We start from the raw sequence: 72,089 nt of genomic DNA on the forward strand, positions 1-72,089 counted from the left end.
TACAGCTCTGGGGTATGCACGTAGTACTGGAATTTTACTAGATTTTGTAAGATTGCTCTTCAAGATGATTTTAATAAGTTACGTAGTTGCCGGCAATGCATAATTAGGAACATACCTTACATCCTTGACAACACTTGATGCTTATTTAAAAAAATTTACATTTTACTGAAATCCAGATAAATTGAACATCTATTAAAATGTATAGTTTTTTCCCTGCAATTACGTGTCCCTATTTTCTGCCTTGTTTCTGAGTCTATTTGATTTTTTATCTTTTGTTTGTAGTGGTGTGTAAATACCTCTACGTACTGTATAATATGTATACTAGTCCTTTATGGGATTTATGTATTATGAATGTATTTTTGTAGGCTGAGTCTTTATACTTTGTTTACAATGTCTTTTGTCATTCAAAAGTTTTAACTCTAACATGGGCAGATTGATCATTTTATATTTGGTCTTTTAAAAAATTTTTTTAATTTTATTTTTTTAGAGTGACATAACAAGCGGGGGAGAGGGGCAGAGTGAGAGAAAGAAAATATTTGTTTAAATGCTTTATTTCTTTTAGAGAGAGAGCACAAGCAGGGGAGGGGTCAGAGAGAGAGAGAGAGGGAGGCTGAAGCAGGGTCTAGGTTCTGAGCTTGATGTGGGGCTTGGACCCATGAAATGCAAGATCAAGATCTGAGCTGATGAGGCAGGCTTAATGGACTGAGCCACCCAGGTGCAGAGAGGAGGGGGAGAGGGAGGGAGAGGGAGAAGGGGAGAGGGGGAGAGGGAGACTCTTAAGTAGGCTCCGTGCTCGGTGTGGAGCCTGATGCCAGGCTCGATCCCACGACCCTGGGATCCTGACCTGAGCTGAAATCAAGAGTGGGATGCTCAACCGGACAAGCTACCTGAGTCCCCCTGTGTTTTATCTTTTTAATGTTTTACTTAATAAATCCTTCAGTACCTACATGTCATGAACATATTTTACATGTTTTCTAGTAAAAATTTTCAAGTTTTATATTTCTCATAGAGCTTTTAAATCTACTTGTGACTTATTTTACATGTCATATAAGGAAAAGGCTGTGTTTTTTCCCCTTTCTGTTGATAAACTGTTGTCTGGTCACTAATTGATACGAATAGCCCATCGTTTCCTTGCTGTTTTGTAATGTTAGCTCTGTAATATACCCCACTTCCATACACATATGTCTGTCTCTTTGTTGGTTCCAGTGGTCTAGTTATCTTTACAGGCAAAAAATACAAAACCATAAAAATCATTATAGCTTTAAGGTAATTTATAGAAACAGAGAAAGTCCTGTATTTCTCTGCCTCTTCAAATTTACCTCGACCCTATACTTCTGAAAATAAATTTAGGATCAACCTGTAAGTGCTTTTCTTGGAGATGAGATAAATTTTAGGGAGAATTATCTTCTCCACAATACCATCTTTTCATCCATGAACGTGATACGCCTTTCAATTTATTTATATTGTCTTAATGTTTCATATGTTTGTCCCAAAGGATGTTAGTTTCTATTACAGTTACTTGTAGTTACTACATTGCTTTTGTTTCTATTGTGAATGAAAATAAACCAATAATTGTTATTAAAGACATGCTCTTGGTTTTGGTTTCCTTAATATGTTACTCATAAATTCTCTCTTTTGTTCTATTGATTTGTCTATTCTTTCACCAGTATTACACTGTCTTGTTTATTGCAACTTTATAGTAAACCTTGAAGTCAAGTATTGTTAATCTTCACTTTGTTCTTTAGTCTCTATGTTGAGTGGGCTGTTCTGGGTCTTTTGCCTCTCCATAGAAACTTTAGATCCATTTGTAAATATCTACAAAATAACTTGCTGGGATTTTGACTGAAATTGTTTCAGATCTGTAGATCAAGTTGGCAAGAGCTGACATCTTGACAATATTGAGTATTCCTCTTTATGAACATGAAATATCTCTCCATTTGTTTAATTCTTCTTTTTGACTACTCTCATCACAGTTTTGTGGTTCTCCCTATATCTATCATCTACATTTTTGTAGATTTATACCTAAGTATTTCATTTTGGGGCTATTAATGTAAATGTAAATGTAATTTTAATTTCAAGTTCCATTTGTTTAGTACTGGTTTATAACAAACCAATTATCTTTTCTGTATTAACCTTGAGTCTTGTGACCTTGCTACAGTTGATTATTCCAGAATTTTGTTGTTCTTGTTTTGTGGCAATCATGTCACCTGAGAACTAACACAATTTTTTCTTTCCCTATCTCTATATTTTTTATTTCCTTTTCTTGTCTTACTGCGTTAGTTAAGACTTCTAGTACATACTGAAAAAGAAGTGATGAGAGTGGATATCCTTTTTTTCCCCCTGAAATTAGTGGAAAAACCTCTAGTTTCTCATTATTAAGTATGATGTTAGCTGTAGGTTTTTATAGATGTGCATTATTCAGTTGAGGAAGTTTGTTCTATTCCTAGTTTGCTGAGAATTATATCATTAATGGGTGTTGGATTTTGTTAAACACTTGTTCTGTATCTATTGGTATGACCATGTGATTTTTTTCTTCTTTCACCTGTTTATGTGATGGATTACATGAATTGATTTTTGGACATTGAATCTTGCATATCTAGGATAAATCCCACTTGGTTGTGGTATGTAGTTCTTTTTATACATTTTTGGAGTTGATTTTCTGATATATTGTTGAGGATTTTCACATCTTTGTTCAAGAGAGATGTTTGTCTCTCATGCTTCTCTTTTTTTTAAATTTTTCTTTTAATGTTTATTTATTTTTGAGACAGAGAGAGACAGAGCATGAACAGGGGAGGGTCAAAGAGAGGGAGACACAGAATCTGAAGCGGGCTCCAGGCTCCGAGCTGTCAGCACAGAGCCCGATGTGGGGCTCGAACCCATGAGCTGTGAGATCATGACCTGAGCTGAAGTCGGACGCTTAACTGACTGAGCCACCCAGGCGCCCCTCATACTTCTCTTATAATGTCTTTGTCTAGTTTTACTATTAGGTTTATGTTGGACTCATACAATGAATTAGGAAGTATTCTTCCTGCTTCTGTCTTCTGGAAGAGATGGTAGAAAATTAGTGTAATATCTTCCTTAAATGTTTCATAGAGTTCACCATTGAACCTCTCTGGCCCCTCCTTCCTTTTCCCTTTTAAAAATCTGTTTTCTGTGCCTGAAATGGACTTTATCATTTATTATACCTAGAAAACTATGACTTAAAGTTTTTTTTCTCATAAAAAATTTACTCTCTTTCTCTCTCTTCCGAAACTCCTGAGTGTGTGTTCCATTTCTACCACTTTTCGTTTTGCCTCCTGAGGTATTTCATTTTATAAGCTTGTCCACTGTGTGAGGTACAGTCCCCAACTCCTTCCTTCCTTTTACCTTTGGAGACGTGTCCACCTGTCCTTTTGCATGCAAGAGGCTTCATTGCTTATCGCCGGAGAACGAATCAGGTAGGAAAAGTAATTACGTGTGTGTTGAATCTTTTATGGTTCTTAGATTAATAGTCTCTGGGCTATGTTTCTTTTCTTTTGAGTTCTTAAAATTACAAAACAAAATAGACTAGGTTATGGTGTGGTAACAACCCCAAATAGGAGTGCCTTATCGCAAAGTTTATATCTCCCTCACACATTTCTGTCATGGTCACTCTGGGACCCAGACTCCTGAGCAGCAACCATTGTGAACACTGCTACCTAGAGGCGAAGAGAACCCAGAGTGGAGGTGGGGTCTTAAGTGACACATGTCTTCCTCAAAACTCATTTTCCAAGCCTAGTCACATGGCTTCATCCAGTAACAAAGAATCAGGAAATATTTGGGGGAATGGCTATAATGATAACCACAATTAACAAAATCCTGTTGGTATTTATTAGGGAGAGGCACACATCTGTCAGGGCACGAACCCTTCTCTAGTCTCGGGGGCAAAGTGTACCAGCCTCCTCTTTGCTTCACAAGATGAAACTAGTTTGCTGAAAGTGTTTGGGTAGAACTCGACACATCTTCACGTTTTATAAAAACAATTTTCGCCTCTGCCGGTATCAGAGCAACTGATACTTCAGGCTCTCTGATTCACACAGGAATCATTCCCTGTAATTGGCTCTGTAACCCAGAATTAATGATAATAATCATATTAATAAATAGTAATAATGATGAAAGCTGATAATAATTTGGTGATTACTGCATTCCCAACATTTTCTAAGAAGTCTGTGTGCATTACTCCATGTAATTCTCACAGCAACCCTTTGAAGTCAATTACATGGATATGAGTAGCCCCATTATACAGATGAGGAAAATAAAGCACCAGAGAGTTGGTAACCTTGCCCAAACACTCACAGCTCCTAAGCCAACGGGTAGGGGTTCTATTTTGAGCAACCTGGCTCAACTGCTACGTTAGTCTAGTTTACTGTCCTCCGGTTTCTTACCCATGATACTTGGTGTGCTCTTTTATATTCTTTTCATGTTGTGACAACCTCATTTTTCTAGACGAGTACTTGGGCTATGTATCAGAACGCAAACAATGGCCATCCTGAGTCAGTGACACGCTTTACTGATTTTTCCCTCTTTGCTTTCAAATGCATTATCTTTGAGTCTATTTTTAGGTGTTTTTGAACCATTTGATAGTCCTGGCTACATTGAACTAAGGGCACTGATAAAATGTCATGGGCTGTGACTTTGACTCTCCACTGATATCCTAAAATACATCACTGGCTATATTATCTCAGTCGTAGTCTAGTCAGTTTTATACAGAGGGAATTTGGGGAAAGGAATTGGTTACCTGTGTAGGAAAGAAGAAGAATCAAATAGGAAAATGTGAGGTAATCAGAACAGAAAGCCAGTACTGCCCCTGGGGCTAGAAAGACAATGGAAGGAAGTTTGTTTTCAGTGTTCAGAAGGCTGGGCCATTTAGTCAGAGTTTGACCATAACGAGGGGGCTGTCCAAGGATCTGGGAAAGCAGAAGGAGGGGCTGACTTTCTACGGTGGAAAATCGCTTTCTGCTAAAGATGCTACCCAAGGTAGACGAGAGAGGGAGACACAAGTCTTGGCTTCTCCCCATCTCCTGTCTTCACGGTTCTACCAGTTCTTTCCCCTTGGCCCAAAATTTCCAGGTTCCGGTGGGCAAAGAAGCGTAAGACACGTATTTCCGTATGATCCGGAGGAAACCAGGGAAAGGGCAGATAATGCATTTGAGAACAAATGGGCACATGAGTGGTACATCAACCAAGTCAGTAGTTCTCTGAAAGAAAGGGGTGAATTTAGCTCAGTCAGCACCATTAAAAATCCATCGCTCTCTTAAATGTATGTTATGTAATACAATTGGCTTGAATGAATTTTTCACTTTTTAAGTGAATGATTTTACATCATATGTATGCAGTCATACTCATAATAAGTTTTACTAATTATGTATGGATTATGATTCCTATAACATAGCAGACAAAAGCTAATTATTTATGGTGTGTGGTATATAATGATAGGTTCTTTTCCACCTCTTTTCCCATTCAGTTGCCTGAAATAACAAAATTTTATCTCAGGATTACTCACTGTGTTCTCCACTGAAGGCCCAGGGCTAATAGTTGTCAATTGACGTGTGGGATTATGGTTCTTGAGGGCGAAATGGAGATCTAGGACTACATATCTGTGACATAAATTTACCTTGTTAAAAAAGGGAGAACAGGGGCGCCTGGGTGGCACAGTCGGTTAAGCGTCCGACTTCAGCTAGGTCATGATCTCGCGGTCCGTGAGTTCGAGCCCCGCGTCAGGCTCTGGGCCGATGGCTCGGAGCCTGGAGCCTGTTTCCGATTCTGTGTCTCCCTCTCTCTCTGCCCCTCCCCCATTCATGCTCTGTCTCTCTCTGTCCCAAAAATAAATAAAAAACGTTGAAAAAAAAATTAAAAAAAAAAAAAAGGGAGAACAAAATCTATGAAACTAATAATGGTGAGTCATAGACAACAACACTTGCCATACTATGCTTCATTCACAAATCACACAGGATGCTCTCTGAAAAAACAAACTGTAGTAAAGCACCTTTGAGAAAAACTCATTATTTGCCCCCTTGAAGGAAAGTCACAATGTCTAATGAAGGGTCGGGGACAAAAGCAAGAATTTTGTTCAATCCAGCATTCCAAATGTAATTTACAAGAAGAGCCAGGCTCCCACCATCATCCAAGTGAGGGGTAGTAGATGCGTGAATGAGGTCTGTGATCACAGGTGTGGTGTGAGGAATGGAAGTGACATAGAATTGATGGTGATTGCCTTCAGGTTGGACTAGAGTGGTGGTAAAGAGAGAATTCAAGAGCAACTGACGTTTTCAATGAACAAAAGAATGGTTGTGTCAGCAATACCCATGAGGATGGATGTGAGAGGATACTTGCGAAGCAGCTTTTGTGGTAGTAAAAATCTGAAAGCAAAAAATGCTCATCTATGGTAATTATTGAATAATGTATATTGCATTTAATATTGTATGTAATAGCTTATAATATATTGAATATGTTAATATATACACAAATATATACAAGTAGGATTTTACAACCCTCTTAATAAGAATGAGTAACCTCTATGCTAATAGACTTAGAAGAATTTATATCATGTTCATTGACCAAAGCAAGTACAGTAAAACCTTGATTAGTGAGCATAATTCATTCCAGAAACATGCTTGTAATCCAAAGCACTTGTATATCAAAGCAAATTTCCCCATTAGAAATAATGGAAAGTTAGAGGTGCCTGGGTGGCTCAGTTGAGCATCTGACTTCAGCTCAGGTCATGATTTCACAGTCCTTGAGTTTGAGCCTTGCGTCCAACCCTGTGCTGACAGCTCAGAGCCTGCAGCCTGCTTCGAATTCTGTGTCTCCCTCTCTCTGCCCCTCCCCCACTCACAGTCTGTCTCTCTCTCTCAAAAATGAATAAACATTAAAAATTTTTTTGAAAATAAAGAATGGAATCTCGGATGATTTGTTCCACAATCCAAAAATATTTACGTGAAAATGATTACAGTACTTTTTATAATACAAAATAATAAAATACAACATATAAAGAAAAATAAGCAAATTCACCTGCACTTACCTTTGAAAACCTTCGTGGCTGGTGTGAGGAAGACAAGAGAGAGGAGGGTTGTTGTGTCGGACAACTTTCACGATCACTAACGGAATCCCTGCTGTCTATTGGCTCAGCGGAATCTTTTTCTTTTCGTGCCACTTTATCACGGAACCTATCCATGACATTTGCTTTTGCCTCCTTTTGAGGATTTTGCTGTAATGTGACATTGCATTGTTGTTAAGCAGATTCGCTGCTCGCGCTGCGGCAGCCTTATTTGGGTGGTGCTTTTCTACACAGTTTTGCACTGCTTCGCACATTGTACACATCTTCCTAATCTCATTTGAAGTGAGAGATCCCTCCACCTTTTTCTCCTCCTCCTCTGCAGATGAGATGCAGACATAGACTTTTTATAAAATACTGCGGTTTTGGCTACTCATATACGTTGTACGTACTTCTTGATGATTTCCTACTTCCCCCATAATCATCTCCTCCTTCTTATTGCCTTTGGTTTCAACATTTTGCCGCATGGGGGCTATTGTATACGCTTGCACGGTTGTTGACTACAGTATTCATAAACTCTTGTCATATACATTTATTTATTTTTTTAATACTGTATTTAACTGGCAATAAGGCAGCAGAGGAAAGGGTCTGTATGTGCAGGAAGCCTGAGCTAGAGTGAAGCAAAGCATTCCTAAGCTGACTCCAGTCTGCAAACGCAAAGGACTGTCCATAGGAGCTTTGAAGTGACAAAAATACACTAGTGGCAGTTGGGGGACCTTTCCACCGTTCTGAAAAATCACTGATTTCTGCCAAACACCACTGTCTGAGACCGAGCATCTGAGCATGGGAGACGGTCACCCACAATCCCACAGCGAGAGAGAGAGGGGGAGAGAGGGGGGGAGGGAGGGAGAGAGAGAGAGAGAGAGAGAGAGAGAGAGAGAGAGAACCATTGGCTTAGTTGTGATCAGGTGACGTTTGGCATCATGTGCTAGTATTTCAAGACATCGCTTGTTTATCAAGTTAAAATTTATTAGAAATGTTTGCTCATCTTGCAGTACACCCACAGAACAAGTTATTCACAATCCAAGGTTTTGCTGTATATAGAATATTATCAAATTTTGCCGGAGTTCAGCCCCAGCAGGTACAGGGGTTCCCGAAGGGTGAACGGCGTTGGTGAAAATAACAAATGGACACAGAAAACAGCAGCGTGTTCGACTGGCCGCTTTGTTGTGGCAAACGTGGCATTATGTTTGTTAGCAATTTCCTTGTCGCGTGTGTCATCTCTGTTTCTTGGCTTTACCTAATTCTAAAAATGTTCCTTTGTGTAATCACCCGTTAAGGAACCTCACGGTTATTTCTTTGTAACGTTCCCTCCTGCCTTTTGCTTATTGTTAATTTCTTCATACTACTTTCATTATGTATCTACGTTTATTTATAGTTTATAAAGCGTTTGCTTCGCTATTTTCATGAAAGGTCATCTAGCTCTCAAAACCTCAAATGGAACGTTTACAGGGACATGACTTCTTAGTTGTTCCTTTGAACCATTTGCGGCACAAGGAACAAAAGCGTTCGCTTTGGTCTGGGTGCCGGGAGGGAGCCAAGAGGGCCCTGGGAACCCACGCCTTATGCGCTCCCAGAGAGACAATGTATACCTAGGAACTAATGAACCATTCTGTACCTTAATCCCCCAGGTCCAGTTATCATCTGGAATGCCTCCTGGGGGCCAAGTGGGCCTAGGGGTTGAAGTAACTTGTATCCATAGATACATTCCTTTGTTGCCAGAGTGGGGATTTGAAACCCATTTGTCCCCCTCCTTGGCTGGGAAATATATGGGGCTGTCCTTCCTTTAGGTAGAGGAGTCTTTATAGGGGGTGGCAAGGGCTGGATGCAGGGCCGCATAATTTCCCTGTAGAATGTTATTTCTTTCCCCGATGGTTCTTTTCCCGGGGGGCCTGTCGTGGGCAATTCCCCAACCGACCGATCCCCAGGTACTTTCATTGGTAGGGGGGCTGCCCTGACCAGCGCTGAGGCCAAATTACATGACAGCAGGAGTACAAGAAGCTTCACTTTCGATGGGCCGCCATGCAGTCCTGATCCGTCCACCACCCGGGCTCTGCCATCAGGCTGGTTGGATAGCTTGGCTTCTGGCAAAATTTTAGTTTTAAAAAACACGGAATGTGAGAATATAAAAATTATATCCATTACGATAGACTCCATTGCTTTACCAAACAACTCCAAAGTAACAGTGGTCTTAACATAATAAAAGTTTATTTCTTGATCTTGTCATAGTCCAGTGTGGGTCATCAGGTCTCCTTTGCTCCTCTCCTTTCAGCTGACAGATGGGGAAAGAGGACAGAGGTCACTTGTGGAGGTATGGTTTGCCTCTTTTTGTGAGTCAGGGCTGGCAGTGGTGCACGTTGCTTTCACTCACATTGCTTTGCTCACACCCAACTGCAAGAGAGGCTGGAAAAGGAAATTGAGGAACAAGCCCAGGAGGGAGAGGGGAACACAGATGTTGGTAAGCATTAGCAGTCTCTTCTTCAGAGTTACCAATAATACCTTGGCCCTGGTAGGGGTTGAGAGACGGTAATTCAATGATTATAGTAGACACTGAAGTCAGCCTGAGATACTGAGAAAGGAGATGGGAGTTTTTCATGGGTTTAACTTTGGGAACAGTCTAGGGTGCTGGTGAGATCCTTAGTGGAGAGACTCAGGAGACGGTGGGAAATGCACATGGGTAATGGAAGAGACGTAGGAACTAGGGTAAGGTATTGAGTCATTTCTCTGGGATAAACACATGCATATTGCAAAGGCTGCCAGAGACTGATGGTAGAATATTTACTGACCTCTGTTAAAAAAAAAAAAAAGTGTGGGAAGAAAACCAAGGAAGCAAGGACAAACCAGCCCGAGAAGCAGGAAGAAAACCAGGCTATTCCAGAGCCATGGGTGCTGAGCTTGGTAAACTCTTTGGGTTCTGAGCAACAGTGGTTGCAACAGATGATGTGGTTTTATTTTTATTTATTTTTAAAAAATTTTTATTTTTTTAATTTTTATTTTCAATCCAGTAGAGTTAAATACAGTGTTATATTAGCTTCAGGGATACAATATAGTGATTAAATAATTCTGTATATTACTCAGTGCTCATCAAGATAAGTGTGCTCTTAATCCCCTTCATCTCTTTCCTTCCACCCACCTCCCCTCTGGTGACCATCTGTTGTCTGTAGTTAAGAGTCTGTTTTTTTGGCTTGTCTTTTTTTTTCCGTCATTTTTTTTAAGTTTATTTACTTATTTTGAGATAGAGAATGCACACAGGGGAGGGGCAGAGAAAGAGGGAGAGAGAGAGAATCCCAAGCAGGCTCTGTGCTGTTAGTGCGGAGCTCCAGGTGGGCTCTAACTCAGCAACCATGCGATCATGACCTGAGCTGAAATCAAGAGTCAGACACTTGACCAACTGAGCCACCCAGGCGCCCCAATTTGTTTTGTTTCTTAAATTCCGCATAAGAGTAAAATCGTGTGTTATTTGTCTTCCTCTGATTGACTTATGGCACTTAACATTGTACTCTATAGATCCATCTGTGTCATTGCAAGTGGCAAGATTTCATCCTCTTATATGGCTGAATAATATTCCATCTCACACACACACACACACACACACACACACACACACACACACCATGTCTTCTTTATCCATTCATTAGTTGATGGACGCTTAAGCTGCCTACATGTTTTAACTATTGTAAATAATGCTGCAGTAAACACAGGGATGCATGTGTGCCTTCAAATCAGTGTTACTATATTCTTAGGGTTATACACCCAGCAGTAAAATTACTGGATCATAGCGTAGTTCTCTTTTTCACTTTTTGAGAACCTCCATACTGTCTTCCACGGTGGCTGCACCAGTTTGCATTCCCACCAGTGGCACATGAGGGCTCCTTTTAGATGATGTGTTTTCATAAAAGAATTTGGGAATGAGAGAGAGAGAGCTGAAGATCCCATCTCAGCAGGTAAAAGGAGGAACCTGATAGAGTTAGAATGGTTTTCAAGATAGATTGTGCCTCTAGCAGCATATGATCTCTTGATTTAGCAGCCCTCTCTCTCCCGTTTCTCTTGCCTGTTTTAACTTACTGTGCCGCTGAATGACTGGCTCTCTCTATGTGTAACTCACACTCGTATCTTCCAAGAGAGGAGTCCATCGATTTGGGTAGACGCTAGATAATATAGGGAGCTCTTGTGGGCAGAGGTCTGGAACTGGGCCTCCACTTGTGCTGTGAACATGGTCAGTTGGCCCAGAATCTGCTCCTTTCTTTTCCAGGGACTAAATCAGAACAAAAAGAATTAAATAACACATACACAGACTTCATTTTTAGGGAAACCGGGAGACCCCCGTTGTGCAATGGCAGCCTGAAGCACGTGTCAGGCAGAGCTGTGTGAAACGCTGTCGGGAGTGGGGGGGAGCGGAGTTGGAAGTGCCCAGGCACTTCAAACAAACTGATCGGTTTGTTTGTTTGGCTCAGCTGATTGTCCAGTCAGTATTGTATGCGTGAGAATGGAAGAACCAGGGACAGGAAGAAGGGGAAGACTTGGCTCATTGCTCAGAGTGGCTGGAGTTTCTGTTCAGTCATGAGTGACGGCAACGGGCTTATCTGTGGAATTTACAAAATGGAAGAAATGTCCCTCGCCCACTAATGGCCCCTCTGTGTTTCATGAAATCCTAACAGTTTTGTCCCTACCATCTTGGGCCCTTAAGAGTGATATACAAATATAAATGATAGACAAATGCAAAATACAAAATGCCCCGTGGAATAGTACATTAAATCACTATGATGTAGTCATACGACAGCTCAAATTCATGTATAAGGGGCCTTCTGGGAACCTACCGGGGTCCTCATAAACGGGGGCAAAAAGAGAACGATTCCAACGGGCAAAGGGGAGGCAGGGGAAACGCAAAGGGTACAGGGGATATTTGACTAAGGTGCTAATATAGTGAGAATTGGAGCCTTGAGACTGGGGCTGGAAAGAAGTCTCGAAAAGGGAGCTTGGAGCCAGGGATTAAGTCGATTTATTTTCTAATTCTGCATAGGGCCAGAGCTGCTGCTGCCAGAAATGGAAATTTCACATACACCGCACTGACCTCCTTTCCTAACATTATCCTGAAGCCCTCTTCTATTTGGGCTAAGAGGTGAGAATAAGGAGGACAAAAGAGCAAAAAAGGGCCAGTTATTTTGGGTAGTCAGAGAGGGAACATAAGAAATACTGCAGTTAAAATTGGACAGAGAGAAGCAGCAGTTAAAAGCCAACCTGTAGGAAATGAGACCAAAGGGTAAACTTCAAAGTCCCAGCTCTGCCTCCATGGAGTGTCCCCCTTCTCATCCTTTTTCAGCAAAAAGGACAACAGTGAGTTTGTCCCAGTGATGGCCAGGGACCAGGAGCAGATGCTGTAGTGTGTGGTGTTTCAGTCTCAGGACAAAGCCCTGTGTCCCGGGCCAAGCCAAATGATGTGTGGAGGTAGGTCCACAGAATTGCAATCTAATTGTTTTTCCTTTGGGAAATTCCCTGGGAGTTAATCCTTTGCTTGGAGGGGTCATTGTGTGCTGAGTACTTTGTTTAGGGACTGATCTGCTGAGCCAACAGTTTGAAACATCCTGTGTTGAGAGTACTGATGAGGGACAGGGCTTAGAATAGAAGCCAGCCCCTGGGGGAAAAAAATACCACCGTGCCTGTGAATATGAGCACGTCGGAAGAGGAACTGTGCCTTATAAGTTGTTGTAGGTTGGGTCCCTTGGGAAGCAGACTGTGAGAGATGGGTATCGGCAGTAGGGAGTGCCTTTGAGATCCTGGCATCAAGGGAAGGGAGGGGAGCAGGATTGGATAGAAGGAGAAGTTGAATGTGCCCATGGGGAACTCTGGGCCTGGTGTGGCCATTCAGTTGACATGAGTACAAGGGAATGAATGGGCCTTTATATGCCCGCAATGATTGGATTCAGGCAAGAGGTGGGACCTTGGGTAAGGCAGGTTTCTCCTGATGAGGGAGCATAAGGCAAGCTGAGGGCAAAGCACAAGCTAGCACACCTGTACCCCCCACCCCCTCCTTGGGACATGTGTGACATTCCTCAGGCACTCCTGGCTGCCCAAGAACAAAGGAAAGAAAACAAAGGGTTAACTGATAGAGATCACAGTCATGCAGGACAGGAGTCTCCATCACTTTACACATATCTTAAGAAATTACAAGAAAAAGGCAATCTTACCAATAGCCTGATCTCCAGAAACCTGGAGGAAACTCAGTTTCCTGGAGGCCCAACATCACCCATCCCTCTATGGTGATGTGGGGAAGAAAGGCAAGAAGGGAATGGCAGGTAAAATTAAATGTCCTTCTGACCTGCCGCCCGTTGACAGATACTTGAGGCAAATACAGAGTATTAATGTTTCTCGAGGAACGCCCTGCCCTACCGTCCTATTGTTAGTGTCTTAATAGAGGGAAAACAACCTTAGGTTGTTGGTGGTGTCCTAAGATACCAAGCCTCAGGTATCTTAGGAGTCCTCTTTAGCATATCAAAGTCCCTCTGGAGGCCTCCCCTTTGACTTTACCTCCCTCACCTCCATAGTATATGGAGCCACTCTTCACAACCCCAGTGCAGCTCTTCCTGCCCCCAGGGTCCTGACCCTGTGCTTTAATAAAATCACATTTCTGCACCAAAGGCACCTCAAGAGTTCTTTCTTGTCCTTTGGCTCCAGACCACTGCTCCCTCCCGCCCCATTCCAAAATCCCTTAACTCCAGCCAAGGCAGGCACCGAAGAGGGACAACAGCTTAAAACTGTCTTCCGGGAAAGCTCCCGGCAGCTGGGAAATAAATCCGTACAATCTGACATCCTTAGCACCTAACTTGATACAAGGTGTACGGTCAGTGCTGACATGTATTTTCTGCTCAGGTGTTGGACTGGTTTAAGAAATAAGGAAAAAATAACCAACCCATCCTTCTCTGGATCCCATCTCCGTTAATCCTGTGACTTCCATCTGTGCTTATCCTTGGCAGGTTGGGATGAGTTAAGGACGGTTTATAGAAAACCACCGCCTGGACATTATCCACGTTAGTGGAATCGTCCCTGAATGCAGAGTGTCACTTACATTCTTTCCAAGTGATAGTCCCAAGTGGGGCCACTTCAGCCCGCTAAAGGACATTGGGCACGTCTGGAGACATTTTTGATTCTCATGACCGAGGACGCTGGTGCTCCTGGCATCTGGTAGGGGGAGGTCAAGGATGCTGCCGAATGTCCTCCAACGCGCAGGATAGCGCTCAGCGCAGAGAAGCATTCGGCCAAAATGTCGGTAGCTCGCGAATTGCCGTCTCGGCCCATGGAGTACCGAGCGTGTCTGACGTACTCTCTGCCCTTGCCGGGAGCCCCGTCCACATTACCACAGGTATCTTTTGGCTTCCTGTCCCACCGCGCCTAACTTCTGTGTTGATTCAGTGTTGCTGGATTCCGCCTCATTCCCGCAGTAGACTGAGGGTGCCTGGAAAGCCAGAACGGTTCCTGTTGACTCTGTGTCTCGCACACACCCCGCACGGGGTAGGAGCTGGTGGAGCTGTAGTGAGACGCTTTGGGCGAGCACTGATTTCAGGAGGCCGATGCTCCTGGGACCGACAACACCGGTGTTCCTCTCAGGGTACCGAGCACTTGCTAGAAGGCACCACGAGGTGGGTCTTAGCGTGGACCGTCAGTTGAACTGGATGGAGGATAGCGGAGCGTTTGCAGCGTGCGCCGGAGACTGTGGCTGACCGTGGCCTTGGTTCCTATTTGTATAGCAGGGTGACTGGGGACTCGGGAATCCTGGCCCGAAGGTGGTGGGTGGTGTTTCCTTATTTCCTCAGGGTCTCAAGTAGAGGCTAACCAGCGTCTGAAGCTGAAGACAGGAGGAAGCATCCTGGGAAAAGAGGACTTTGGCACATTGCTCTTTTGTGCCTTTCTTCCCCTCTGGTGATCTGGACCCCTTGCCCTGTGCACAGAATCCAGGGGACATGCGGTCCTCCTCCTGATTTCTTTGTGTCTCTTGGAATCGAGACTGCCCGTGAGCTTGGGTAGGGGCCACGCGCCGGCTGCAGTCCTCTGCTGGGGGAAAAAAGGGGTATAAAAACCTCTTCCGCTTGTCTGTGCCTGAAAGGAAAAGCAGAATTAATTAATTATTATTATTATTTTTTAGAGAGAGAGAGAGAGTGAGCAGTAGAGGGACAGAAAGAGAATCTTAAGCAGGCTCCATGCCCAGTCTGACGTGGGGCTCGATCTCCTGACCCTGAGGTCACGATCGGAGCCTAAATCGAGAGTGGGATGCTTAACCGACCAAGCCACCCAGGCACCCCTAATTTTTTTAAATTCATTTTAATTTCCAGTATAGTTAATATACAGTGTTATATTAGTTTCAGGTGTACAGGATGTGATTCAGCAATTCTGTATGTTACTCAAAGCTCATTACAATAAGTGTACTCTTAATCCCTTTCACTTACTTCGCCCATCCCCCCTCCTCCCCAGTGGTTACCGCCTCTTCTCCAGCGTATGCCTTTTGGTTTGTCTCTCTTTCACTCTTTTTTTTTTTTCTTTTTTTTTGCCCCTTTGCTTGTTTTTGGTTTGTTTCTTAAATTGCACCTGAGTGAAATATGATATCTTTCTCTAATGAACTCATTTTGCTTAGCATAGTATTGTTTAGCTCCATCCATGTTGTTGCAAATGGCAAGATTTAATACTTTTTATGACTGAATAATAACCCATTGTATATATATACAGAGCATATCTTCTTTATGCATTCATCTATCGATGGACACTTGGACAGCTCCCATAATTTAGCTATTGTAAATAACGCTGCAATAAACATAGAGGTGCGTGTATCCCTTTGAATTAGTGTTTTTTGCATTTTTTGGATAAATACCCAGGAGTGCAATTCCTGGATCGTAGGGTAATTCTATTTTTAATGTTTTGAGGAACCTTCGTACTGTTTTCCACAGTGGCTGTACTAATTTACATTCCTACCAACCGTGCACAAGGGTTCATTTTTCTCCACATCCTCATCAGCACTGGTTGTTTCTTGTGTTTTTGATTTTAGCCATTCTGACAGATCTGAGGTGGTATCTCATTGTAGTGTTTTATTTTTTTACTTTTAAAAAAATTTATTTATTTTGGGAAAGAAAACATGGGAGGGGCTAAGAGGGAGGGAGAGAGAGAATCCCAAGCAGGCTCTGCACTGCCAGTCCAGAGCCCATTGTGGGGCTTGAACTCACAAACCATGAGATCATGTCCTGAGCCAAAATGAAGAGTCGGATGTTCAACTGACTGAGCCACCCAGGCACCTCATCTCATTGCAGTTTTGATTTGCGTTTCCCTGATGGTAAGTGATGATGAACATGTTTTCATGTGTCTGTTGGCCATCTGGATGTCTTCTTTGGAGAAATGTCTATTCATTTATTGTCCCTATTTTTAATTGGATTATTTGTTTTCTGGGTGTTGAGTTGTATAAGTTCTTTATATATTGTGGGTAGTAACCCTTCATTGGATATGTCATTTGCAAATACGGAGAAGCAGAATTACTAATCAGTTTTCAAATTGGCCTCAGAGGCTGGATCCTTGTCCCTACTGACAATAACCCTGGGTCAACAGATTGTGTCATTGTCCCCAACAGCTTGTCATTTTAATGTGCAAGTTTATTAGACCACCCAGTATAATCAGTTCAGAGTATTAAAAGTCCCCAAGATTAAAACTGCTTCAGTATAGGGTATATATTATTGTTCATGGAGTGATTTATTTTTCTGCAAGAAAACTGTAGGTATTTCTCGTAGAGCCGTTCAGCCTCGATTCCTAGTTCTGGAGTCTCATGTGATCTATCCTAAGTGGGATTGTAATGCTCCTCCCTCTCTAGTCCTTGAAGACCTACTTTGTGGTGCACAGCCCTTAAGGAGACATCGGAGGCACTGTTTCGCTCACACCTATAAAGCTCATATCCCCCTGTCCTGTGGAAGAATATGTCACTTACATAACACATTCAGTCCAATTGTCACAGTCATGATCTATCATTCAGTTAGGTGTTTAGGATGTGTTCTCGTCTACTCAGAATAAAATCATTATGAAAATCCAGGGAGATAGGCATTTTTCTTGGGCAGACATTAGTTTTTAAATTGGAACATCTCCCTCTGTTATTGATTATTTTTGTATGAACATACCGTAAGTGATTGGATCAACTTATAAATCAGTCATCTGCCAAATTAAGTTCTTAAAATCACCATCACTACTGGGTTATGCTAATGTGAAACCCAGTAAGCATGAGAATGTTCTTATGTATCTAACAAGTTGAGAGATAGGTTGATGTTTTCCCAAATGCTTCATCCCCCAAGCTGCCCACCTTCTTTCCATCCCCCTAGTGAGTGTTCATGCGTGCACGCACACACATACAAGCACACTCCTAACAACCATGTAGCAATAGATCAAAGTAATTAAAGCCCTAAATCCATAAATGTAGTCATATTTGGAATAATGACTTGTGAGCCTCATCATTTGTGATCACTGGTTCCACCTGGTTCATATTGCTCTGGATGTCTGATCCCAACTCAGACATCTGGTCTTTTACTTGGGGAGACACACAGAATTTTAAAGTAATTTTTTAAGGCAAGATGGGTAGGGGGCAGTGTTTTAGTGAGAAGAGAAACTTCTGTAGATGTAAGTGCAATATATTTATTTATTGCACAAAACATTTAACCTAATATAAAATTTAAGCAAATTTGTATGGGTGCAATCCCTAATCCTTCTGACTTATTAGAAGCATCTGTTTCACCAGACAACCTCTGATTTCCTTTCCTGAGGTGCTTTTTACAACTGAAGTAAAAGGGACTCTCGTGGAATAATTTGGCCGGGGCAGGACGTTTTAAGACTTTTCTAATCGTCACCCATTTCCCTGAAGGAGGGCCCTGTCTCTCAGGGTTTGAAGCACAGGGGAGGTTCATTTGATGAGAAAACTGAGGCTGTGGCACCATGAAGCTGCCTGGGTCGTAGGGCATGTGTTTGGGGGCATCTGGAGGGGCAGAGAGTTAGAGCAGGAGGGTCCTGGCAACTAGATGCAGGACCATATAGAAGTAGGAGAGAGCTCTAAGCCGGCTTCCTGACATCACAGGCCAGTTCTGCTCAAGAAAGACTGATATTTATATGTCTTCAATATTTCCCACAAAGAAAACCCTACCTGAATATGGATTTTATAAATCTGGCTTTCTCTCATGCCTTATGTGTAGTTCTTCCTTTTTGCTCTTTTCTTCTTTGGCCAAGAGAGAGAGAGAGGAAGAGGGAGGGAGGGAGGGAGGGAGGGAGAGAGAGAGTGATTGATTGTAAAATGCCATGACTGACCAGCCCAGAGATGGTGTTCTGATTCCTAGTTATTTCGGGCTTCTGGTCCTAAAGGAGGGAGGCTAAAGTCCTAGGCGGAGAGAAGCTATGTGCTAAGGGTGGGGAACTTGGGGTTCATGATGTGAAGTGGAGCCAAAGAAGGTAATTCTTTGATGCAGAGTCAGCAAAGGTGTCCAGAGCAACCGCTTGGGGGAATCTGATGGACAGGAGCACCTTGGATCGCCATAACTTGGTGTCACATCAGGGCCGGCTGAAGGCTGCAGGTTACTGATATGCTGCTAGACTCAGAAAAGATGGACTAGGGTCCAGAGAGAAGGTGGCCACAGGCGATGTTAGCCTAAGTCTGCAGTTTGGTAACAGCCCGGCCCGAGCAGTGGCTTGATAGGCAGCCCCTGACTTGGATAGGATGATGGGAGTGCCCGGATCCCCCCGCCCCCAACGGGGCACCTGTGTCTCCGCCTGTCACAGCTCTCCCTTGCTTTGGGTAGCTATTCTCTCTTGGATCTTTTCTCTTCGGTTCCCTGGCCTCTCATACCCTGCTTGTCCCCCACTCCTCAGTTTGTGAGCGTACCTAGATCTTCCACACCAGTGTCTGAAATAGTCCACTAGTCCTTTCTTGCCTTCACAGCCACCCTTCATCCCCTTCTAGAGCCGCTTGCAATCCCAGGACTAGCAAGGCCCTGGTAGGAGAAGACCTTTTTGATGGCAGAGTCTTTTCACCAGCATAGAACACAAATCTCTACCACAGGTGAACCAATTTTATTTCTGCAAGATGCCACCAAGTTCAGTTAAGCAACTACTCAATTTGGCCACGGGTGAGGGAGAGCATGCGTTGGAAATAAATCAATTAAACCAGTTGAATTAAATTGACTGGTCATTTCGGCCCAAATGCTTGATTGCTTTACACTGGAGAGACATAGCCTTAGAGAGCTTCCAAAACACAGTTCCCATAGTAACCATACAAAGAAGAAATGGCAGTAAGAAACAGTGCATGTGAAATTTATTTTATCTTCTTTTGCCTCACTTCCTGTAGGCCCATCTCATATTCCCTTAGGCACTGGCCATCTGGGCATGTTCTTTTTTTCTTAGCAGTTTCCCCCAAGAAAGGACTCTGCATAAAATGCCCTTTCTTATCTGCCTCTGACTGACAGCTTGAGATTGTGATTTGCAATTGCGGACTTCAGTCCTTTGTGTCTCTAATGAAATCCTGCCTCAAACTGGCCCGTCCTTCTCCCTTGAACTTTACTGGTTTTCTTTGCTATAGGATTAGGGAGTTTATTGCAAAAAGGGATTAAGATTTTAGCTCCAGGACCTGTTCTAGATGGTTTCTCTCAGGGAGCACATCATTTTGCACATAACTGCTCCTGCGACTCTGAACTCTTCAAAGGAAAATCCCCGCTTCCAGGGTATCTCGTTCTCCTCCTCCCTGCCCTCCTTTTCATCAGTAACGAGGAGGCGATTCAGAACTTCCCGTGTTTCAGCAATTTACAGGCTGACGTTTAATTCAGCCTCCTCTATTGATCTTCGTCTTAACTCGGATGTCCGTCTTCTGAACATTGGACATGTCTTCATTTGAACCGCACTGGGTCTCTGCCTTCAAATAAACACATAGCACAGCCGAGCTACTGGTCTCCCCAAAGCCCCCTGACTATGTGGAAAAGAATTTATTTCCTCTTCTTTTTGAAATCACTGTCCCTGGGAATTGCCTCCAGCTCCTGTTTCTAATACTGGTGCAAAGAGCTTTTGTTAAAGTTGCCTGTTCAGTCCCGTGACACAAATGCGGCTTCAGTCTTTTTTAACCATTCTTTCTAGGATACGCTTCCTGTTTGCTCAGGCTGACATTCAGAATCTTTCTTTTGCACATTCATCCCAACTTACCTTTGCACTTTATACCAAAACAAGAAAATGAAAAATCTTTTGCTTCCTCCAGAGTGGTTCCTTACTGGACCCCCCAAAGCCACCTGGCCATTTCTAGCTGCACATCTTTGTTCCTGCCTTCCTTTAAACTGGGATGGTCTCTATCTGCCTCTGTCTGTCTCTCCACTATCTGCTTCAATTTTTTAATTCCATTTTCCCCCCAAAGTATTTTTTTTTTTAATTTTAGAGAGAGAGCATGCATGCATGAGCCAAGGAGAAGGGCAGAGGGGAAGAGAGAATCTTAAGAATCTTAAGAATCAATGTGAGGCTCATTGCCATCACCCTGGGATCCTGACCTGAGCTGAAATCAAGAGTTGGACACTCAACCAGCTGAGCCATCCAGGTGCCCCTTGACTGCTTTTAAGGCCAATTTTTATCATAGAAGTTTGTGTGTGTGTGTGTGTGTGTGTGTGTGTGTGTGTGTGTACATAGTTATTATTAGGTGCTACTTGTTTGGGCTTTTGTTAGTGTGTAATTGCTGTGTGAGAAACCACCGCAAAAATCAGCTGAAAACAGGAAGCATGCATTCTTATACGCAGGGATTTGCCATTTCAGTTTTCACTGCCCTTAAAATCTGTGCTCCGTCTATTCATCTCCCCCAATCCCTGACACCCCTGGTCTTCGTCTCTCCATAGTTTTGTCTTTTCCAGAATGTCATATAGTTGAACCAGACAATATGTAGTCTTCTCAGCGTGGTTGCGTTCGCATGGTAATATGCATTTAAGGTCCTCCGTGGCTTTTCATGGCTTGATGACTCTTTTTTTCAGCACTGAATACTATTCCATTGTCTGAATGTGCCACATTTATTCATTCACCTGTTAAAACACATCTTGGTGCTTCCAACTTTGGAATACAGCTGCTAAAAACATCCATGTGGTGGTTTTTGTGTGGACATAAGTTTTCAGATCCTTTGGGTAAATACCAGTGAGTGCATTTGTTGGCTCATATCGTAAGAGCACGTCTAATTTTGTAAGAAACTGCCAAACTGTCTTCTGGTGTGACTGTACCATTTGTGTCCCCAGCAACAACGAATTAAGAGAAAGTTCCTATTGTTCCACATCCTTGCCAGCCTTTGGTTTTGTCAGTGCTCTAGATTTTGGTAATTGTAATCAGGGGTATAATGGTATCTGATTGTTGTCTTAATTTTGCATATCCATGATGACATATGATAGACATCATCTTTTGATATACCTGTTGGTCACCCACTGCTTTTGGTCACCTTTACCATATACCAAGAGGTAGTCGAGAGCTAGACCTGTGAGCCATGAGAGTAGTTCCCAGTGGTGCGATCAGTTCAGAGTAAGCAGTCAGTATTTCCAAATTCTCAGGCATTTTAAGTAAGGACTGTATAGTTGCACTGTGATGAATTGAGATGGACAGGTGGTGGTATCTTTATTTGGATGGTATATTTACTCTGTTTGTAAAGCAGAAGCGCTGAAAGAGTGGACCCTGATCAAAAGTTACCCTTAGAATCTATTCAAGGGTAAAACATTGGCTCTTTATTGTCATCTTTGTAGACGTAATTGCCATATATTTGGTGAAAGCCTCCATTTACTCTTGGCAACAATTGCTCTCTTTTTCTTTCTTCTATCCATCTAACTCTATCACATAGACTGCAAGTGTCCCCTTGAGAGAATTCTGGATTGGCTTAATGCAAACCTGCAGTCTTTCTGATGAGCCCTGGACACACCCTTGGCTTTCTCTTGCAGTTGCTTTGCTGATGGACAGGTAAGATCCTTCCCAAGATGAATTGTTTGTACCGAGAACTCCTAGAGGCTACAGAGGAATTCAAAGATGAAAGGTATTATAAACAGTGTGGGTGAGAAGGTAAGACAGCCCTGAGTTTGAACCAGCTCCACCATTTTCTGTCTCTGTAAGCACAAGTGATGTAACCATTTTCAGCTTGAACTCACTTACTTTTAAACTGGTATGTTCAGTAATTGGTATTACTGTAATTGATAATATTTATCAATTACTTGTAATGTGTTTGGAAGGGTGGTAGATGCAAGGATTAAGTGAAATGATGCATATTTTTATGTAAAGCATCATGCTTGGTGAATATGAGGTGCTTTTATTGCTTATCACTTCTCTTATTCTTGACTTTTTTAAATGTTTATTTATTTTGAGAGAAAGCACGCATGTATGAGCAGGGTAGGGGCAGAGAGAGAGAGGGAGCGAAGGAATCCCAAGCAGGCTCCATGCTGTCATTGTAGAGTACAACGTGGGGCTTGATCTCAGGAATGGTGAGATCGTGACCTGAGCCGAAACCAAGAGTCAGATGCTTGACCGACTGAGCCACGCCGGCGCCCCTTATTCTCGACCTCTTGGGAGTTTCTGTTCTTTATGCTCTGACGCCCTTCCTCTCATGACCAGTTCATCCACACATTTACATTCCTTGATTTCACTGAACTTTAAGCAAATCATCGATCAACCAATGGACAAATCATAAATAAATATGTTATGAGTGTAGATCACCCTGGGAGCCTGTAAATGAGTAGTTCCTTTTATGATAGGCCAGGAAAATACATGTCTTTGGAATTTCTTATTCTCAAATTTCTTATTCTCAAGCTATACCTCTGTCCACCTCAGCAGTTTTTAGTTGGGGACAATTTTGCTCCCCACCAGACACTTGGCAATGTCTGGAGACATTTTTTATTTCCACCAGTGGGACCAGGACAGAGTACTACTGGTATCTCATGGGTAGAGGTCTGGGTTGCTGGAGCATGTCCCACCCCACACCGGATAGCTCCCTCCCTCCCTACAATAAAACATTATCTGGCCCAAAGCGTCAATAGTTCCAGTACTTGAAATGCCAATTGGAGTCCAGTTGGAGAGAAAGGGATTCTTGAAGTGAAGAGAAGATCTTGCAGATTCCCACTCTTACTTGAAGAAGCATGTGGAGTGTGGACTTAGGGAGATGACTAATGGTGCTGAACAACTTGGGTTATTCACATTCTGAAGACTCTGTAAAAATCCATGTGGCTCTGGTTGATTAAATGGAGGGAGCAAAGTTCTTCTCCTCTCATTGCTGACGGATTAAGGTAAATGACTCAGAATTCCTTGGCAGAAATTACTGACAACAATCTTGTTTTCAACTGCTCTAGAGCCTAGGATTAAAAAGCATACAAACATGGGTTGACAGCCAAAACACAGGCCCAGAGCTGTCCTTCCTCTTACTCACTTAAGCTTCCCTGTGTGTGAAGCTTGGATGCTCAGAGAATGACCCTCCGTTTCTCTGCAGCTTCCCTCGGAGCGGTGGCCGCGTTGGCCCATTTCTCTTGGGCACGTTGTCCTGGGAGGATTCCCACCACACACCCTGACTCCTCCTTCCCTTCCATCACTTATTATGTGGAGTCTCGGAGATCCTACCTCTTAGGTTGCATGTGGCTATTGACAGAGGTGAGTCCAGGAATTGAAGTTTATCATCCAGAATCAGGCTTCATCTATCAGAAGTTGTTTGAAACAACAGAACTTTGCTGAATTACACCAGGAGGGAGGGGGTCAGAAAGTAAAAATCAAGGGGAGGGGAGCTAGCCTGAAAACTGGAGTAGTGGAGTGGTCTGGGTAGCTGTTCACCAAATCCATTTCCTTTTTCCTCCCGAGCTCACAGCTAGGCTTTTCTCACCTCCCTTGCAAGTAAGCTTTGGGCTTGCTCGTTCGTACCAGACCCATAGAAACTTGCCACCTATTTGCCCACTGGATTTGGATGTTTAGAGCCACCTTGAAAGCCATATGTGGAAGATGGCAGCAACTCTTCTTCCCGAAGTAACATGATAGCCAGGGTGTGAGAAGCAAGAACATAGCCAGAGGCCTGGATGGAAGCCAACTGGGGACCAAAGAAGTCAGCTGGCAGCCAGCAGGAAGAAGCAGATGCAAGAAGACAGTGATGATGATGGAAGAAGGGGTAGGTCTGATTTTTACTCACCAGCTATTACTTGCTGGGGAGCTTTCACTCTGGCTGCATCTGGCAGATACCATTCCTTTTCTGGACAACGATTTTGGACAGTCAGGGAGGGATTTGGTAAACTCATGGGACTAAAGAATAATTATGTCACTGTGGTCAGAAGCACAGCCCTCGCTCTGACCGGTGTGTCTGGGGAGGTGGGAGTCAAAGGCAGATGATTTCACTCCAGACAACACCAGTGATGTCCTCCCCTCTTCACACCTTCCACTTACTCTGGCCAAATATTTTTCCTTCATTATGTTCCTTGGGGTGAAGAGGAATTCTTTTCAACAAAGAAAAAGGTACACTGATGAAAAAACAAGCGCTTCTTTCCTGAACTTTCTATTGCAAGTACCCTCAGGGTTTAATTAAGAGTCTCTTTTTTCCCCCCACCTCAAACCTGGCCTCTTTCTGAGCAGCACAGGTGCCCATAGAAATCATTTGGAAATGGCCCGGGAGCTTGTTTAATGTCACTGCCTAATCACTTTGCTAAATGTCACTGCTTCAGAGTGTGCATTTTTATCTCAGGTTCCTTCTCTTCGCAAGATAGGAGCCATTCAGTACATCTGCGAGGAAGAACAAAACCTTCTTCAGTGTGGTTTCACTTTTCTTCCCCCCTGGTATTTCGGGAGAGATTCTAGGCAGGGACCACCTGCACAAATGGCCAGGTAGTGTTTCTCTTGCAATAAGGAATGTGGTCATTTGTGACACCTAAGATTCCTTGTCATGCAGAGATTCAGAATTTTATGTCTTTGTGTCTTCCAGACTCTTGCAGTTTAGTGAGGCCCTCTGTCACCGTGACCCGAGGGCATACACGGCACTTCTCAGTTTTCCGTGTATGTTTTAATGGTGTAGATAACCGCTCTGATCTTCCCTTAAGCTTCGGCCCTTACCCCAGACTCGTATTCCATGCTCATTTTCTCCAGCAAGCGAAGAACATTGGCACACTTAAGCATGTTGTAAGCAAACCACCGAAAGAAAAGGACAGTGTTACTCATTCTCTGTGGCCTTGGCATGGAGGAATAGGCTGATCATGCACATAACATCAGAGCACTTACACAAACGATGCAAACGTGGACAACTGAATAGAGAAACAGACATCAGTGTAATAATAGCAGGAGAATTCAATATCCTACCCTTGACAACAGCTAGAATATCAGACAGACAACCAATAAGGAAACAGTGGGCTTGAACGACACTCCAGATCAAATGGGCCTAGTAGACATATCCAGAACCTTCCATGTAGCAGCAGCAGGAAAGGTGCACATGGGACAGTCTGTTGAATAGGTCATGTTGGGTCGCCTGGGTGGCTTGTTTAAGGGTCCGACTTTGGCTCAGGTCATGATCTCAGGGCTTGTGAGTTTGAGCCCCGTGTCGCTGACAGCTCAGAGCCTGGAGCCTGCCTCGGATTCTGTGTCTCTCTCCCTTTTTGCCCCTCTCCTACTCACGCTCTGTCTTTGTGTCTCTCAAAAAAGAATAAACAGGGGCGCCTGGGTGGCGCAGTCGGTTAAGCGTCCGACTTCAGCCAGGTCACGATCTCGCGGTCTGTGAGTTCGAGCCCCGCGTCAGGCTCTGGGCTGATGGCTCGGAGCCTGGAGGCTGTTTCCGATTCTGTGTCTCCCTCTCTCTCTGCCCCTCCCCCGTTCATGCTCTGTCTCTCTCTGTCCCAAAAATAAATAAAAAACGTTGAAAAAAAAAAATTAAAAAAAAAAAAAAAAAAAAAAGAATAAACATTAAAAAAATTTAGAATAGGTCATGTTAGGTTACAGAACATCTTAACAAATTTAAGATGGTTGAAATCCTACCAAATATCTTTTCTGAGCAAAACAGAATGAAACTAAATATCAGTCTCAGAAGAAAAAGGAGAAAATCCACAAATGGGTGGAAATTAAGCGACATGGTCTTGAACAACCATTAGGTCAAGGAAGCAATCAAAGAGGAAAAAAAGGAAATACCTTAAGACAAATGAAAATGGAAACACAACACACTGAAACTTATAGGATGCAGCAAAAGCAGTACTAAGTGGGACATTTGGGGCAGTAAATGCCTATATTAAAACAAAAGAACTCAAATACACAACCAACCTTACAACTCAAAAAAATAAACTAACCCCAAGTTTGGCAGAAGGAAGAAAATTAAAGATGAGGCTGAAATAAATGAAATAAAGAATTGTAAATAAAAAAAAAACAACCAGTGGAAAAATCAATAAAACTAAGTTGGTTTTTGAAAAGATAAGCAAAATTGACAGATCTTTATGTAGAATAACAAAGAAAAAAGAGAAAATGCAAATAAATTCAGAAATGCAAGAAGTGACATTAAAACTGATGCCACAGAAATAAAAGTGATAAGAGACTACTTGTGAACAGTTATGTCCCAACACGTTGAACGGCCTCAAAGAAATGGATCCCTTCCTGGAAACATGCCTCCTACGAAGACTTAATTATGAAGAAACAGAAAACTTGAACAGATCAATAATAAATAAGGAGATTGAATCAATTATCAAAACCCACATAACAAAGAAATGTCCCAGGACAGATGGCTTCACTGGTGAATTCAACCAAACATTTAGAGAAGAATTAATTGCAATCCTTCTCAAACTTGCCCAAAAAGTTAAAGAAGAAAAAACACTTGCAAACTCATTTTGCAAGGCCAGCATTGTCTTGTTATCAAAGCTCGATAGGGATACTCATCTAGCAACCTGGCTTCAGAGCCCGGAAGAAATTCCAGCGATGCACACTGCTCTCGAAGTGCCTCTCTTCTAGCAAGAGGGAAGTTTTTAAACCCAAAGAGTAAGGTGGCTACGAGTTTGAGACTAAATGGCCTAGTACTACGGAGGCTGGATCTTGTAGGGTTCATGCAGAGAAGAGCAGTGGAGGCATTTAGGATGAAGGGGTGGTCACAGAGCCAACCACGATTGAAAAGCAACAAGAGCTTTTCAGGCAATACCGCAACCAGACGTGACCAAAGCTAGGTGACCACCAGGTGACCCTATGTGAGGGGAACTGGAGAGAGCCATCAGTTGGGGGAGATTGATAAATAACCATTCTCTGCCCCTTGATCTCTGCTTGAATCCTGTTCTCTCCTGTCACCTGCTCAGTTCCATCTGCCTGGCAAGCTTGAGCTCATTCTTCCAGAATCATCTCGAACATCATCTTCAAGAGTTGTCTTCTGTGAGACTTGTCTTGGCTCCCGGAGGAAAGTGCTTTCTTCCTCCTCGTGTCTGGCATATCACGTTTATGCTTGTCATTGTAGCGTATACCACACGGCCTCATTTCCCCTTAGTATATTAAAAGGCATGTTACAGACTTTTGGTAAATAACCATAACTCTGTAACTAATAAATTGAGTGATGGTGGGAGACAAATATTTCTGTGAAGCACGGAGGCCTGGAGAAGGAAGTGTTACAAAAAGTAGGCATGATTGCTATGGGGATAGTTTAGAGAGGTCTATAGGCATTCACTGCCAATGAACCAGGAGGTCTAGGAGCGTGAAAGTCAACAGATAGAATCTTATCCTGGGTAATTTAGAAGCGATTGAAATGTTCCTAAAATCTAGTGAGATAAGCTTGGTTGTGTTGGGTGAAATTACCTAAGGAAACTGAATCTCAAGATAATTCTACCTCCTGTTTTTTAGATACAAATAAAACACAAAATGGGGAATGGGGAAAAGACTTTTTTTCCCAGATAGAAAGCTGGTGGTCTGTGCTTTGCTGAGCATCATCTTCCTGGAATATCCCATCATGTCATCTAGCCTTATTCTCCCGGAATATTTAACACATCTGTGCATATTTCTATACAGTCATAATTGAGTTACATATGATATATGCTTACAGCTCACATAACTATGATTATAGATTATATATATGGCTAATCTCCCGTAAGGTATCTAGGTCATTGCTTTTCATATGAGAGATGTGAAATCCTAGTTACCATATAACATAAAATCCTCATTTTGTAAAAGAAAAAGCTGAGCCCCAGAGACATACAATCTTGTGTCATACATTTGTTTAAACAATGAATCATCAAATCATCATTCAACAAATACTTCAGTGACTTAATTTCCAAAAACATAAAGATGTTGGGTACAAACATGAATGACACAATCCCTGACATCAAGAATATCACAACTTTCTTGGGAACAGACACCTATAAGCAGTATACGGCTAGTGGAGTGTTATCCTTTAGTTTAAATCTTTGGAACACAGTTTGACAATATATAAGTTTTTTTTTTAATGACTTTGGTCCTTCAATTCCACTCTGAAGAAAACAAATCCAGTGGAAATAAACTTGGATGTAAGCAAAGATTTATAGAGTGTTTTTCCCACCCTTTTAAATAATAGTGTTGCTTATGAGGGTGTTGCTAGATTTCAGAATAAACTAGGGCTTGTGATACACAGAAGTCTTTGCATTCATTAAAATGTATGCTGAAGAAGAATATTAACATAGAAAGATGGTCATGACATATTTTTCTAGAGGCAAAAAAGTAGATACCATTGCAGTTTATATTTCACGAACCTATTTTTTAAGTGTGTATCTTTATTTATGCGGAGAAAAAAAGCTCTCAAGGTATTAATAGTCCTCTCCAAATGGTAAACTATGGATATTGTTCTTTTTCTTGTTCCTCTTGGCTGTATTTTTTGAAAAAAAAAATGTTTTACAATGAATATACATTTGCTGTAAAAGAAAAAAAATACTTCTAAGGAAAATAAGCTATCTGGAAATCTAGGCACCTCTTCAGTTTCTGAATATCGAGATCTTTCCTCATGAAGCCAGAGGCTGGGAAGGTCTGACCTGTACTAACCCATTAATCAGTGACCCACTGGACATGAGCACTTGTCCTTCACTGAATTGTCCAATTAGGCATTAAACGTAAATGCATGTTTAAAAATTTCATGGAGGAAAGTCTAGAGCAAATGTTTTCTCTAAATCCTCGTGAAGAAGAGACAAGTAACGAATGACTACATCAGAATCCAAGATGCTTTGGAAAAAATTCCGGAGCATCTGAGAGTACAGCTCTGCTCACTCTGTTTTACCTGCCAGAGTTGTTAACTCTTCTGCATGAGGTCCATGTTCCCACCAGCCTCCAAGGGGGCTCCCAGATCACAAAATCTCTCTTTGTGTTCAGTGCTGGTCTTGTGTTTTGATGGGTTCTATTCTTTGAAAATTGCTAATTCAGGCATACGTGCTATCTCTTTATTAGAACAGCAAGTTACCCAGAACATCCCACTTCCCCATTGTCCAGGGTAGACAGGTATTTACTGATTATTAGATCTCACTAATCTCTGTTCTCAACAAAGTGCTTTCAATCTATTAGAAAGGCATCAGCATGACATGAAAAGGACGAACTGAGACAAATTCAATGGGAACGCTGTACCAAGGTCAGAGTGAAAACAATATTTAGCTCGAAAAGACCTCCAGGCACTCAGACAGATTAAATTAGAACAGGAATGAGTACATGCTCTCCTCTATTTATTTACTTGGCAGGAGGTGCTTTATTTTATATAGATCACATAGCCATCAGTGAAAATGTACTCGGTTTTTAAAGTGTCACACCCTGTCAGAGAGACACAGAAGGTTGGAAGAGGAAGAGAGTGAACATTTACTGAACGTCTCTGGGCATCTCCTATAACTCTCACCCTTGAATCCTCCCTGATCCCAATTCTGAGTCCTTTCAGGGAGTTAACTGTGATTCCCATTTCACAGATGAACAAACTGAGGTTGAGTTTCACAGAGTTTAAAAAATAAATCCCTGGTAGCATGGTTGGTTAATGGCAAGGATAGATTTCAGATCCAGATTTGCCAGATCCCAAAGCCAGTGCCTTTTATCAAGCAACCTGCTGTTCCTGAAGGTCAATGAAGGCCATAGTGTCACGATAAATCAAAAAGGCAGAGAAATCTAGTGTCAGGGAAAATAGCCTCAGCATTTAGACATTGAAAGCGTTATATGTAGTGTCACATACTTTCCCACACTGGTATCCGTGGAGCCTGGGAGATGGGGAGGAAGGGAGGAAGAGAATGTGATCAGGTTATTTGTACCTTTGCGGACACTGGGGTAGGACTGACCTCCGGCAAAGTCGAGGTGCGGGTGGTCATTATCTCTTATGTTGAGTGGGCCTGCTGCTTCAGGGTGGGGCATGGTGTGCAGGTCTGCGGTGGGAATCCAGTGCCCACGAGATTCAGCCTAGTCCCAGCCTGCTGCATACCTTTACTGTGCTGTCTGCCCATTCCTAACCTCCCTGCACCCCTCATCCTTGTTCTACAAGCTTCTGATTTTAAGTCAGCCTCAACTCTGGCATCAGGGACTCACAAATGGTGAGTCTACCATTAGAAATGTGTTTCATTTGTGGGGAGTGGAGGTGGGATGGGCTTGTCTTCCTTTCTGGGTTAGAGAGTCAGGATTGAGCTCAAGGTAACTGATGCTTCACTGACTTGCTCCTCTCAGAAACCGTTCCCCTTGAAGTCCATTTGGTTTCTGATCCTTCGCAGACCTTTCTTCAGGCAATCAGGGCCATGCTGGACTTTTCAGGATTCTTCACTGAGAGAACCACTAGGTCACAGTCCTCCAAGCATGAAGATTTCGATAAAACTTAGCTCTCCCATCTCCCCTCTCCTCAGCCCCTGCAAGATAACTGGTTACATTTGAAAATCTAAAATCATGGAATTAGGACTTTGACTTTAGAAGTTAATAGAATTTGATCTCAAATCTCTTCCAGTTTAATAACTTCCCCCATTCACCCGGAGTCATTTGGAAGTTTGGTCTTATGTTCGATCAGAATTGTTACTTTTTTTTTTTTTTAATTAAGCTTATTTTGAGAGAGCACGTGAGTACGTGCATGAGTGGGGAGAGGCAGAGAGGGAGGGAGAGGGAATCTGAAGCAGGCTTTGAGCTCACACAGCACAGAGCCCGACCTGGGGCTTGAACCTGTGAACCATTAGGTCATGACCTGAGCTGAAATCAAGAGTCAGACTGAGCCACTCAGCTGCCCCCAGTCACAATTGTTCCCATAGCTAGCATTCACTGGTGTCAGTTCTGCTGTCTAGGACCACGCAGCCCACAGAAAGGCTATGCTGAAAAATGCTTAAGAAGAACGGATAAGCTTAATGAGATTGTTGAGAGAGGCTTCTAGTAAGAGGAGGTGTAGGAGGAACGTGAGCTCTTGGCCACTTCCAGGAGTTACTCCTGAATTCTCACGGATTCCATTTCCTCCGTTAGGTGGTGTTTGGGGTTTTTGTTCTTCCCATGAAATAAGCCAGGAGTAGGCAGACGTCCAGTTCCAGGCTGTAAATCTTCTGAGGACAGCTTCTGTGCCAAATCCTTAGAGAGGATGGGCTGTGCAAAACGAAAACTTCAGGCTCCAGCAAGGTCCCACTTGACATCCCAGATAGAGCCAGAGCCCTGGCTGGAAGAAAGAGGTCCTTTGGACAATTGGCCTGCACATAAACACATATAAATTATATAAGGCCTGGTAGAGCATTTAACACAGATTGTCAGTATAGAAACAAATAATAGTACTTGGTGCATTTTATAAAACTGACCACAGCTCACCCACTGGGTGTTGGATCATTGAAAACACAGCAGCCATAACCTGAGCCGAGAGCAAGTTAACTCTGTGGGCCCCAGGAAGTGCCTAGATCACACCAGCTCTGCCCTAAGACCTGAACCTCCTGGCTTTAGGGCTCAAGGGACCCACCCAAGTGGAATCACCGCTGGGACCAAGAGACCTGGACACTGGAGGATATATCCACAAGTCCAGTGGCTTTTTTTTTTTTCTCAACATTTTTTATTTATTTTTGGGACAGAGAGAGACAGAGCATGAACGGGGGAGGGGCAGAGAGAGAGGGAGACACAGAATCGGAAACAGGCTCCAGGCTTCGAGCCATCAGCCCAGAGCCTGACGCGGGGCTCGAACTCACGGACCGCGAGATCGTGACCTGGCTGAAGTCGGACGCTTAACCGACTGCGCCACCCAGGCGCCCCAGTCCAGTGGCTTTCTATGTAGTATCTTCCAAAGAGACACCTTGGATTAATGGAAGGAGCAGGCTTTGGATACAGGCAGACTTGGGTTTGAATTCTGGCTTCATCCCTTAGCACTTGTGTGCTCTTGGACAAATTATTTAACCTCTCATCTTCTCCCTCTCTAAAATGGAGATAACCCTCTATCCCGTAGTGGTGTGCCAAGGATTAGGAAGGATCATGTTTGCAGAAGCTGTATATACTGCAGTAGCTGTCCCCTATCCCTGCTCTACTGATAACTTCCTTGCCTGTCACTCTCTCTCTAGTCTGCAAGTTTGGGGTAAGGACGTGTTAAGAAGCACTTTCAGATGTAACTCTCCCCCACACCTTATCTTTGGGAGCTCTGCCTCTGTTAACTGCTCCTGCTTCCTCTTTTGACCATTTTGATCCTCATCGTGACCTCCACAGAAAGATGAACCAGAGGACATGGAACGAGCAAAACTCAAATCCATCTGTTCAGATCTTTGCACAACTTTTGGAAGGAGGCTAAAAGCTACTAATGAAAGCGAGTATATATGAGGCCTTCATTTATGACACATCTATTCTAGATGGTACAGAGAGAAATCAAACATGATGACAGCCTTCCATGGCCTTGCTGTCCAATGAAGGAGTTGTGCATATAGGTAAATAATTTCAGCCATGTAATAAATGTTATAATGGAGGTAGACCCAGGTCACTGGGCCAGGAAGATCCACAGACTGCTTCTTTCTCCCTCTTTTTTTTCTCTCTCACATGCACAATGCAGCTAAACAGAGTTCCTGGCTTGTCGCTGTTGAAATGACAGCTAACTATGGGCCTGGGAGGGACATTAGCCTTCTTAAATTTGTCTTGGGTTTTGCTCCTAGTGAATTAATTCCTAGATGGTGGTAAGGAACTTGAAGGCAACTTTCTATCGTTAGATGTGAAAATAATTTTGAATTGTGCTAATGTTCTGAAAAACAAATGAGCTCCTGTTGACGTAATACCTGATTTAAATAATGGATTACAGTGTACTACATTTCAGTGCCCTTTCTGGAAATCTCGGTCTAAGAGCAAGTTCTTGTGAGATGTGATGCCATCATAATCCCAAGAGTTTGCTTGTTACTTCTTATTAAAAGAGGACAAAAGTCAGTTTCTTGGTGTTACCTAGTCAAATCCCTAAGAAGAAAAGAGTTACACTTGAGGCACCTGCTGAGCCCAGGACAGGCAGGCAGCTGCTTGGAGGTGGTGGGGAGGAGAGGGCTGGGCCGGCCAGGGGGCAGCGCAGATGCTCAGCTTCTGTGCTGCCCCCCAATGCATGTGGACAGGCAGTCAGACCTGGCCTTCCTCAGGTTCCTGCACAAACATGCCAGATGCCAGAAGTGGGTGGATCGTTGTAAGGAGAGCAAACGTAGAAGATGAAACAGCCGATCAAGTAAATAAACGTTGTCGATTACGCGTCAAACACGTTGAGACCTGGATGATCTGTACAACTAGTCTTTAGAGGGCGGTTCTTCAAGATAATGCAATACCAACAGTATTTGATCTTACTAGACATTTGAACAATCCACAAAGTAGACACAGAAGACAAAGAATTGAGTGAAAGTGAAATCAGGACACTGTAACAGAAAAAGAAAATGGATGAAACTTCGAAGCAGGAACAGAAACATGGAGAAACAGCAGCAATGCTCAGAGCCTCAGTGCAGAAGAAAGGGGTTAAGAAGAAGATGAAGGCCTTTCCCTTCAAATTAATCCTTAAAGAGAAGGAAAACACCGAATACTCAAAATCTTCATCTGAAATTTGGATTCTTATGGGAAACCAAAACCTGTCTCCCTCTGGATGGACAAGACGTTGCTGGCATCGTGGACTCCTTTTTTTTTTGGAAGTTCTCTACTCCTAAGAACTTCCCAGCACTGCCTGAGTGCTGGATAGATTCCAGCGAAGAGATGCTGAGGAGCCTTTTCGAGACCATGGCAGTTAAGAGCAAATACAGGTGCTAGACATGTGAGAGCTGCATTCCGGAAGAAACCCTCAGGGAAGCAGGAGACGCTCACTTCCTTTCTATTCTCACTGACCACGTGGTGGACATAGCAGGAGAAGAGCAGCTGCCTGCGTTGGTGAAGTTTGTCGACAAATCTCCTAACCTGAGAGAGAGATCTGGGGGCTTCCTACCTCAGGAAGCCGGTGCAGACATTTTGGCTGTGCATCTTCACACTGTGCTCAGAAGTGGGGATTAAACACGGAATATTGTCATAGCCAGGCTTACGTTGCGTGCAGTGGAGTTTCTTCCAAAATTGAAGCTGTTGCCTCTAGACTTTCCGATGATTGCCTCCAAGCTATCTGCACCCTCTGTTCCGCCGGCGCCTTAAATGACGCGGTGTTTGGAAAAAGCAATAGACTTTATGGGAATATCTTTTGCATTGCATTAGGAACAGTTGAGAAAGCTCATTTTTTCCCATCAGCCGCTGCACCTGCTTTTGGAGTGTGGCAGTGTAATTTCTGTCCTCTTTCAGAACAACGAGGAAAGGGTCAAAGAACAGAAGGAAATTGGCCATCTTCAGTGGACAGGCAGGAATGACGCTTTTGAAATTTTAGTGGACTTCCTACAAGCACCTGTTTTATGTTCAGATAGTATAGTGACAGAAATATTAGGTGGGCCAAGTGTGTAGATGTCCGGGCATTTGTAGTCTGTAGTGCGGTAACAGATTCTTGTTAGTGTTGTGGTTCTTAAACATGTTCTTTTACAAGAGCCTTGGGGAAAATCTCCAGGGGCAGACCTCTGATGTTTTCTTTGCAGCCGGTCACTTGACTTCCCTGCTTTGTTCACTAAGTGAATTGATGGAATATATTGAAGGTCACCACGGATTTTGGTTTGCGGAAGCCACACATTTGGCACCCAAGCCTGATAGTTAGTTGAAACTTCCCGGAAAGTTCCGTAGAGCCCAGCAAGGTAACCTGGAATGTCAGCTAATGTCTGAGATTTCCTGAGGAGACTAAGAGTTCCAACGCTGGAGCACAGTGTTCAGGAACAGAAAGACAGAGTCTCAGACAGTACCTGAAAACTCTTAAATGCTTCTCGCCGATACCCCTTGTCATGGGACGGCTCACATTTAAAACATCGGAGGAGCACCATGCTGGCTTGAACATGGGGGGATTTGCATAATCTTGACCTGCTCTCAGCTCAGCCGCATTGTTAAAGAGTCAAGTGGGGAGAACGTGGAAGGGAAGATATGGAGCTTCCACCCCCCCATTTATGACGCCCTCTGTCTGCCAGGTGTCAGTTTTTTCCCTAGTGTTTATGCATGGCTGAAGGTCATATGTATTTATTTCTGTGATGAAGGTTGAGACTGAAGGCTATAAAAATTAGGTGAAGTGTCTCAAAGCATACCGGAGGAACACTTTGACAAACCAAAGGTGAGGTAACTTGGCTTTGCTTAACCTAAGTTTTGACATGAAACATGATCTGAATTTAATAATGATGGACACATACACATCAAAGTCAGCACAATTAAGTCAGAGCTTCCTACAGGTAATTCAGAAACAAGTGAAAATACCTAAGAGACTTTAAAAATAGGCTTTCGCTTATATTTGATATCTGAAAAAATCTCAAAGAAATTTCAAAGCAGCTTCCAGAAAAGCTGTAGGTGTAGGTAGGTAGGCCCCTTCATTACTGAATATCTTGACCTATGGGCCTCCCATTCAGGACATTAGTCATTGATAATCTGCCTATTTAAATGGCTCCCATTTGAACTCTCTCACTTTGAAGACCTAACTGTTCTTCCAGAAGATAGCATTAAAAGTGCCACACTTCTGTGAGATCTCTGCTCCTGGCATTTAGAATTTGCTTTAGTCCTCATTTTAGTTGTAGCATTCATTACCACTGTAGAACCAGTAACCGGGTATTAGGTTATCAGTTCTTTGACGAAATGAATTTTGAAGAAGTGTAGGGGGAAGGAATGCATTTTATAAAATGTTACGGCAAGGTTTGCTACTGACCTTTGAACACTAGGAGTTTTAAGTATGTTGTTAAGAATGTGTAGTGAACAGTTTAGGGGAATTACCAGACAGGGAGAGAAACATATGAGCTCACCAAAAAAGGATTTCAGAGTAGATTTTTGCCTTTGTCAAGTGAACTTAAGGAAACAGGTTGCAGTTACAGTTTGAATGGAACAGCCTGCCTTTGTTGTTCTGCCTCTGGTTGTTGCTGTTTACTTTCTTTTGTTGAGTTTGGACGCTTCTCTTTCATGGTCAGGACAGCATCAGAGTCCATGAGTCCTGAAAGCTGATTTGCCTGTTTTCTTCTGTCTTTTTCCACGTCTGTTATCTGTTGCCTCTTTGTGACTTATAAGTAAAACCTGAAAACCCTACAAAAATAAGTGCTTCTTGGTTTATCTAGAAATAGTACAGAAAATATTGCTTGTGAGTTTTGGTGAAGAAAATCAATTTGGTGTAGTTTATTTCACCCTAAGTAAACTGTGACTTTTTCTTTAAGTACACTTGACAGTGTTTTTTTTTAAGTTTGTATTTAAATTTGAGTTAATGAACATACAGTGTCATATTGATTCCAGGTGTATAATTTGATGATTCAGCACTTCGATACCACAGCCAGTGCTCAATACAAGTGCCTTCCTTAATTCCCATCACCTATTTCACCCATTCGTGTCCCCCCCACCCCCACCTCTGGGTAACTAGAGGCATTTCTGTACATCAATAATGAAGCAGCAGAAAGAGAAATTGAGGAATCAATCCCATGTACAACTTCACCAGAAATGATAAGATACCTAGGAATAAACCTAACCAAACAGGTGAAAGACCTGTACTCTGAAAACTATAAAACACTGATGAAAGAAATTCAAGACCACCCAAAGAAATGGAAAGACATCCCATGCTCATGGATTGGAAGAACAAACATTGTTAAAATGTCTGTACTAGCTAAAGCACTCTAGAGATTTAATGCAATCTCTGTCAAAATGCCAACAGAATTTTTCACAGAACTAGACAAATAATCATAAAATTTGTATGGAACCACAAAAGACCCCAAGTAGCCCAAGCAGTTTTGAAAAGGAAAAGCAAAGCTGGAGGCATCACAATTCCAGACTTGAAGTTATATTATAAAGCTGTAGTGATCAAAGCAGTATGGTACTGACACAAAAATAGGCCTATCAATGGAACAGGATAGAAAACCTAGGAATGAACCCGCAACTGTGTGGTCAGTTAATCTTTGACAAAGGGGAAAAAACATCCCAGGTGAAAAAGACAGTATCTTCAACAAATGGTATTGGGAAAACTGGACGGCAACATGCAGAAGAATGAAATGGACTGCTTTCAAAAACAAATTTAAAATGTATTAAAAACCTAAATGTGAGACCTGAAACTTACAAAATTCCTACAGGAGAACACAGGTGGTAACGTCTTTGACATAGGCCATAGCATCTCCTTTCTAGATGTGTTTCCTGAGGCAGCGGAAACAAAAGCAAAAATAAAATCTAGGGACTTCATCAAAATACAAAGCTTCTGCACAGCAAAGGAAACAATCGGCAAAACTAAAAGGCAACCTACTGAATGGGAGAAGATATTTGCAAATAACATACTTGATAAAGGGTTAGTATACAAAATACAGAAAACACTTACAAAACTCAACACCCAAAAAACAAAGTCCAATCAAAAATGGGCAGAAGACATGAATAGACTTTTTTTCAAAGAAGACATACAGATGTCCAACAGACACATGAAGAGGTGCTTAACCTCACTCATTATCAGGGAAATGCAAATCGAAACTGCAATGAGATATCACCTCATACCTGTCAGAATGACTAAAAACTACAACACAAGAGAGAATAGATGTTGATGAGGATTTGGAGGGAGGGGAACCCTCTTGCACTGTTGGTGGGAATGCAAACTGGTGCAGCCACTGTGGAAAACAATATGGAGGTTCTTCAAAAAGTTAAAAATAGAACCACCCTGTGATCCAGAGTTGTACTACTCGATGTTTACCAAAAGAATACAAAAATACATGCACTTCAATGTTTATAGCAGCATTATTTACAATAACCAAATTATGGAAACAGCCCAAGTGCCCATTGACTGATGAATGGAAAAGGAAGGTGTGTGTGTGTGTGTGTGTGTGTGTGTGTGTATGTGGTATTTACACACACACACATATATATACATATATGTATATGTATACACACACACATACATACATATAATGTAATATTTAGCCTAAAAAAGAATGAAATCTTGCCATTTGCAATGACACAGGTGGAGCTAGAGTGTAATATGCAAGGCAAAATAAGCCAGTCAGAGAAAGACAAATACCATATGTTTTTCACTCATGTGAAATTGAAGAAACAAAACAAATAAGCAAGGGGGAAAAAAGAGAAGCAAACCAAGAAATAGACTCTTGACTATAGAGAACAAACTGCTGGTCACCAGAGGGGAGGTGGATGTGGAATGGGTTAAATAGGTGTTGAGGATTAAGCATGCACTTGTGATGAGCACCAGATGATGTATGGAGGTGTTGAATCACTATATTGTACAGCTGAAATTAATTTTACACTGTATATGTTAACTATACTGGAATTGAAATAAAAACTTAAAAAAAGATGTATGTATATATGTGTATATTTATACACACACACACACACACACACACACACGCGTGCACGCAGGGGACTATTACTCAGCCACAAAAAAGAATGAAATCTTGCTATTTACAATGACAAGAGTGAAATAAGTCAGAGAAAGGCAAATACCATATGATCTCACTCCTGTGGTGGGATTTAAGAAACACTTGAAAGATTTTTGTAAACCAACACAAAACTGCAAAAATGTATTCTGTGATACAAAAATAATATAAGACTATTTGTTGGACTCTCTGTCCTGTTTTGATTTTTGGCTTCTGAATGTTAATGATCACAAACTTATTTTAAAGAAAATATACCTGTGTTTCCAATAATGAAATGGCATAGGATATCAAAAAATATCTGTGCTTCCTTTTCTCACTAACCCTTCAGACCCGAGGGGACAGTGGTTCTCTGTCCTCTTCTGCCTGACGTTTCTCTATCAATTCAGCATTAGAGTCAGACAAAGATTGCTTTTCTGTCACTAGCCCTCCATACCTCCCTAGTTGTAAATAATCTGTGAAATCTGTGTAGAACCCTATATACTCTGGATGTCCCCATCATCATCATCTTCTGTCTGTGCCATAAAATCATTAGGAATAGAGAGGGAGGTTTAAAGAAAGGGGAGAGGACTAGACTAAAATACCACTGTATATGGGAGAATTTAAGAATTTCTGTTTGTAGAATGCCTTCTGTGTGCTAGGAAATTTTTATACATATTTTGAAATCTTGACTTTGTACCACACAGGAGTTTGTTATCCCCATGTGACGGAAGTAGAAACTGAGACAGAAATTAAATGATTTGTCACAATTTTCAGAATTAGTGGTGGGTGAACTAGGGTCCATGCCTAGTCCATAACTAGGGTCTTCCTTCAAATTTTCTACAATGACTTTGGTCTAAATCAACAAATTAGGGGCTCATGGGCCTGAACCCAGTTCAAGATGATGGTATCTTGTTTTGCTTGGTTGGCTTTGAATATAGTCCAGTTAGCCATTTTCATTCTGATATACCCTGTCATATATCATACATGTATTTTCTCTTCCTGGTCCCTACTAGCATTTAGAGTTTTTGATCTCTGTCCTTGGTTTAATGGAATGATTGTGGGCTCTGGAGCCATACAGCCAAGCATTTAAGTTTGGGCCTAGCCAGTTGCTAATAGAGTGTGTGCTTTGGGCAAGGCTTAAACCCAATTCCTCCATAGGAATGGAGATAGCCAAACTTAGGTCAAACAGCTGATGTAAAGATTAAACAGGAACCCATGTAAAGTGCAGTCAGTGCAGGCCCTCTGCAGTCCCTTCCAATCCTCATCACCATCCATTATAAAATCACCTTGAAAACTGTCTACACGTTCACTACAAAGACCGTGTCTGGAGAAGTTCAGTTAAGGCTGTAGTCTCCGTTACTACTATGAGAGGGTATCAGACCAGATTCTTGCTGCCTCCATTTCTACTGAGGTATGGAATTACTACAGATAATGTGAAACCAGTCTTCATTTATTTATTTATTTTATTTTTTATTAAAATTTTTTTTAATGTTTTTTTTAATGTTATTCATTTTTGAGAGACAGAGCATGAGTAGGGGAGGGGCAGAGAGGGAGGGAGACACAGAATCTGAAGCAGGCTCCAGGCTCTGGGCTTTCAGCACAGAGCCTGACCTGGGGCTCGAACCCACGGACTGTGAGATCACAACCCGAACTGAAGTCGGACGCTTAACCGAGTGAGCCACCCAGGTGCCCCCAGCCTTCATTTTTTTAAAGTTTATTTATTTATTTTGAGAGAGAAAGAGACCATGAGAGTGGGGGAGGGGCAGAGAGAGAGGGAGAGAGAAAGAATCTCAAGCAGGCTCCACCCTGCCAGTGCAGAGCCCAACATGGGGCTTAAACCCACAAAACCATGAGATGATGATCTGAGCTGAAACCAAGAGTCAGATGTTTAACCAACTGAGACACCCGGGCATCTCACTAGTCTTCATTTTTATGTGGGATAACTTGTAACAGAAATGTGCAATAACCCCCTTCATGATCCTTGTCCCTTAGCCATATCAAAGATACAAAGAAGAGTCATAATGAGGGAGGGACGGGGAGAGCGGTGAAATATTTCCTGGGAGTTGGGTGTTGCTGTGCTGAGGGGTCTACCCCTTCCCTCCTCTGCTTTGCCTAGATGGGGATTGACTTCTATATGGAGAAGCTCTGTAGTCAACAGAAACAGTGCAGTTATTGGTGGGAGGGGAGCTCCATATGTGTGGGTCAGATTGTTAGGCAAGACATCTAGAGGACGAAAGTCTGACGGATTGTTCTGGTGGCAGAATCAGGGGAGTGTTTCTCAAATTGCATTAATCTGCGCTCCTTAATCTCATTCTGGGCAAAGGTATATGGGTGTTTCTCTCGGGTCACTGCTGTCCACATGGAGCAGCTTTAACAGATGTCCTCAGTACTTCACACATGACCCTCAGACCCTTCCCTTTCTGTGTGCTCCTGCTGACTTCTCATTACTCATGACTCTATTCCTAATGATTTTGCTAGAATGGGAGGGTGCCATTCCGCCCAGGGGTGAAGTAGGCTAGATGTGTCAGAGCATTAACCCCTCTGGAGCAGTGTTGAAACAAGATTGACTTGAAATAGGAAGTTGAGGTGTATGTGTATATTTAGAAATAGCACAATTCCCTTGTTTCTAAGCTGGGATGATTCTAAAGCACGCATTCGACACTATTTCCCAAATTTCCCCGTGGGATTGAAATCTCATGGTAACTGGCTTTTTGTTCTGCTCCTTCACTGGAAGCTCTTCTTCGGTCATTACCTTACTGGTATTCTCTGCAGCTGCCAAATCCTTCCTCAGCGCCTCCTTGTGGAGGAAACCGGACCAAGACAGTTGGCCAAGGAAGAGGTCCAAGGAAGAAGTCGCTTACGATACGATTCTGGAACTTGCCAACCAGATTATTAAAAACAAAAACAAAAACAAAGGCGCTTACCAAGTAGATAAGAGAGGTGATGATAATCCCTGCCATGCCAAGCATCACAGTTAATGAATGTTTTCATCTCTGGTGAATTGGAAAGGGAAACAGGCTTATAGACTATCTCCAGCATTTTTTAGATATGGTGGCAGTGGTAATTATGAGGACTCTAGGATTGATACTGATCGTCACCGCGGCACTGGAGGAAAAAGACCGCCTCAGTTCAGCTCACCATCAAATTATTCTCCGTGTGAAGCCCAGAAGACCTTTAATTCGGCATTTAAAGAACCCGTATTTCCTGTGGCCAGAAGGCAGATCCAGCTGCTGACAGGTGCAGATGTGAGTGTGAAAGACGTAGAATTGCAGACACAGGGTTCTCAGCCCTGGCGAGTCTCCCATGCTGAAATCCAGGGTCTCGATACGAGAGGAATGTGACCTGAGACCTGAGATGGGGATATTTGGGACTGATCCGTGTGAGAACTTTGAGTTAACGGATTGTCCTGAGCCCCTGGGTTGACGAAAATGCTTCCCTCCCCATTGTTATAGGACAGCAGATTGTCAGTGCCTAGAAATGATGCAGAGGCAGGCACCTTGTGAGGTGATACTTAATTTTTTCAAGGTTTACCTTTACCTGCCTCAGATTGGAGGACACTAACTGGGGTCAGAACTCAGCTTGAACTCCTGGGAAAATACTTTCCCTGCCCCGGGGGTGGGGGGGGTGGGGGTGGGGGAGATCATTAATAACATACCGGCAAGACTCGGCTAATATATCCTGGAAGAATCAGGCTCTTTTAAAGTCACATTGTAACACTGTGTTGTCTGTTTTCTTTTATAATCCTAAAATGACGTATAGACGATGGAGGGGGGGAGAAGAGACTTTAAGACACAAAAGGCTGAAAAGCATAAGGCCATTTGGCTTTCTTTCTTGATTCCCAAAATAAATACGGTAATGTATTTACTTATTTAAATACCTGAAAGTGGACTTTGAGGGTGATGCCCCAACAGCGAGGCGTCACAGGCTGGAGAGGCGGAATTGGTCAAATGGGGGCATTCTGCCGTGACGTCAGCTTGAATGTTCTGGAAAGGACTCCTGTAGTGGACGCCTAACACGCTGCTGGGATAGTTCCTCCAAGTTTGAAAAATGCTAGCTGGCAGCAAAAGAGATGCTGTTAGTGTGTAAATACCCAGCTTTCTCGCTCTTTGTGTGGGGAAATTCTTAGGTGGTTGTTGGACACTCTTTCCCAGGGTTTCCCCTGAGGATGAAGAAGCTAGAAGCTGAAAAAAATAGATTCCTAGTGATGAAGAAATAGTCAACAGAAATAGTCAATGCAGTGACAGCTGCGTAAAGGGGTGACTATAACCAGGTCAGGCAAGAAGTTCTCCATCCTGAGTCAACCTGGACATCTGTTAGGCCCCAGGAGTGTAGCGTCATCTTGGGACAGAACGGTCGAAGTAAAATTTTCCTATCCCTTTACCATTTTCCCTTCTGGTTCATCTCCAGAGAGATATGAAACTGTCTAGCAATCTAGGGATGGGTGGTGAAGAAAAAGGAAAAGACATACAAGTAAGAGAAATAGAGAAGGGGCCAAATATTACTCCTTTTCATGTCTCTAGGCTTTCAGCCTAAAATAAGCAAAAGCTGTGAGAAAAGAGAAAATATATGATTAATTGGCTTTTGAATTTTTATATGTGTCTGAGAGTAGATATTATAATGATTGTCTTGACCCTTTCTTCTGATTTAAAAGGATGTAAGAATGTCCTTTAAGAAAAAGTGATCCAAAAAATTATGATACCTATCAAATTTCTGTTCAGCAGCAGAGAAAATATTTCTGGACAGTGTTTAAAGGAACCGTGAAACAAACAGAAACACAGAGTTTCATTTGATGACATCAAATGCAATCAGCACGTGCCCCCTACTACTTGGTTATTGCCTTTGTCTTCCTCAGAAACACTCTGGCTTTACTCCCCATGTGTTCTATTACAAAAATAAAAAGCAGAGTTGACAGCAACTGATGTGGACGACAGATAATAAGGAGTGCAGGAAGAAACCTTCATTTTTAAAGTTTATTTTGAGACAGAGAGCTAGAGAGAGAGTGAGCGAGCACGAGAAGAGAAGAAGGGGCAGAGAGCGGGAGAATCCCAAGCAGGTTCCCCACTGTCAGCATGGAGCCCAATGAGGCTCGATCTCACAAACTGTGAGATCATGACCTGAGTCAAAATCAAGGGTAGGATGCTTAACTAGTTGAGCCATGAGCCACCCAGGTGCTCATGCAGGAAGAAATCTTGGTTGTCTCGTGTTTATTTCCTATTCCTAGCCCATCATACTTGGTGATTGATAACTCCCAGGCTATTTGAAAATTTTTTTTGATGTTTATTTTTGAGAGAGAGACAGACAGACAGACTGTGAGTGGAGGAGGGGCACAGAGGGAGGGAGACATAGAATCTGGAGCAGACTCCAGGCTCTGAGCTGACAGCACAGAGCCCAACGCAGGGCTTGAACCCATGAACCATGGGGTCATGACCTGAGTGGAGTTGGATGCTTAACCAACTGAGCCACCCAGGTGCCCCACTCCCAGGCTATTTTAAAGACACTTTGTAACATTGTCTGATTTGTTTTCTTTTGCAAGCATAAGATGATGTATAGGTAATGGAGGGGGGGAAAAAGACTGTAAGAGACAAAAGGTTGAAAGCATGAGGCCGTTTAGCTTTCTTTCTTGATTATCAAAATAAATACAGTAATGTTTGCTTCATGAGGAAGAGAGAGAAACAGGAAGAATTGAGATGGCCACCCACCATGTGCAGTAAGTCATCTGCCACCGCTGTGCTCCAACAGGATCTTCAAGAGCACTGAGTGTGCCTACCAACAGATCTATGACTTAAACCAAGTGTTTGTCTCTTGCTGAGATATTCTCTGTTATAGAAAACAAAATCCAAAGCTAATAATCAAATCTAGTGAGATCATTTCCTCTTTCTCTGCATGTATTTTTGTTTAATGTGGAAGGCAACAGGGGTGCCTGGCTGGCTCAGTCAGTTGAGCCTGTGACTCTTGATTTCAGCTCAGGTCATGATCCCAGGGTTGTGGGATCACCCCAGCCCCGTGTTGGGCTCTGGGCTGAGCTTGGATCCTGCTTAAGATTCTCTCTCTCTCTCTCTCTCTCTCTCTCTCTCTCTCTCTCTCTCTCTCCCCCCCCCCCCACCCCATCTCCCTCCTCCCCTTCTCATGCTGTCTCTGTTAAAACAAAACAAAACACCAACATGGAAGGCAACAATTTTTGTTGGAACTCTTTATTCTCCAAATGTTCTTGATTGATCCCTGGGACCTGATGTTTTTTGAATTTGTTATAGATTGATTTCTTAGAGAATTAATGATGGTCTCCTTCTACATAAGAGTCTCTCTTGGTCAAATTCAACAACTCAGAGATAACAGTAGTTGAAATTGTCATACATTGTGTGTAGAGCTCAAGATGCCCGTCTCTTCTTGCGGGCCAGTGTTTGCTAACTAAACAGAGACAAGTTGTATGTGTAGGGCAGTGGTTTTCAAACCAGGGGTGATTTTGTACCCCCATTCTTGTGACATTTGGCAATGTCTAGAGCTATTTTTGATGGTCACAACGGTCTGTAATGCAGTGATGGTGTTACTGGCCTCTAGGGGGTAGGGGCCTGGGATGTTGCTGAAGAAACCGTTTTCCTGTCGCTGCGTGATGTAGCTGCTTATGACAACACTCCTTTATTAACTCACAGTTTTGTAGGTGAGCCTTCTGGGGAGATTGGGAAGGGTGCTTGACCAGGTTATTTACTTAAAGTATCACAGGGCTGAAATCAAGGTGTTGGTTAGGTTGGGCTCTTCTATGGAAACTCTAGGGGAAGAATCCACTTTTAAGCCCATTGACATTGTTAGCAGAATTCATTCCCTTGCAGTTTTAAGACTGAGGTCCCTGTTTCCTTGCTGGTTGTCAGACATTCTTAGCTCCTATGGGGCACCCACCTGAGTTTGATCATGTCCCCCTCCATCTTCTAAGTCAACAAGAGCATGTTGAACTCCCTGCAGCCCTCTTACCTTGTGTTTTGAATCTCTGACTTCCTCTTCTGCCTGCAGCCAGAGAAAACTCTTCTTTTCAAGGGCTCACCTGATTGGATCAGACCTATCTGAATAATCTCCATATTTTAAGGTCACCTATTTGGAACTTGAATTACAGCTACAGAGTCTCTTCACAGCAGCCCTTTTATTAGTTTTGATTGAATAATTGGAGGTGGGGAGGGGTGTCTGGAAGCAAGGTGAGGAGTATTCTGCTTACCACAACAGTCTGTAATGCGTAAGACAGTCTCTCACAATAAGGAATTATTTGACCTCAGATACTAGTACTGCTGAGATTGAGAAACCTTGATCTAGGTGTCCTTTTGTGCATGGTGGAAATGTTTTCAGCTTATTTTTCTTACAAAAGGCAGATTCACAGCCTGCAGCACTTGAAAGAAACATGTGCCCCTGGCTTTCTGACCATGACCCAAAACTCTCATTTTCCAGGAGCTGTTGGTCACAAAGATCTTATGAATTATTGGACATCTGCTGGTCCATCTATCTTTACCCATTGACCCCTCTAGCTTCACATCCATCAGTCTAGATGGTTTACATTCTTCTGTTCTTTGATACAAATGGTATTTTATTTAAAAGTATTAGAAGACAAGGATGTTAGCATTGTTTTGCCTTTGGCCAGGTAATCAAAATATAATTGTGTATGTAATTAGAATGCAAATTCCTGATTACAGAGACTTTTCCTTGGTCACAGATACATTAGTTCAATTTGTGGTACGTGGTAGGCACACAGTCTTTGTTGAATGGATGACTTTTGCAGTCAAGGATAAGGTAGTAAGATGAATCTTGACTTCATACAAATAACCAGATATAAATGGGGCTTAGGCTTGATTAGACAGTGCTTTATTATGAGGTGTAAAAGGGTAAAGCATATGTTTCTGCAACTAGAGATGAGAAGTGCCCTGATAGGTATATAAAGGTCTGTAGGCTTTCAGACTTTCTTAGAGAAGCTACCTGGTTTCAAGTCTTACCCCTGTATGAAATCTCCTTTACGATACTCCCGATGGGTCTAATTTGCATTTGAAACTTTCCAGATGGTGTCACAGGATTTGGACACTTCGGAACAGAAATCTTCAAAGTATTTTTTTTTCTCCTCCTGAATACTTCATAAAAGAATTTTGGAAAATCATGGATTCCTTTGGACATTTTAATTTGCCATCTAAAACTTCTGATCATAATATTTGCAAAGAATGACTTGTAATTTCTCGCATATTCCCTATCATGTATGTACGTTAAATGTATTAGTCAAAAAAATCAGATTGATAGATTTAGTTCATTCAATTTATATGTCTTCCATACTACCTATCAGGCAAGTGCAGTTCAAATTGTTAATCAAAATAGACAAATTGGGTTTATGTTTTGTGTTAAAAAGTCTGGATTCATTTTTCAATTTAAATAATTTAAATAAATTGAATACTTGTATCTCTGTGACAACTATCTCACTTCTCAATTCTAATTCTAAGATAAATCAATGTACAGATAGACAGCCTTAAAATGAGTCTGTCACCTGGAGGAAATATGGCTCTGTCCCATCAATGTCTCTTACACATGATCTTTCTGCTTTGCTGTCACTTTGTCGGGGATTATACAACCTCACGGTATTCCTTTGTCTGGTTCTCCAAAGGTTTGTATGCCCTGAGTAATGCATGGTTGGTGAGGATTGGTAAATATAGGTTCCTCTTATGTAAAGTAGGAGAAATGCACAGAGAGGTGACAAAGAATTTTAACCTTAGATAGATACATTTTCTGGAAAAGTACACATGGAGGTTGAGGATTTGGGAAATGATTCCTTGAAAGCTATACATACTCATATATCCCTGGAAACAAAATCTTAATATATTTTCAGAGATCTCAGTCCCCCATTTTGAAGACTGCTGGTTTAGATAATCTGCATGATTTCAGTATTTCCAATACTGAAATAGTGAATCGAAATATATTTTCTACCCTATATCTGTTCCACTATGTTTCAGTTCTCCTCTAAGTTCCTAGAATAGTAGCATAAATTCATCTTTTCTTGCCGATGCGCCAAACATTTGAAGATTTTCTGATGCATCCGTGGTGTCTTTCTATCTCTAGGATTAATATTTCAAGTTCCTTGAATTGTTCATTATCTATTACTGTTTTCAGCCATTTACCTTCATGATTATCCTCCCATAAAGAATACTCAAACTTACCAAAATTGTCCTGACTTTTGATGTCCAAAACAGTATCGTGCTTCTACTGTTAGAGATAAAATACTAATCTTAGTGGTTTTCTTTATAATGTAAACAACTGCCCCTTCTGAATGCTTAGTATATGCTTAGTGCATGCAATAACACTGCGGAAAAGATACTGCTTTTATTTTCATTTTATAGATGAGAAACTGAACCAGAAAAGAAAAAAACGAGGCAGCTTGAACAAACTCTGGAGCTTTAGTCACTACTTTGTTGATTAACTAATTGCTGGCTGGGCCAGCAGTTGATGTAACAGCAGCCTGATGACTTACAGACTGTGCCTCTGTGGGGTTGCAGGGTCCAGGGTAGTCCAGATACACGGTTAGGGAGGATGTCAGGGTCTGAACATCCTCTGGCAAAATCCCTGTAAATGCGAGGAGCCTCGTGTGTGTCCTGCTGCCCTGTGGTCTAGAATGACCTGCCTAGGTAACTTGGTGCTTGGAGGGCTTTGCAATCTGGACTCTACTCAGTTCAAGGAAGGTGCAGAGTGTGGACTGCTGCCGGGGGGCGGGGGAGACCCCTGAAATGGGGCTTTGCATCTCCCCTCCTCTACTTCAACCAAACAGCTGTGCTTTTCTCTAGTTTGACTTGTTCACACCTGTGGATAGAGATAGAAATAGAGGTGTGTGTGTGTCTGAGAGAGAGAGAGAGGGAGAGAGGGAGAGAGACCAACCACCAGTTTGAAAACAATACTAACTTTGGAATCAGTTTGCTTGGGTTTGATCTCCATAATATACTTACTCTTAAGTGACCCGGACATTATCTTTAGCTGCTCTGAACGTTACTTTCCTCTCCTGACATGTAGAGCAAGTAGTCAAGGTTTTTTGTTGAGCAAATGAGTGAATGAATGAATGAATGAATGAATGAATAAATAATTTTGTATTTTGGCAAAAATAACCTTGCAAAGTTAGGTTGAAGATTACTACTATTACAGCCTGGCACATAGGTATTTTGAAAATCATAATACTCCCAGCATTTGTTGTTATTGATTCAATGCTTTCTTTTGGATTGACGTACCAGGTGCCCACCTGGCACTTCTCTCTACGCTGGATGGAGATCCCTCATCAAAGTCGAGAGTGAGTATTTTATGTGGCTGAGTATTTGGAGTCTGCCTAAGTCAAGAGGGCCTTTCCTATTACAAAGGGAAGACTCCAGGAATCTCAGAAGCTTCTTGGCCCTCCCAGTCTTGAAAGTGTGGCTCAGTAAGTTTGGTGGCAAAAACAGTGGCAGCAGGTTGTCTGGAAGAGACTTGCCATCGTGCCAGGTGTTCCAAAATCACGTAGCAACTCAGTGGGCTCAGTTCCTACAGATGAAGAGGTGTGTGAGTTTGCGGTCACTGGTGTTCCTGGGTCTCGAATTCCACTGCCTAGTGACATCAAGTCTGTGTGCCCATTCATTCTCTGGGTAAGAACAAATTATGAACCTATAGCTTACTCTTCCTGAATGAGAAAGGAAAAGAAAAGTGTGCTGGGCTTTTCACCTGAGAATTGATGTCTTTACCTAAATCATTTCCTGTTAAATACCATTGTCTTGTGGACCACATTCATCTGCTGTAGAGTATAAATTCTCCAAGGCAAGACCATGTCTTTTATTAGGTTGAGTAAAATGGCACAGACACTTGTAGCAGTCGTGGGATAACAGATGGTTATCATTTATAACAAAAGAATAAGAACAATGGCAGCCTACTCACATATCCCAGAAACTTGGTGTACCAAAGGAACCCCATTGTATATACATGTTTACGTATTTATATTTATAGAGTTACATATGTTGTAATCCCCTTACAACATATTGCAAAGGTACGCATGTTTCTCCCTGGGAAAACCTGATAACTCATACTTCCACGTCTAGAAAACAGATCAGTGAGAGTTAATTCTAATTATGTAAAGATTCTTTGCTTAACAAGACAGTGCTTCTAAAGAGTCTCTTTAAATAGCCAGATCTCTTTTTGGAATATTCAAAATTGGATTTGCCTTACAAAATGTTGATTAGACTCAACTTTTCAGGAGCAGAGAGAGTGTACAAAAATGGGGCATCACATGGCAGGTGTTAATGGTGAAGTCTCACTTAGTGATCACAATGAGAACAAGGTTCACCATTGCATCCACTGAGCCCATCAGAGTCAGAATGTCCAAATATGGCATTGGGTACCCTCATTCGAGGCAGGAAGGCTAAGCCAGCATTGGGGTCATTGGCCACCATTAACTGTGTGAGTCTGGCAGCCAAGGGCATTAATCTGTGCTCTGAAATGATCTTGAATTATTCAGCATGTACCGATACTAGCTTAAATAGGGATCTTTTTTTTATTGAGACAATTCTGAAGAAAAATCTGATGGCTTTTCTTCAAATAAATCAAAACAGAATTTTGAGGAGAAATGCTGCATTTCTGCCTTCAAATTTAAGTCATGAGCAAGGAGAGGAATAGGAGAAGTTGGAGTAGGACCAGGGTCAAAAGGGACCCCCAGATCGTAAACAACCTTTTACTCCCAGTGTCAAACTCTCTTTTTTTAAATAAAACCCTCTGCTTGCAACCAGGTAAGGAGGTGTCAGTCATTCCTACTATCTCTCAATTCAGATGCATAGCTGGAAAAAGCAGTATTTACTGTATCACTCAAACTTGCAAGTAAATATCGTACAGGCATCGTGTTAGACTCGAAGATGGGAATAAAACAAGATGGAGGGAAGAAGGAAAGGCACGTTGTCTAAGACAACTGGATGCTTTCAAAGATCACACGGTGTCTTGAGGTGCTGTTCCATGCCGGTTTCTCTAGTAGAAAAATGACAATACTTCATTTTAAAATTGGCTATTGTCACCAAAGACACCGTTCATGTTTTGCCAAGGGTTCTGAACCAAGAGTTGATTAATCTCTGCCCAGATTTGGGCAGGCTGATGCAAATCTTCCAGGAAGTTTTCTCCCTTTCCCTTGTGCTGAAAGCCTGTTGTTAACACTGTGGTAAACTGAGGGGTAGATTCAGAATTTTCTGTTTACTTCTGCCCTCCTCTTAGCGAGCGTTGTCTTCCTGCCTTGTAAGCCTTGCATGTGCTTTGTGTGCTCCTGAGTGTCTAGATTTCAAAAGGGAAAGAGTGTTTCATATACCGAGTGGGTGTCGGGCCTGAAGACCAACGTGTGAGCGAGCAGGGTGGGATCACGAGCCCGGTGGAGTGAGAGAGAAGTCGAAGACTCTGGGTGGAGAGGAGAACAGTTCATTTGCAGCGTTGGACGTTAAATGCACGTTCCGTTTGTCATTCATGTTTTGCCACCCGAGTTCCGAAATGCCCCTCTCGTTTCTCACCTTCCCGCAGTTTCTGCCCGGAGCCCGGGCCAGGATAGACAGGCTCCCAGAAGAGAGCCATCCTCATAGCCGAGACAGGAGGGGGGGGGAAAAAAAACCCCCAACAAACCCTCATGTGTGTGTGTGGGGGGGGAGATGGCTGTCTAGAGTGTTAAAAAAATGTGTTGCCGGGACCATGTGGCAAAGGGTCGTGGGCGAGGAGTCGGGCAGCCCCAGAACTGAAGCTTCGGCCCCTTCGCAGGCAGAGCAAGGCGGAAGGTGGGTTGCTCAGAGCGCGCTGCTGGGGTTGCTCCCGGTCGGTGGCCCCTGGCGGGGACGCAGAGGGAGTCTGGGGATGTGTGTGGCCGAGGCGCGCTCGGCCAGGCCGGGGTGTTGGGGTATGAGGGTGGGGTGGGGGCCTGAGGGGTGGCTCGGAGCCCTGGCGGTGGCTGCCTGACGTCACCGGCCTCTCTGGCAATAGGCTGCGAGCTGAGCTCCCCGAAGCGGCGGCGGCGGCGGCGGCGGCGGCGAGGCTCGGTCTCCGGCCCCTTCACTCCGCGCCTTCTGCAGCCGCCACTGCAGCCGCGCGGCGGGGGCTCCCTCCCCGCAGCCAGCCGGTGGCCCCAGGTAAGGGACGGGGTGCGGCTGCAGGCTCCGGGCCGCCGGGGGCCCGGGACGCCCGCGGGCAGGACGGCTCCCGCGGCCTGCGCAGGCCCCCCTGGCGGGAGCCCCGACCCCCACCCTGCCCAGCCCCGGCTCGCACGCCTCCTCTCCGCTCCGCACTGCAACAGTTAGCAGCTGCCTCCGGAGAACGGCCGGGGGGCTCTGCTGGGTGCCGCGCCCCCCACCTCTGGTGCCCGGGAAGAGCCTCGAGCTGGGGCCGGGAAGGCTGGAGAGAAGGTCCGTTCGCCAAACTTTGCAGACGAGAACCCTTAGCCTTCCGTTTCCAGTCCCCCTAGAAAGGAGCAGGATACTGCCCAGTGCGGGGCACCGGGAGATGGGGACAAGGGGGCGTTTGCGGGGATGTGCTTTAGCTGAAAAAGGTGTTTCAGCTGCTTTTTTTTTTTTTTTTTTTTTTTGGTCGGGGGGAGGTACCAGGGAAGAAGGCTGGAGAAAGGATGGAGCGCGATCTTGCGCGTCAGCTGTGACCACGGACAGAGGCGGAGTAGGATGTGGTTGTTGTGGTCCCTCAGGGGCGCGGGACTTAAGGGACCTGAAGCCGGCCAGGGAAGGAGAGTCTGGAGGGGGAGGGAAGAGAAGGGAGCACTGCGTAGCGGAGTCGGCTCGCTGGGCTGTGGGGGGTGGGTGCTGGGAAGGGCAGGATCCACGGGAAGACGTCCACTAGGAGGGCGAAGGAAAGAGGCGAGGCGGCGCTCTGGGAAGCGGGGACCACGTTCCCAGGCGGCCGTGTGTCGGTTGCAATTAGAAAGTTGTGGAGGGCGCAGGAAGCCTGCCTTATCTGCTGAGTAATCCGTGCCTCCGCGGTGCCGGCGCAGACCCCTTTTCCCGGCGAGCGGCGCGAGCACGAAGCCGGCGGCTCGGGTGCGCGGTCGGGGGTGGGGGCGGGCGGGCCGGGGTCCGCGGGCCGTGGGGACGGCGGGCGGAGCCCTGCCGGGGCAGCGTGCCCGGGGGGCCGCTCTGCGGGGCTGGCGGAGCCTCCCGGCGCTCCGCACGGCCCCGGGCAGCGGCCGGGGTCCTAACTCAGCCTGTTCTCTTTGCAGCCTGGTGCCTTGGGAAAGGAAAAGGGCGCGCGGACTCGCGTTCCAGGCGGGGCCGGAGAGGATCTCCTGCGTGCCGCTCGCCTCCCGGCCGGCTCGCCCGCCCGCCCGCGGTGGCCCCCTCGGCCCTTGGCTCGCGCGTCATCCTCTCCCGCACCAGGGAGTAGTTTGGGGTGGCGTGGGCTCCGTCCTCCTCCTGGCTGGTGGGAACGGTGTGCCCGGGAGAGGAAGTGTGGTGGGCCCGGCCCCTCCCCGCCCAGTGCCGATGAGTGCCCGGGCGCCCAAGGAGCTGAGGCTGGCGCTGCCGCCGTGTCTCCTCAACCGGACCTTTGCCTCCCCCAACGCCAGCGGCGGCGGCAACGCGAGCGCCCGTGGCCCGGGTGCCGGCGGCAGCGGCGGCGGCACCTGCATCACGCAGGTGGGACAGCAGCTCTTCCAGTCCTTCTCGTCCACGCTGGTGCTGATTGTCCTGGTCACCCTCATCTTCTGCCTCATCGTGCTGTCCCTCTCCACCTTCCACATCCACAAGCGGAGGATGAAGAAGCGGAAGATGCAGAGGGCTCAGGAGGAGTACGAGCGGGATCACTGCAGCAGCAACCGCGGCGGCCGGGGGCTGCCCCCAGCGGCGAGCGGCCGGGCCCCAGCCCCTGCCAAAGAAACCCGGCTGGAGAGGCAGCCCCGGGACTACGCCTTCTGCGCCCCCTCCGACGCCTCCTCTTCGTCTTCGGCCCCCGGCCTCCCGTGCCAGGGTCCCCGCGCTCCTCCTCCTCCACCACCGGCCCCCAGTCCGCAAGGAGCACACGCGGCCTCCTCCTGTTTGGACACAGCTGGCGAGGGCCTTTTGCAAACGGTGGTACTGTCCTGATTGTTGAGCCCCTCTCTCCTCTCCTCTCCCTCATGTCCAGCATCTTGGCCTTCCTTGCTTTTATCCCCCTCCGTCCTTCCCCTCCCACTTTTCTCTGGCTTCTCTTCCCTCTTCCTTCTTTCCGTCTCTGCCCTCCCCTCACTCTGTTTCTCCTCCGCCGAGGCACTGTGCGGTATTTGTAAATATTGGGCAAGGAAAGTCTCGGAAGAAGAAATAACGCTGATAATACTTTATTATTAATATTTATAGTAATTATTATAATACTAATAACACAATCCAAGCGCATGACAAATCACATAATTTCTCATTGTCAATGAACGATGCGTCTTCCCTCTCCACCCTGCACCCTCTTCCCCCCACCCCCCACACACACAATAAGGAGGAGAAACCGCACAAGCTACCAAATATGAAAAGAAGGCATTGATTCCTGGAGCAAAGGGAGTGGAGGGGGCCCGGTGTGTTGTACATAGCTGTCAAGTTAAGGTTCAGTTAACTTCCTTTCCTTCCACCCCCCCCCACCCATAAGCTTTCCCTTTTTCTTGAGCTGCCCTCCCTTCCCCATTCCTACCCTCAGCCGGGCTCAGGCAATAGTATATTATAAAGAAAACGTCTACATTAAGCACCAGAACTACAAGAGGCCACAGAGACAGTCCCAGAAAAACATAAACGACATGAACCCATCTCCGGTCAGCCCTCTTCTCACCCCTTAGCTACCCATTCCCTTTTCTAGGACCAGGCATTTAAATTTACTTTTAGAAATGTCCCTCGCTGGCTAAAAATCTTTAAATGAGTTGAAAAAAAGGAAGGAAGGAAGGAAGGAAGGAAGGAAGGAAGGAAGGAAGGAAGGAAGGAAAGAAAGAAAGAAAAGAAAAGAAAGAAAGAAAGAAAGAAAGAAAGAAAGAAAGAAAGAAAGAAAGAAAAGCAGAGAAAGAAAGAGAAAGAAAGAAAATGAAAAAGAAAGAAAGATCTGCTTCTGCTGCCTGCCCTGCCCCCAGCTGTACACCTTTTGAGTTGTGGCATTTTCAGGATTCACAGAGGATCCAGAAGCTGTCCAGCCAGGTCTGGTGCTGAAATTGCTTCACCAAACTGGTTACTTTATTTGGTTGTGCAGGCGGAGGAGGGGCTGTTTTGGGAAATGACTATTTTAGCTTTTTGTTGGCTTCTTTCTTCTTTTTCTACAATCGGGTTTGCGCGTGTACTATTGGTTTTATTATTGAACATTGCATTAGTTACCTTTTTTGTTAAAAAAAAAAATAGTACTAGGTGATGTGCAGTACTGAAAGTGCAGTATCTAACCAACCAGAATGTTTCTGTTTAATTTTTAGAGCAAGTGCACCTTTGTTATATATTTATTATATTGGTACCAAATACAGAAGCAAACTATAGTTCTGTACTACATCCTCCAAACTGTATAGTCTTGTTCTTAATTTCTAGCTGTTGATATAATGGTTACCACTGGATGAACAATTCCGTGGTACAGGCCTGGATTCCGCTGTTTCCAGAAGTGTTCTTTTGTATCTTACTCTGTAGTGGGCTGTTATAAAGAGATGACACATGTTTTCTTTTTTCTTTTGCGAATAGCAGAAACAACCACAACAGAAAACAAACAGATAATGGATGTGCAGGAATGCCATCTATTAAAACATGGTTAATATCGAAACAGTGCCTCTAGTCCTCGCTGCATGCACCTACCACCTGGAGGCAGTGGCGTGTGTGCTTCATGTACTGTGTGCGTTGGGGGCGAGACTGGTGGGGATATTGGGCAATTTGGATGACAGGACGTGCAAATTTCAAGAGACGTTAAACCCAGTAACTGACAGGACATGCAGATTTCAAGAGAACTTAAACCCAGTAACTGCTTGTCGGATAAAAATATTTGAAGCTTGTTTAGTTACAAATGTGTGCCTGCATCTGAGATGCAGCGATAGAAAGGCTCTTTATCTTTTCTTACTCTGGCTTACCTACCTTCCCCGGATATACGAAAAAAAGATGGAGAGAAAGACACAGTGAGAGAGAAGAAGGTCAGTGTTTTTGTTTTCTCTCTCCTGTTGCCAGACAAGGCCTTCTGTGTTAGAAGTGGGTCCACCTATGCTCACTTACCACTCTGTTTCCCTTGGATTGGTGATAGAAGGGGCCAGAAGCCTATTACAGTCTTAATTACGTGCACTGGCGTCCTTTCTTGGGAATCAATTCTTTGACAGCTATTTAAATGTTTGGATAATGTATGAATGAGAATGTTCTACAAAAAGCTCAACCAGAAGAGTTCTTATTACCTGAAGCGTGTAAGGCAACAATGCCCTTAAGTGCATCCCTCTCTCAAGTAACTAGTAATTCTAGATTTTCTCTCTCGGTTCCAGGCTGCTGTGCTCTTATCTACAGAAAAGATTACCTCTGAGGTTTTAGGTCATCTGTTAAATTGCCCAAGCTCAGTCTGCATCTTTTATACAAATAATTTAATAAGCTTAATTTTAACGACCCATTAGATACTCAAGTCCTTTCCTGAAGCACAGAGGATCATCACTGAAGCATGCCATATATTGTGATATTAGGAAGACCAGGTATAATCTTTGGGTACAGCCTATTAAACAACGAACCAGATTCTCTCCAGTGCCTTAGTCACTTCCTAGTAATAGTTAGAAAGAGTGCATTAACTCCCTGAGGCCACTAGGGAATCCTTTAGAGCATCAGAGCTCTACATGCTACATCAGGATGACTAAGGCACTGTGAAGAAGAAAGTCCATTAAATTTTGTAGCTCACCCTCATCCAGCTGTAGCTCTTTAATACCTTATTACAGAATGACTTTTGGACTTTTGAAATTTGAATAGAATCAGGGACTCAGAAGGGAGCTTCCTCATTTCCAATAAGCTCCACTAAGTGCATGGATATTACTTTCTCCCCCTTATTTGGTGCACTTTTTACAGTGAATAATTTCCCATTTTATTAAAGCAATAAGATGTTCTGTTGTGAGCAGTGCTGGATGATGATTCCATATCCTTGGTGCTGAAGCTACTCGTACGTTCTTGCCTTATGAATCACAGTGCATTCAAGGCATGCAATAATAATCCCCTTCCAAGGAGCAGCCTGTACACTCTAGGGGGTAATTAGGAAATTGTCCTATATCATTTTTCCCCAAAGGAATAGAGGAAACAGGAGAAATGAAAGCATTACGAATACTGTTTAAAAAATATCTTGATACCTCTAAACATGGGCACACATCCATAATATGACCTTATTGTGCACCTTTAAATATGTATGCCTTTCTCCATCAACTGGCTCTGGTTGAATATTTTTAATAGTGCTCTTTGTAAGGATGATGTGGCTTGTGACTCAGATTTCATACTGAGTTTAGGATACTCAGAATTCTAAGCTTCTGGTGGTGTCACTTGAGATTTTTATGATAGTGAATTACATGAAATTCTAGTAAGACCAGTCCCCACACCCACTTATTGCAATAAGCACATATCCCAGCAATTTGCACAGACCCTGTTTAGAGCATTGCATCTTATTGAGCTCAAATGACAGTCTCAGGAGTTTGGGATGCTACCAACAGGGCATTTTGGATTTCATTTGTATGAAACGAAAGGCAATCTGGAAATAGCTAAATTTATTTTAAGGATTTTATTCACCGATGTCCCGTCAAATGAATTGCTTCAAATCCCTATAGCTGCAGCCCAACTTCTGCAATGGCTCTTCAGTATAAATTAAGGTGGCATGCTTGATTCTTGCTGTTTTTAAAAATGAGACAATTGGAGAGAGAATACCATTATGTCAGCTGTATGGGACTCTGAATCTTAAAGATGTAGATAAATATAATCTTCTTTAGAATTTATATACACCCATAGATATGTATTTATATATGCGTACATTTTGTACAAATTTACAATGGACTTTTTGTATTCTCTTTTCTGTCATTACAAGAATGAGATGGAAACCAAATAGTTGTTCCATCCTCTTCTCCAGAGAGGATACTGAGGTGTCAGGTATATGCATGTACTTACTTCTCGGGTTAAATCTGAATGACTTTCTCTTTATTTAATGAAAGGGGAGAGTCTCGGTTGGCTCTGGGAATTGGTAATTAGATAAGCTTCTTTTGCTAGTTAGTGACTCAAATGTAGCAATGATAATGAACTTGTGACCATATCTATGTGGTCTAAATATCTAGATGGAAAGCAAACACATCTAGAAGAGCTTTAGGGCTATCTGGGCCACAGACCTGGATTGTGGCTAGGTTTTTTGTTTTTTTTGTTTTTGTTTTTGTTTTTTTTTAAATTTCAGCCTGTATGTTGTGTGGAGATAGAACTTATATCTGCATATCTAATGGTAAAGTGAAAATAGGACCATTATCTGTTTAGTTTGATATGTAGCTTCTGAAAAATATGGATAAATCAGCTTTAAAAAAAAAAAAACCTTTGGCATCTGACTTTTCTACCATTTCTGTATCGATTGACTTAGTTAGATAATGGTTAAAATTCCATATTTTTTCCCATTGTGTACACCTACGCTTTAAATGTTTTTCTGTGGGTGACAGTTGAGCAATTGCTAGCTGGTACTATGTGGAAGTTATAGGTTAAATTAGAACCAGAAACTTTAATCTGGTCAGGCTCCTCAGGTCCATCCCCCTGTTAATCTGAACTTTGAATCTGAATTTGAAAAACCACTTAATCTGGGCCGTCCTTTCTTGGGATTAGTGATCATGGCTCCTAGATGTTTTCATTCACATTAGAATGAACTGATGTATCTATAGAGGGGTATTTAATCATTGAACTGAACATCACTCCGATTCTGATTTGGTTTCTGATTTACTTGATAGCATTTGAGAAGCAGCTTTGATGACTTAACATCAGTACTTATTAATGTCACCAACCTAGTAATACCACTGGTGCCCTGTAGGAATGCTTTGCTAACAATAAGAGTTTAATTAACTTCAGTTGGGGACAATGTCTTACTAAGATAGTTCTACCTTTTTTGAAGCAGGGACACTTGTGATTTCTTTGGGTTGTTTGTATAGGGAGATCAACAACAACAGTAATGACAAGAGCAACAGAAAAACTGATTTTTGAACTCCAATATATCCAATAGAATAAAACAGATATTAGAATTCATGGAAAATTTGTTTTGCTTTTCTATCAATAAAAGAGTTTTCTTGTTAATTGGCTTTTTGGACACTATTCCTTATTCATTTATAATATACCAAGATTATAAAATTACTCATTCTATTGCCCTCAGATGCACAAAGAAATTAGTTTTTACTTTTAGTTATTACTCATCTGACCTTCTTCACAAACCAACCACATCAAAAAATGGGAAGTTTATAAATTTTACTATAACCCGATAAACTGAGTCCAGTCCAATTTAGCAATCCTTTTTGGCAGATGTTCAGGCTGTCTGGGTCATATACTTCGTCTTTCAGATTTCCTCTTTGCCTGCCTGCACTTCTCTAATATAATCAGGTATGTGGAGAAAGGGTGTGGTTAACATGATTTTGTGGCAGTTAGGGAATTGGGGAGCCTCAGATTCCTAGAAATCCCTTGGGCTCTAGCTGAACTGTGCTGGAAAGTAGTTGAGTAGGGCTGCTCTCCAGGCTGAGGTGCTTTTGTCCTGACATTCACCACTGCAGTCGTGTACCCAGTCTCGAGTCCTCTTCCATGGGAGACGGTATATCGCACACCGTGCCATCCCTGGGTCCAGCAGGGCTCTCACAGTTTGTCCTCTTCTTGGAGATACAGGAACTTCTGGGTGTCCTGCACGCCATTAACCTCCCGTTGAGAGGCATTGGTTCTAGCCCAGGATTATTCTTCTATCACTTCCACCTCCGTCCAGCTAGTCTTGTTTCATGTCAGGTGGTGCCACAAAATAGGTTTTCATTCCAGGGGGGAGAGGTTGCCATTAAGCCCTAATCCTTGGGCTTCTCCAAAACTATTTACATGTTTATGAAGCACCACCCCCTTCTTTCTGACTCCTAACTGTGTGGAGAAGAGAAACAGGATAGCCTTAACAGCTGCCTGCCTCACTCTTCTATTCTGTCTCATTTTCCCCCCTCAGAATTACCCCAGACTGCAAGAAGCAGATTTTCCTCTTAAAGCTCCCCTTTTATCTACCTGAGATTCCTTCTACCATAGGTGGCGTCCTACCTCTGGAGTGGGCCTTGTCTATTTTCTGACTTCAGCCTTGTGACTAACCCCTCATGGCAGTTAGGGAACAGGAGACAGACAGAAGCTAAGGATAAGGGAGCCTAATTTGGGAGATGTTTGAAACCTGTATTGCTACCATAGTAAACCTTTGTATTCTTGAAAAGACATTAATTCGTGATTAAGGTCTTACTCTCCCTTTTCCCAAGAAGGTGAGAGCTTGATTATTATCCTACATTTATTTCTTTGTACGCTCGTACCCGATCCCTCCAAGTTTGGCTAGCAAATCTGGGTATGGATTGAATCTTTTACCTTGTATCAGTCACTATTTGGTCTCCAAGAAGGCACAGCCTCTTCCCAATACTGGTCCATTACATGACCCTACACCCACACCTAAGAGTTGCAGATAGTATGTTGGAAATGTTTTCCTTCAGCTAGGAAAAACTTCTAGTGGCTTCTGGAGTGGAGATGAGTGACTTTCTTTACCAAAAGACACTGGGAAAGATGGATTGGTTGGTGCCAAATCTAATCTTTAATCATGGTCTGCTTTATTCCCAGGAAGTAAATACTTTTTAATCTCTCTCTCTTTTTTTTTTTTAACCTCAAGAGAGGGGATGAGTATTGACTCAGCTAGATTTCACCAGACTACTAATGAACCTACTCCCTGACTCCTGGGATCTTCCTGGGTCGACTTAATTAAATATTGGCTGTGTATGCTCTTTATGATGAGTTGTTGAAGTCCATTCTCTTTTTTCCAAAAATACCTCTCTAAATATGCCCCAGTCTTGAATTGATGCTGGTAGTATTGGGCATTGCTCTCTGAAAAATTGGTTCCACCTCTCAAAACTTTACAGACCAAGAAGGGGCTCCAGTGATAACTTTTCTTCACCCTTCTTTTCTACTTTATGCTGACAATTCTCTATCTGCATTCATGAATCTTCTCACTCCCTGGGTCATGGGTCTGACTTAGGATTTTTAATTTTAGCCTAGAGATATATAGTCACTCCATGATACGAAAATTTGTTTCACATAGACTTTTAAAAATCCTGAAAAATACCCTGAAATGCACTACGATGGCAAAAATACCTTTCCTGTGCAGATGTGAAAAACAAATGTGGCTCTATTCTTTCTTCCTGTGATCCAGCTTATCTTTCTCACAGGGACCTCAAAAGGTAGCCCTTAAAAAAAAACAATTTCATACTCTCAAATGATCTCTTCTTCTCTCATCCTTTCCACAGTAGTGTCTGGGAATAATTTATGTTATATCCTGGTGGATGAAGAGGAAGGTTCCTCAGACTTGGACAGTCTTAAACCAATCCTTTCTGGTTTGGGTGAGAGAGTGGCCAGTCTGTTTCCTGGGTAGCACCCACTGCTGGAACCTGTGATTCTGGTCTTTTTCCACCGAGTCTCCCCAAACCTGAGTCTGCAGTGGCTTTTTTGTGCCAAATGCAGGATTTTGTTGTTTTTCCTGTGTTTAAGCATCTCTGGGCCCCCTCAACTGGGACCAGTGAGTATCTCTGAGTCCCATTCAGGCCATGGGACATAAAAACACTTCTTGTTGCCTATAGTCACCACCCCTGCCACAGTGCCACTGCCTCTCTGTAGGAGAGAGAAGAGTACTCTACCTGTCTCTAGTAATTGTTCCCCCTAGTAGAGCCAGGAAGATTCTCCAAAGCCCTTCCTGGCCTCAAAGTCCTCGGACTCCCTGATCCTAACAGAGTACATATCATTGGACGTCTCTCAATAGCTGTTTGTCCTGAATCGAGGGCAATCAGAGGGTTTGGCATCCAAGAACCTTGGAATCTACCCTTCTCTCCATCAACATTTGACTCCCTTCTTCCCTCCAAACTACACAGAACTGTAAGGGATAGACTTTTTTTCTATATGGTCCCTTATGTGGTCCTTAGGTAAAACCACTCAAGAAGTCATAGATTTGGGCTGTTTTGCTTTCTGAATGTAGTATCCTGTGCCCTGACTGCCTCCACACAGGTCAGTCTTAAGTGGAGAATACATTGTGGAAGAGGGATTGACCTGCTAATAAATGGGCCTCCATTAAGAGGTGCTTAAGAAATACTTTATTAGTTATGCTTGTTTACACAGAGGTAGTTATTTCGACTTGAATGGCTAGAATTTGGTGATAAAAGAAAGACACCGTCTCCCCCTTCTACTTGGCAGTGTGTGAAATCCCTAAATTAATAGCTTGGTCCCAGGAGGGTTTATGTTGTGGGCCCCAGTCAAGTCTCTATGAGAGAGATAATAAGTGTCACCCTTTTGTAGGGTGCTGCCATAGAAGGCGAAGAAGTGTAGGTCCCTAAGTTCCAAAGGTACACACGTCATCAGAGAAGAACAAAGAAAGGAGAGGCTAGAAGACATACTCCTCTATCTTTGCCCTTGGGGGCTACACCCACTTCTTTCTGTCACAGTGTGTTTTATGGGGAGATGCACAGAGAATCATGATTATGCCCAACGTGTGACCATGTGGCCTTGATGTGACAGCTGTATTTTCAGGGGCCACCCAGGTTAGTCCTGTTCTTAGACTCATAGTTAGCTTCATTTTCTTGCTTCAATTACACTACCCTGTTACTGAGAGTTGTCAGTCAGCCTGCAGTCCTCACTGTTGGACCACATCTCTGTAGCTGATCCTGGTGTGGCTGCTGACTAGGTGTCAGTGACTTTTTTTTTAAATCCGGTTGATGAGATGATCCCTTTGAACCTTTCACCTCTAACATTTGAGAGCTCATTCAGTCAACAAATATTCCTTGACAGCCAGGTCTATGCCAGGCACCATTTTTGGTGCCAGAGATACAGGAGTACAGGTAGATTTCTCGCCCTTATGAGAGTTTTGTTTTGTTTTGGAGAGAAACAGTAAATAAAACACATGAGTATTATGGAGTATGTTATAGGGAGAAAAGTGCTATAGAGACAATAATTCAGTAAAGAGGATAAGGGATGTGCCGGGAGAGAATGCTACATTTTAAATAGGGTGGTCAGAGAAAGCCTCCCTGACAACATGTATTTGAGCAAAGACTTAAAGGAGCCATGCAAACATGTGAGTTAACTGATGAAAGACCGTTTGGCTCTAAGGATTTGTAAAACCCATTTCACCCAAGTCCCTAATTTTGTAAGTAAGCAACTAGGGATCTTGGTAGGCAGAAGGCAGGAAACTGACGCTTACTGAACGGTATGTCAGCTGTCACTCCTCAAGTAGGGGATATGGGTAAAATCTGCCCCTAACCTTGAGGAGCTTATAGTCTGATTCAACAATAAATTTCAATTCCGTTCCACCATGGTAGCAAATACTTGCAAAAGTTACTCTGGGCATACAAAATAAGTAGCAGTGGTCTGTGTGGTAGGGTTAGGAAAGGTTTCCCAGAAGAGATAAGACTTTAGGTTGGCTTTAAAGGATGAGTAGGAGTTAACCAAGAGAAGGAAAAGCAATTTAGGCAGAAAGAAAAGCACGTCATCTGAAAGCACAGAAGGAAGAGTGTTGCGCATCTTTGGAGAATGTCACGCTGGGAGTGACATAAAAGAAGTCTGAAAAGTAGAAGGAATATTCTTAAAGGCCCTTCAAGAGTAGCTCTTAAGAAGATGCCTTTCTGTTGTCAATGGGGAGTCAGTGGAGAGTTTTGAATATAGAATAGAGTTATACATTTGGATTTTTAAAATATTACTCTGGCAGCATCAGCGTGCAGAGTAGATCACTGGCGGTCGCAGAGCTGGACATAGAGACACCAGATAGAATACAGCCGCGGTAATCCTGCAGCAAATGATGAGAGTTTGAACCAGTAGGGGTGGGGGCAAAGACTAATGGTATATGGCCAAGCATGTGAGATTATGGAACTGATGGAGCTGTTGATTATTAGATGCATGATGTGAGGGAGAGGAAGCAAAGGAAGGAGGAGACAGCAGGGAACGGATGGATGCTTTCCTATTTTGTTGGTTAGGGCGACCCTAGCCCGAGTGCTGCTTAGCTGTCATGAGTCGGGGACAAAGTTAATCATTCATAATGAGCGTTCACATGGAGGTCTGGGCTTTGCTGGCACAGCCTCGATGGGTGTGTCCCCAGGCCATGTTCAGACTGGTGAAGCCTAGTGCTGTGGAGCAGCCTGCAATTTGGCATATGAGCTTCAAGAAATAGCACTGTCACTATCATGTAATTCCTGGATGACTACTCATCGTCTGTCAAGTTGGAGGAGTCCTCCGTATGTCTAGAAGTGTGTGCGTTCTGACATTAGTTTCTAAGGCATTTGTTGCAATTCCGAGACATGCCTGCAGAGAATCGTGAAGTTGTACAGGATCTATGATAAACCCTGCTTGGCTCTCTTAGAGGAGAGAAATAATCAGATTTGACACCATTGGCAGGGACAAGAATTGATACGCTGCTGAGAAGGAATCCCAGGATGTTGGTGAATTTGTTGAAAAAACAGTACAACCCGAATTATGGGGAAAGGCCTGAGTTCAAACTTTCCATGCTTCAGTTTCGTGAAGGTTTGTCGTGTGGATTACCTGAGAAAATACACGCAAAGGTCTACCAATAGTGGGCATGGTAGTTCCTGTTTTTACTTCTGTGAGGATTCGGTGGCACGGGGAGGGCAGAGTTTCCTAGGGGATGATCAGTAGCAAAGTCATGTTCTCTGTGCTCCAACATCACATTCTAGTCTCTAGCAAAGTGCCTGGCATAGAGTAGTTATTCAGCATAAATGTTGAACAAACAAGTGTGTCAATCAGTTAAAATTCTACGGACACACGCCTGATGAAGTCTTTGACACTGCTCTAGGATCTAGCCAGAGTCATACACCGGAAAAGCAAAAATTAACAGGATATTTGTGACAGTCACCAATTTCGCTTGACTCCTAGATGGCAAGAAGCATGACATCACTGGAATCTTTGGCATTTTCAGTGATCTAAATCTTCAGGGAGATGCTTGGCAGATACAATGCTTCTCCACCACATACTGTCCCTACTCCATGCTGGTGTGAATAGCTCAGCAAAGCTTGTTCTTATGACATGAGCATTAATACTTCTCACGACTGGTACAGGAAGAGTGAATCCACCATAGAGCCCCTGGGGCCAAATGAACACTTGTTGAAGGTAAAGAATCAGGTGAGCGGCCAGTCGCCCGGTGTTTGTCAGTGTCCACTGGTTCTGCCCTGAGGGAGACACTAAAGAAGAACGTAGGACCCAATCCTCTCAAAGAGATTATGGCTCTGTTAGAGAGACAAGACTTCCAGAATGAAACAGTATAAGCAAAACCAAGTTGAATGAACACAAACTGATCATTATATAATCTTCTTTGGTTCTCACGTTCCAAAAGGGAGCCATAGGATTCCATTCGTGTGTAGACAGAGAAATCTGGATCTGGCAGCAAGATTTGGAGTTGAGGCAAAGAGAGGCTTAGGTTCTTGGACTAGAAAACATGTCCCTCTCCCTCAGTGGTTATGAAAACCACAGGCCCTTGGCAGAATTGCCACAATCCATCATTCCTGCTTTTTAATCCTTTCACCTGCCCCGGGATGCTCTTAAGCTCTCTCAACTGCCCAGTGTCCCACTCTCTTTCTTTCACTTGAAGGTCTGTCCTCTTTTTGGGTTGCTGGACCTAGTGCCAATGTATGGAGGGGGATGTTTCCCACCCCACTAACAAGCATTCTCTGACACCAGCTGGGTGTCCTACAGTTCAACTCAATGCTGACACTATCTGGAGACAGCATCAGATCTCACAGGTACAGGGCCCTTTTCCACAAGACTGTCGCCAGCCCCACTTCAGATACCATTGGCAAGCCCACGTTGTTATCTGTGCTTCTGACTTACTAGCTGCAAATGAGCCATTCCTGAGACCTGCTTCTCAGGTTTAATACATTAGAGCAGCTCACAGAACTTTGAGAAACATTCCACTTACCAGATCATCAATTTCTTATAAAAGGATACAACTTAGGGAGAGCCAGATTGAAGAAATGCACAGGGCGAGGTATGGGGAAAGGGTGTGAACTTTCCTGCCCTCTCTGGGTGTAGTCTCCCCACATCTGCCTGGTTTCACCAACCTGGAAGCTCTCTGAACCCCACCCTTGTGGGTTTTCACGAAGGCTTGATTATATAGTCATGATTCATGAAATCATTGATATTTGGGGTTGATTCCACTTCCAACCCTTCTTCTCCCCACCAGGTTGAACTGGAAGTTCTGACCCTCTAAAGAAATGATTGGCTCTCACAGCACCTGGGTGGCTTAGTCTGTTGAGCATCTGACTCTTGCTTTTGGCTCAGTAATGATCTCAGGGTTTGTGGGATCGAACCCTGCATCAGGCTCTGTGCTGAGCATGGAGCCTGCCTAAGATTTTCTCTCTCTCTCTCTCTCTCTTCCCCACCCACCCCCCCCCCCCCCCGGCTTCCTCCCCTGCTTGTGAGGGCTCTCTGTCTAAAATTAAAAAAAGAAAAAATGGTTGACTCCCCTGGCAACTAACCCCCATCCTTAGATGCTTTCCCAAAGTCACCTCATTAACATAACAAAAGACACCTTACCCACTCTCTACACTTGAGGAAATTTCATAGGTTTTGGGACTGTGAGCCAGGAGCCGTGGATCAAGACCAAATATATATGAGAAGACTAGTTTAGCCATCTGAATGACCAAATATAGACTTTTCTTATAAACCACGATATGGTTCTTCCCAAAGTCACACTTTCTATTTAGGACCAGTGTCTCTCTCTGAAAATTCAGTATGAAAGTGTGTTCCTCTTGTAGTATTACCTGACTTTTCCTTTTTAGAACCATACTCTTGCCAGTACTGAGCATGTGTATTTGGTATTTACCAATAATGGCTATGAGTAATTTAAGAAAACATTCCCATTTTCACAGAAGCCTTGGGTAGGAGGGCATATTTCAAGGCCGGACTTGGGATGTAGGACTGTTGGCCTCAGGACCTTAAGATCTGATCAAGGGAGTAAACCACCTACTCAGCCCTCAGCAGGCAGGACCCAGGACAGATGAAGATCTATATAGGCCTCTGGCCTTAAAAAAATAAAAACAAAGATGTGGCTTCCTAGTGTATCGTCATAGGTGGTTTAACACAAAAATAATGCAAAAATGTAAAATAAAGAAGTCCATTAGTAAAGTTCTGTCCCCCCCCCCCCTTGGCAACTATTTCCATGTTTTGTTCAGATAACAGTTTTTATTTTTTCCCCACTCACTGTGCCTGATAGAACATCTAGCTGCACCAGGCACCCCTAATGGAGTAACTGGGCAACCTAGTGTCACTTGTACAAAGTCTCATATTTCAGATCATGACTGAGGTACTGTCTGTGGAAAGTTGATCAACCAATCCTCTACACCTGCAGGGCTTGATCCCAGTCAGGGACATCTTTGGCTTCACATCTCTGTGGTTCCTCCAATGCAGAGAAGAGACGCGGGGGCCACAGCGTCTTGTCAGGCCAGGTTGACACTGATCTGTACTTGGCCACGGGTTTGAGCATCAGCTGGGCTTGGAACCTGAGTGTGCTCACTCCTGCAGCCTCTAATCAGTCAGCTCTTTGCCTGTTTGGATGCTAGAACTACTTCAGGGGTTAGTCCAGGGCCATCGGTCATCACTGACAGCCTTCTTTGGGTCACTCCGTCTGTGGGCCCACAGTAGAGTCTACCCAGGCTTTGTTCCCTTCCTTTGAATGCCAAAGAAAAACAAGTCAGAGGCAAAATCTCCAGGAAAATCCCGTTTTAAGCCTACAGATATCATTGACCTTTGTTCTTTTTCCTTGTAGAAACATAACAATGTTATTTAAAGGAGGGGACACTTCAGCACCACTTAGGAACTATCCTATCCACATTCAAAGTGGGTGCTTTGTTTGTGCCTGTTTTATATTTAACCAAGATATCCCAGTTCACCTTCAGGGTAAATGTTTTTTGCTGGGGGGTGGGGGGGGTATTATTCCCGCTTTATAGATGAAACACTGAGTCTCAAAGATAGTAAGTAATTTCCCCAAGCTCACCCTGCTAGTAAGTGATAGAGTCTGGATTTGAACGAAGCTTTGCCGAATTCCAGAGCTCCTCATCTTCCATTTCCATGCTGTGGCTTTTTATCATCGATTTCAAATAATTACTTCTGTGAGCCTCCCCTCAATAACAAAGGACTTAACAAAACCGTGTGTACCAGAGCACGCCCGAAGGTGTAGTACAAGAACCCGTTTGCCTCAGAACCTGCAGGACTGCGTGTGGAGAAGGGAGAAGATTATCAACGTATTGAATCTACAGGTGACCTGGGCCTGACCCATTACTTACTGAATCTCTATGTCTGGAAATACATATTAGGACAGCGCGTCTTTAGTGAAGCCCCCAAGTGATGGCTAATGCCAACTAAAGCCATATGGTGGAGGGGTGCCTCATGAAGAAGAATGAGGACCTTGAGGGAAATCTAATTTCTGTAGACTCTACCAAGATTAGAGTGGGAAACAGCTTATTCTTCAGGATGCCATGGAGGGCGTATGCTCATTATTTATTGTACAGGTGGAACAGAGATGCTATTTCTTTGTGTACTAACACACAGCTTCGGAACAGAATGGAATTGCCCACCTTTTTGAGCGTGGTTCCTTTTTGTTGGCATGAAAAAGACAAAAGAACCCCACGGCCCTCAGACCCTGATGTCAGAGTCCATGGCTCTGGCAAGGTCTCTCCTTCACAAAGGCAAGTAAACAGAATTATGCAGATTGGGTTGGCAAAGTCATTGCCTCTGAAACAAACCCAAAAGCCACAGACACCCACCAAATTGCATGAAACAGAGTTGTGGCCAAGAGGAAGTACATGGCGGCTTCAAATGCAGTGAAACAAAACGCTACCAATATGGCTGTTGGTATGTTGGCATCGTTGGTGAAAACAATCAGTTACCCCTTTAGGACCGGAGAAGGTCAGATGCTGTACCAGAAGTACTAACAGCATCCTCCTCCCAGAAGCCAGATAGAGAGGGAAACATTTCAGCTGAGGTGCAGGCAGGAATGAGGAAAGGTGCTTCAGTTAAGCAGACACACCAGCGGGGTCATTCGCTATCCAGCGTTTGAAGAGACCTGTGTCACGTGTTCAGTAGAGATTGGAGCTCGTGTGTTTTTTAAAAAATAATATAAATGGAATTCTTGGAAATGTTTCACTGTCCTTTATTCAGTAATAATGAGCTGTCTCGATGCTAAGAATTTCACTTTTATTATCTTATTCATTATTCACAAAACTCTGAGGTGGGATTGACCCCACCCATAAACTACTGGGAAGGAAAGCAGGGTTCAGGAAAGGTGAGTGGCTCGCCTGTCACCACATGCCCAGTCACAGAGACCATCTGGCCCCGCAGCTCTGATTCTGGCTGATTCACCCTATTCCTGCATTGTCTCTGCATCCCCATCATGATTCTTTGCTAACAGCAGGCTACGCCTGGTCCAAAATGAGAATTTTTCCTCTACATGCTGGCTGCTCCATGAATGCTGGGTCTGGCTAGCCTCTCTTGTTACAGTCTTGAAAATGACCTGTGGCACGGGGCCCAAACTGCCTCTCAGGTACTGTATCTGTCCCTGCTTTCTGATGGAGAAAGCTAGACAGGTGCAAAGGACCCATTTCTGAGCTGTGATAGGCTGTGGTGGAGAGCATACGTTGGAGAGACAAACTTCCTGGGTTTGAGCCCTGCCCCATGACTTACTAGCTGTGTGTGGGTGACGTTCAGGTCACTAAGCTGCCTCCTCCTCATTCCTGTAATTTGCAAACTGATCTAGGGATGTAAGTGTGGAACGGTCGCAGGGAGGATGGATGAGTTAATATATTAGACGAATGAATAGGTGTTTAGAATGGTGACTAGCGCAAAGTGAATTCCCCGTAGATAGCGTTGCTGTTTGTTGCTGTCATTAAAGGTTAATAATTAGAAAGTTTGGGGTCATCAGTATGGTGATATGCAACATTATTCAAACAATACACAACAAGCACAACCGACAGGAACTTTCAGATAAAACGAGAGTGTGGATGCTGGCCCAGACCACCTGTCTTCACGTCTTGGCTTGACACGCTCCAGCTGTGTGACTTTGGGTGGCTTGCTCAACTTGTTCTTGCCTCGGTTTTCCCCCTGAGAAAAGGTAATAATAAGAGTGTTTATGCCAAAGGAATACTGTAAAGATTAACAACAGGTTAACATTTCTAAAGTGTGTGAGAAGAGCCTGGGACAGAACAGGAACTGTCTATTGCTTAATGACAACTCAAAAGACCGGCTTAAGACCACATGCTTGCTCGAAACTGGGGCTTTTCTAACCAGCTACTCTAAGCGTGTGGCTCGGGCAGCTTTGCCAATCGTTGAAGTCAGACTTGTTAGCAAATTCTGGGAATGTGTGAGCCTCAGTTTATGGACACCAAATCTCAGTAACCCTTAGACTGAAGGCCTTAGTGGCTTATGTGATCACACACAAAAATAAAAATAGTGAGAACTGGAGAAAAAAGAAAAAAAAGGCTTGCAGTTTTGGATCTGTTCTCTGACCATTGAGAAAACTCTCGTAGGCACCGGCACCGTAGACCACAGATGATACTCTGAGGAATTCAGGCCTCGGGCAGCGTGCTCTTCCTCTGATGCTGTGAAAATCCCCTTTCACACCATGGGAAATGTGGGAGGAGGGTAGCAGCATGAACAGCCACCCACTTACGGACACCAGGAGGCCCTGCCCAGGGCAACCCCAAAGAGAGCATCCTTTGGCAATGCCGACACCTAGTTCAGTGCCATTTGGGTGAGCGCCTCTGCAGGAGACACGAAGAAGCATCTCGCGGGGCGAAGAACATAGATTTTGTAGTTAGTCAAGCCTACACTGAGTTCCTGCTCCGTTGCATGCCAGCCACAGGACCTGAGACAACTTACTTAGACCCTCTGAGCCTTCATTTCCTCAACCTTACAATGGGGATAATAATGCCTGCTTACACAGCGACTTTGATGTTTTTTTTTTCTTTAAAATATTTTATATTGTGCATCTAACACAGCAACGGGAACATGGATCGTGGCTCCCCATCTACAGCAGCAGTGTGTTTATTGTGTACTTGCAAAGTAGACAGGTACTGTGTTAGGCACTTAGGATCCATTATGTCCCTTTATAAGGTTCTATGAGATAAGTTCTATTAACTCTTTTCTCTATCAATGAAGAAATTTAGGGTTGGCCAGCTGAAATGACCTTCCTAAGTCACATGGCTAGGGTGTGTGAGACCCATGGCTCCATCTTGGTTTTTTCTGAGTCTCAGCTCAACTCGTGCACTTTTCCTACCCCTTTCACACACCCTTTATTTCATTCCAGGGCGTGCAGGCCTCCAAAGGCAAACATATGGCATTGAAGACCACCTGCCCTTATAGCCGATATATGGACTACAGTGTTAGTGATCAATAAAGTTAGCCAAGGGACCTTGTTTATTCTCAGGACTTGAGTAACAACTCAGGGCAGCTGGGAGTGAGTGGAGCGGAGCCAGGCAGCAGACCTGACGGATCCTTTGGATGCGGTTCATCTTCAGAAGGAAGATGCACTTGAGAGGCTGACTTTCAGGTCTTGTAATCCTGTAGTTCTGAAATAACCTGCTCCAGAAGAGACCAGAGGAGTTTTGCTGTTACACAACAGGTTCGGAAGGATCACACTGGCTTAATTAAAGCCTTCTGGTTGATACTCTAGCACATGATTGTCAGTGGTGTTATCACTCATTTTTATCCTTGAATGAGGGCCCTGAATACCTTTCAGTGTTTCACTGGGTGTGTTGTCACCTCCTTGCCTTTTTTTTTTTTTTTTTTAAAGCGTACGTATTTATTTTTGAGAGAGAGACAGCATGAGTGGTGGAGGGGCAGAGACAGAGGGAGAGAGATCCCAAGCAGGCTCCGCCCTGTGAGCCAAAGCCCCATGTGGGGCTCAAACTCATGAAACCATGAGATCATGATGTGAGCCGAAACCAAGAATGAGACGCTTAACTGACTAAGCCGCCCAGGCGCCCCTCACCTCCTTGACTTCTATTACTCCTTCTCATATTAGTGAATCCCAGGAAGCCT

The 72,089-nt window shown here is 43.6% G+C and overlaps 1 protein-coding gene, 1 long non-coding RNA gene and 1 pseudogene across 5 annotated transcripts in view; 2 read left to right on the forward strand and 1 right to left on the reverse strand.

Annotated features, from left to right (window-relative positions):
* The first annotated feature begins 33,503 nt into the window (after positions 1-33,503).
* On the forward strand, positions 33,504-35,303 carry LOC131486776 (52 kDa repressor of the inhibitor of the protein kinase-like; annotated as a pseudogene).
* Positions 35,304-51,620: 16,317 nt separating this feature from the next.
* On the forward strand, positions 51,621-54,076 carry C10H11orf87 (chromosome 10 C11orf87 homolog). Of its 3 annotated transcripts, none has more exons than XM_058686693.1 (2): positions 51,621-51,644; positions 53,087-54,076. In XM_058686693.1, exon 2 carries the CDS (start codon positions 53,349-53,351, stop codon positions 53,946-53,948), a length of 600 nt encoding a protein of 199 aa, XP_058542676.1. In that variant the 5' UTR covers positions 51,621-51,644; positions 53,087-53,348; the 3' UTR covers positions 53,949-54,076. The 3 variants fall into 3 exon arrangements, with proteins under 3 accessions (XP_058542676.1, XP_058542677.1, XP_058542678.1); XM_058686694.1 differs by lacking the exon at positions 51,621-51,644 and adding an exon at positions 52,061-52,265; XM_058686695.1 differs by lacking the exon at positions 51,621-51,644 and adding an exon at positions 52,797-52,907.
* Positions 54,077-69,912: 15,836 nt separating this feature from the next.
* Positions 69,913-72,089, reverse strand: part of LOC131486779 (uncharacterized) — a 5,156-nt gene continuing 2,979 nt past the window's right edge. For both annotated transcript variants that reach the window (XR_009249442.1, XR_009249441.1), the window contains exon 3: positions 69,913-70,151. This is a non-coding gene — a long non-coding RNA (uncharacterized LOC131486779). The remainder of the gene's footprint in view (positions 70,152-72,089) is intronic.

This window comes from Neofelis nebulosa, chromosome 10 (genome assembly GCF_028018385.1).
Source record: "Neofelis nebulosa isolate mNeoNeb1 chromosome 10, mNeoNeb1.pri, whole genome shotgun sequence".
NCBI classification, from domain to species: domain Eukaryota; kingdom Metazoa; phylum Chordata; class Mammalia; order Carnivora; family Felidae; genus Neofelis; species Neofelis nebulosa.

Excerpts from the sequence above, each read along its gene's own strand:
- C10H11orf87 (XM_058686693.1), top strand. The coding sequence starts at position 53,349 with ATGAGTGCCCGGGCGCCCAAGGAGCTGAGGCTGGCGCTGCCGCCGTGT.